The 72089-nt window shown below is 36.3% G+C and overlaps 3 long non-coding RNA genes across 5 annotated transcripts; 1 reads left to right on the top strand and 2 right to left on the bottom strand.

The window, feature by feature from the left end:
- The first annotated feature begins 13111 nt into the window (after nucleotides 1-13111).
- LOC114255798 (uncharacterized) lies at nucleotides 13112-19975 on the top strand. Of its 3 annotated transcripts, XR_014343780.1 has the most exons (6): nucleotides 13128-13330; nucleotides 16166-16298; nucleotides 16439-16622; nucleotides 16728-16993; nucleotides 17089-17266; nucleotides 19590-19975. It is a non-coding gene; the product is annotated as an uncharacterized LOC114255798 (long non-coding RNA). The 3 variants fall into 3 exon arrangements; XR_014343779.1 differs by having other exon boundaries at nucleotides 16728-17266; XR_014343778.1 differs by having other exon boundaries at nucleotides 13112-13330; nucleotides 16439-17266.
- Nucleotides 19976-57117: 37142 nt separating this feature from the next.
- On the bottom strand, nucleotides 57118-58087 carry LOC114288237 (uncharacterized). Its single transcript, XR_014345220.1, has 2 exons — nucleotides 57972-58087; nucleotides 57118-57869 (listed from the first exon to the last, which is right to left on the bottom strand). It is a non-coding gene; the product is annotated as an uncharacterized LOC114288237 (long non-coding RNA).
- A 1342-nt stretch (nucleotides 58088-59429) lies between these two features.
- LOC145803107 (uncharacterized) lies at nucleotides 59430-69669 on the bottom strand. The gene is made up of 4 exons (XR_014345219.1): nucleotides 69512-69669; nucleotides 66891-66996; nucleotides 62281-62439; nucleotides 59430-62193 (listed from the first exon to the last, which is right to left on the bottom strand). It is a non-coding gene; the product is annotated as an uncharacterized LOC145803107 (long non-coding RNA).
- Between the last annotated feature and the right edge of the window lie 2420 nt (nucleotides 69670-72089).

Raw genomic sequence — 72089 nt, 5'->3', positions numbered from 1 at the left:
TTTACTGGGCTTTGGCTCACCCTACTTGGGAAACCATTTTCAGGTATCGGTGATATACTTCCTTCAAGGACATAGCTTGGGAGGACTTAGGAGTTGGATGCTCTATTTTGTTATTTTATGTTTAAATGCTCATTCAAGGCAAGGGCTTTATATATACAGAGCTTATGACTCTCTTTTTGTTGTAACCAACTAATGTCTTGGGAAAATGTAAGCATGTAGGGCATTTATTTTGTTGTTATTAGTTGGTGTTACATACTATAGATTTAGGGTGAACACTTATGAATGTATAATGCATGTAAGATCTTTTGTAATACAAACTCTAATGAATGAAAATATACTAATTCTATAACGCTCACTTCTCTTATGAGTTGGATTATTTGTATTATTTTGGAGGTGTTACAACTTGGTATCAGTGCGTACCGGGTTTAAATACTTGGGGTACGTGGGAAGTGGTTAGTACCACAATGGGTTTGTCTCGCTTGTTAGAGACTTAAGTATGGATGATATGTGCTTAAATGATAACATACTTCTGTGATTATATATGTATGAGATTTAGTTCCTAAGATGTTGATTAGATCTACGGGTTTCTGGAAGTCCTATTAGAAGAGCACTTGACCACTATTGTTTCTAATTGGAACTCCAGTAATGTCGCGAGATGGTCATTATCTAGAAAGAAAATTCGTATATGTTTATGTGATTATGTGCTTATGTGGAGTGAATTATTGTTGTCCATCGTATTAGGACACGAGTAAGTTAGCTTAAGCACATTTGTAAATGTGCTAATCTCTTTTGTTACCTTTATTAGGATATCAGGACGTGGACGTGGTGATGGTAGGCGTGGTAGGCCTAGGTGGCAGAAGATGCCAATACCGAATCATATTCCGGCGCAGGAGGAAGGAGTTGGTCAGGCCAACAGGCCATAGGGGCCTTAGCCTGCGAAATGCCCGAAGCTTTAAGGAAATACATGGACATTCTTAGAGCTGAGAATCAAGTCCAGGCCCAAGTAGCGGAAGCAAGGCCGCCTTTTTTGAAGAGATAGTTCTTTCGGTCAAATTCGGATGCGTTTTTGGGTGATCCCAATGAGTCACTGAAGGCTGATGAGTGGCTAGAACAGATGGTGAAGGCGTTTGAGATGCTCGGCATCGAAGATGGGGGTTTGAGGGTGACCTTGACGTCCTTCCAGCTGAAGGGAGATACAGGTCAATGGTGGAAGTACACGCGGGGATGCATTGGAGGGACTTGGGAGGCCTTCATTGACGCCTTCTAGGAGAAGTTAAGAGACCAGTTTTCTAAGCTGGTGTAGTTGAACACAGCTGTGGCAGAGTTCGAGGCCACCTTTACTAGCTTGTCTAGGTTTGCACCAGAGTTAGTGGCGACCAAGGAACGTCGTTGTCTGGAGTTCGAGAAGCGGTTAAGGACTGGGCTCATGTTTAGAGTGGCCAGATCCATGATTAGGGATTATAAACGCCTTATGGATGCTGCAACCCATCTTGAGACTGTCATGCATGCAGAGAAGAAGAGAATGAGGGGCTCTAGGAGAAGTTAGGATAATTAGGGGGACAGTAAGAGGCAGAGGGGTTCTAATCCCCAGCAGCCCCAGAGAGCTCAGTTGAGGTCCACCTTTCTAGTGCCGAGTTTGGGTTCTGGGAGGGGTGGACAAGGAGATGTTACTTGTTTCAAATGTAGTCAGTTGGGCCACAAGTCCCTAGCTTGCCCACAGAGGGGAGAAGGGCAGCGAGCAGTGTCATCTTCAGCTCGTTCACAGGGCCAGGGCCAAGGGAGAGGACAACTGCTCACTTGTTATCAGTGTGGGCATGTGGGGCACTTGAAGAGGTTTTGCCCACAATTGGGTGGCATATCTGGTGCGCCTGGTTCGAGGCAAACACAAAGTCACTAGCCAGCAAAGTCAACACAGGGCTCGAGGGCCAATCGAGGAGCCTCTTCGGCTCAGTTAGTGGATCCGACTTATGCTCCGAGGAGCGAGCAGGTTGAATAGAGATCTACTGTCATGACCCAAACCCGCCCACGTGGGTTAAGGACATAACTGACCAGTAATCATGAGATTACCTACGGCCTCAAACCAAACCAAACGTATTTTAACAGAGTTAACGGCGGCCAAACGGAAGCAATTTAAACTTTGTCCATAGAGCTGTGCTTACATGGCACATCATAACAAACCATACATATATACATTAATAACTCACAACAAAAGTACAGTACCATAAAGTTCTGTACTGACAGGATCATCCAAAACTAAGTCAACCCATGAAAACTATATACAAACATGTTCAAAGACTTCGCCAACATGACAACATAAAACAAAATGACAAAAAGGCGAAGATGAGTCTCGGGCGTGAGACACAAGGGCTGACTCTTCAAAACTTTTGTTGTTCCACACATACTTCACTGGGGCTGGGTTTGAACTTCTCTTGGCTCACCTACAAACACATGAATGAGCGTGAGCGACAGCCCAGTGAATAATATCAAATAAAAGAGTTATACAAACGGTACGTAGAACAACATGCTTCAAACGACCTTGGGCCCAATTCATATTTCTATTTAACATATATATATACACAATTTAAGTCAAGTGACTATGGTTCCAAACATATTGGCCTTTGACCCATTTATCTTCCATATGTCAAACTGGCCTTTGGCCCATTCAGATTTTCATGTCAAATTGGCCTTTGGCCCATTCAATTTTCATGTTAAACTGGCCTCTGGCCCATTCATTCATGTCAAACTGGCCTCTAGCCCATTCATTTATTCATATCAAACATTTGTCCATAATTCAAACTAGCAAACTTATAAGGCTTATAAGGAGATAAGCAATTGGACAAACGACAACTTCAAAATATCGATATTACTCACAGTGATCGGTTGGTTGGTTTGCCCTGGAGCTCAACCCTACACATTCCATGAACACAAAAGGGTCACAAACAATTTGATCCGTTCTAAATTCACATTTTCCTCTTTAAGCTTCATTCTTATCTTTTTAACTCAATTACAATGCTCAATGCATGCCTAAGAGTACTTAGAAGTGAAAGAGAACAGAAAACGAAACATAGGATATCTTTTCACAATTTCAGAAAGCAGGGTCCCCGCTCGAGCGGACCCTTGAGGCTTGCAAAAGTACTGGATGCATCAAAATTACGCTCGATCGCGAACTCTGGCGCTCGAGCGGCAGGCTTCTCTACATGGCACCCCGCTCGAGTGTAAACTTACTCGCTCGAGCGGAAACCATGTCTACAGAAAATACTGGGAACACGAATTTCACGCTCGAGCAGTGGTTTCCCCGCTCGAGCGGACATCAAAATTCTGGAAAATCTAGAACATGTTCTTGAGCTTCAATTTGATGTTCAAAGGTTCCAAATGCATGATTTTGGCTCAAACTTCACATATACATATTCTAACATGATATAAACAACAAATTACAACACAATGAAGCTCAATTTCACAATTTAATCACATGCATGCCTCAAATTAACCCAAAGTCATCACCAACACATCAAATTCAAATATGCAAAGCTCACACCTCCATGATCTACACTTGCATGTGAGAGATATTCATTATTCTCAATTTACTTGGTGAAGAGATGATCAAATACATGGATTTCAAATAAGATTCATCATGGATTACACAATTTATGCTTAAACATGGAAATTTATAGCAATTTTCTACATACATGCCTCTAATGACTTCAAATACAACAAAATCAACTCAATTTCCCCATAATCAATTTAACCCATGTTCTTGACCATTATTCAAACTTGAATTCACAATTTGCAACATTAAACTCATGAATTCACTTACCTAGGAGCTTAATTCTTCCAATCTATAGCAAATTTTTGAGTTTAATCCTCCAATTCTTCACAAACTTGAGCCAAACACAATTCTTTTTCTCTCACCCTCTCTAGCCGACCCTCTCTCTACTCTTAGAGTAAAAAATCAGCCAAAATAAACTAAAGAGGGAATGTGAGGGTGTAGTGCCCCATTATAACAAATCCCACTAATTTCAATATAATAATAAAGTAATTGGGCACTAATTCATCAATTAAATCAATTAATTCTTATCTGAATCAATTTCCAATTAAATTTCACTGAAGGCTCTAAAAATTACGCTAATCACAATGACGTAATCAATTTCGAGTTCTGTGGCCGATAAGGCCTTCAATTTAATTTCCAAAGCAGATAATCAAACAAATATTTCTACGGTGAACAGATAGAAATTCAAAACCACATATTTTCACATAATGGCTCACAAAATCATATTAGATACATAATCATGCTCATATTAAGGACCCATTAACATATTACGAAATAGGGATATCACATCTACGGGGCGTGTGTATGCTATTACAGCGCCAGATCTTGTACCTGCTCCATCAGTAGTGAGAGGTACCTTTCTGTTTTACAATTCAGTTGCTAATGTGTTGATTGATCCGGGTGCATCCCATTCTTTTATTTCATCTACATTTGCATCGGTTTTGGGGTTGGAGTTAGCACAGTTAGCATCTCCTATTTGTGTAGAGTCACCTCTTGGTAGTGAGGTCATTTTGAAATAGGGGTGTCGGGGTTGTGACATCGAGGTTGACATGTCTAGTTTTGTATTGCTTGACATGTCTAGTTTTGACGTTATTTTGGGTATGGATTGGTTATTGTCATACCGAGCTATTATAGTTTGTGACCGTCAGAGAGTTAATGTATATACCTTAAGCGGTGATTGTTTTTATTTCCTGAGAAACCGAGTGGATAGAGTTTTATCACCGGCATATGATCTGCGTGAACAGAGTGAGCTTAGTTGTCTTTTCGCTAACTTTTTTAGTAGTGAGTGTAATGAGGCCCGGGTTGAGTTTCCAAGGGTGGTTTGTGAGTATCCAGATGTCTTTCCCGAGGATCTTACTAGTTTACCACCTCATCGTGAGATAGAGTTCTTTATTGATTTAGCGCACGACACCGATTTCTATGGCACTGTATCGGTTTTCACCAGCTGAGTTGAGTGAGTTGAAGATTCAACTCCAGGAATTATTAGATAAGGGTTTCATTCGCCCTAGTACTTCGCCTTGGAGAGCACCAGCTCTCTTTGCTAAAAAGAAAGATGGAGCGTTGCGCCTTTGTATTGATTATCGGAAGTTGAACCAGGTAACTGTTAAGAATAAGTACCCAATGCCTCGTATCAATGATCTGTTTGATTAGTTGAAAGGGTCTTGTTGCTTCTCTAAGATAGACCTAAGGTCGGGTTACCACCAGTTGAGAGTGAGGAAGGAGGATATCCCAAAGACGGCATTTTGTACGTGGTATGGCCATTATGAGTTTCTAGTGATGCCTTTTGGGCAAACCAATGCCCTAACTGTATTTATGGATTTGATGAACCGAATATTCCGAGAGTTCTTAGACCGTTTTGTGGTCATCTTCGTGGACGACATCTTGATTTACTCACCCTTTGAGGAGGAGCACGAGGAACACTTGCGAGTGGTGCTTGAGTTGCTTAGAGCCCATAAGCTGTATGCTAAGTTTGAAAAGTGTGAATTCTGGCTGAAAAAGGTTAAGTTTTTAGGCCATGTGGTATCCGGAGAAGGGGTGACTGTAGATTCATCCAAGATAGAGGCAGTGTAAGATTGGGCACAGCCTAAGAATGCTCTTGAGATCCATAGTTTCTTGGGGTTGGCCGGGTATTATCGTCGGTTTGTGAAGGATTTCTCTAAATTAGTCTCACCTTTGATTAGGTTGACGAGGAAGGAAGTTAAACATTGTGTGGAATTAGACCTGCGAGAAGTCATTCCAAGAGCTTAAGGTTAGACTTACCACTGCTCCGGTGTTGAATATTCTGGAGAGGGGTTTGGGCTATTCAGTATACTGTGATGCTTCATGGGAAGGTTTGGGCTGTGTCTTGATACAAGAGGGGAAGGTAGTAGCCTATGGCTTACAGGAGTTGAAAACCCATGAGAGGAACTACCCTACTCACGACTTAGAGTTAGCAGCGGTGATTTTTGCCTTGAAGATTTGGAGGCACTATCTGTATGGTGAGAGATTTAAGGTGTTTTCTGATCACAAGAGTCTGAAATATCTGTTCACACAGAAGGACTTGAACTTGAGGCAGAGAAGGTGGATGGAGTTTATAGAGGATTATGATTTTGAGTTGCATTATCATCCGAGAAAGACCAATGTTGTGGCTGATGCCTTGAGTAGGAAGTCAATTAGCAGTATAGCTTGTATCGCCATCCGGGAATGGGAAATGTTGGGTACCCTTGGGCGAGTCTGTTGAGTCTGCAGCCTTATTTTCAATTGTTGCACAACCTACGCTTGTGAACCGAGTATTAGAGGCGCAAAAAGGTAACCTTGAGGTAGAATCCCTCCGGGAGAAGATCTCTAGTGGGAAGGTAGAGAAGGGCTTGACCGTGTATCCCGACTAGAGTGTGAGATACCGGGATCGTTTGTTCGTACCGGAGTCCTGCCGAGAGAAAGTACCCCGAGAGTTTCACCATTCACACCTTGCGGTGCACCTGGGAGGAACAAAGATGTATCATTATTTGAGTCACCAGTTTTGGTGGAGAGGTATGAAGAAGGATGTAGTCGTGTTTGTGCCGAAGTGACTTACTTGTCAGCAAGTGAAGGCCGAGCATCGGAGGCCAGCGGGTTTGTTGCAACCCTAGCCTATAGCCGAGTGGAAGTGGGAACATGTCACGATGGATGTTGTTATGGGCTTTCTGAGGACTCAATGGGGTAGTGATGCCATTTGGGTGGTAGTTGACCGGTTGACCAAGTTGGCGCATTTTATTTCTATGTGCGTGATTGATTCGGTAGATTATCTTGCCAACTGTACATTAGGGACATAGTGAGATTGCACAGGGTCCCTGTGACGATTGTTTCGGATAGAGATCCGCGTTTTACAGCTCGGTTGTGGCAGAGTTTACAGAATGCCTTGGGCACTAGATTGACCTTTAGCACAGCTTACTATCTCCAGACTAACGGGCAATCCGAGCGTACCATCTAGATCCTTGAGAATATGCTTCGAGGCTGTGCCCTTGACTTCAAGGGATCATGGGAGAGGCACCTGCCCTTAGTGGAGTTTGCCTATAACAACAGTTTCCAGTTGAGTATCGGCATGACACCATTTGAAGCCTTGTATGGATGACCGTGTAGATCGCCTGTGTATTGGGCCGAGGTGGGTGATGCACCTTTGTTGGGCCTAGAGTTGGTTTGGAAAACGACGGAGAAGGTTGTACTTATCCGTAAGAGGTTGGTTACAGCCCAGAGTCACCAAAAAAGTTATGCCGACCATAGGAAAAGACCTTTGTCTTTTGATGTTGGTGATCATGTTTTTTTGAAAATATCACTTAGGCGGGATTTGATGAGATTTGGTAAGAGTGGAAAGTTTTCCACTCAATTTATTGGGCCTTTTAAGATCCTTGAGCAGATTGGGGAGGTTGTCTACTGTTTGGTGTTACCGCCATAACTTTCCGGAGTGTATGACGTGTTTAATATTAGTATGCTTCGGAAGTATGAGCCGGATCCATTGCACGTGTTGGATTGGACTGACGTAGAGGTAGATGAGGATGTCTCGTATGAGGAGAGACTAGTGAGAGTCTTGGATAGACGAGACCAAGTCTTGCGAGGCAGGACAATCCCCTTGGTCAAAGTATTGTGGAAACATCACGGGATTAAGGAAGCAACTTGGGAGCGTGAGTTGGAAGTTCGTGTGAAATATCCAAACTTATTTATTGATGTTTGAGCACATGTTGAGATTTTCGGTTTTGTTAATGAAATGTAAAAACATTGTATATGTTTTGAATTATGAAAACATTGTATATGTTGAATATGTTTTGGAAACACAGGATAATATGAACATTGTATATGTTATGGATGTCTTGGGAACTTGGATTCAATATAAGCATTGAATACGCCTTGAAAATATGGAATATTATGTGTTGTATCATTTTTGGAAACATTGTATACGTTGTATAAATCTTGGGAACTTGAGTTGATCATAAACATTGTAAATGTTTTGGAAATCTATGAATTGTAATTCACTGTTGAAACTTGTGCACCGAGTTAACGAGAATGGATGATCGGAGAATGAGTCATGATGATTGAGATTGATAGACTATCATAGTTGGGAATAGTTTGAATGGTTTGGCACTTGTATTGAAATTTCGGGGATGAAATTTCTTAAGGGGGAGAGATTATAGCAATTTTGGTTTTTAACCCGACCTTTGTTGTATTCTGGACTCAGGTCTCGTGGTTTAATATTGTTATTTATATCTCTTTCCTTTTCACTCTTTGAGTTTGAGTATTGGAATGTCTTGGGCATGTTTGGGATAGGTTGGTTGCTAGTTGATCTAGGTTATTGTTGTCCAGAATTTTGCTTCTTCGCTCGAGCGAGCTTTGAGGGTTCCTAGCATTTTTGCAGACCTGCAGAGATTTTGGGAGGGTAATGATCTTCGCCTAAGAGAATCTTCTTGCGCTCGAGCGATGGTGTGCGTTTGTAAAACCTCTGAAGGTATGTATTCTGTACTCGAGCGACGCTTCTTGCGCTCGAGCGAGGCCACTTATTGTGTCTGGTCGCTCGAGCAATGACTCCTTCGCCCGAGCGAGCCTCGCGTATATCAATTCGCAGCAGCTCATTTTTACACAGAATTTTTGTATCTTTTCACTCAAAAACCCTAAATCGTCTCATTTCCTCTCTAAAAGTCGACTTCTCTCTACAAATACACCTAGATCTAAGGATCTCTCTACCCTACTTCCTTTGATAAAGAGTTGGAGCACCTTAAGAGCTACCATTCCATCCGAATAAAGTTTGATTTCGTCATTCTTGAAGTTTCTCCTCTTCTCCTTTGAGCTTCTACACTTGAGGTAGGGATATTCTACACTTTGTTATGATCTTTAACCTAGTTATTTATTGTTATGTATAAATGGTGAGATTTGAGGGTATCTTGAGTAAACTTAGGGCTTGGATTAAATTTGAAAAGAGGGGTTTCCATATTGGGTTACATAAATGACTATAGGGGCTTTGGATATGAGGGTATCTTGTGTTAAAATAATTGATTTTGGTTTTTGGGTCAATATTTGAAAAATGATGAGATTTTCCCTAATATGTTTTAAATAATTATTTTGTATAAATAATGGAATTGATATGAGGAATTTGAAATTGGGAGGATGTATGAATGAATAGTGTAGTTGGATTTGTTTAATCACTCACCTTTGGAAATTTGATGAATTATCTGTCATAAAGATTGTATATTTGTTTAGAAATATCTGTATTGGGCTATCGATGGATGATACCTATGATTGTTGTAGAAATTGCATAAGGATTAGGTGAATTGAAACTAATCATTTAACTATGTCATTGAATATGACAATATGTTGAGACATTGAATATGTGTGATTGAATGTCATTAAATATGACGATGTCTTTAAATACATTGTACATGTATAATGTTTTGGGAGGAGAAATGTGATGTACTCCATGTTTTGGGAGGAGAAAGGGGATGGACTCCATTAAAAATTAAGTTAGCTGGAATATCCAGAGTGAAAGTCCCGAAATCTTATGTATACATAGATGCTGATCCCGCAAATGAAATTTCCATAAAATGGCAAGATTGAAGTGTTTATATGATTGTTATGTTGATTGAAAACCATTGAGTTGTAGTCTCAGTTGGGTTATTCTGAGAATTGTAAACTTGGCCTATTAGTTGAAATGAAATGAATTAATTCGAAATGAATAAATGGGAATGGATCTAGATGTGAATGTCGGTATTGTGTGGTTATGTGGAGAAGATGTGTTTTGGTTATAAATATTGAATATTTATATACCTGACACTTATATCTTAGTTAAACCTCATATATTGTGATAGATTGTTTCTACTGGGTTTTGGCTCACCTTACATGGGAAACCATTTTCAGGTACTGGTGGTATGCTTCCTTCAAGGACATAGCTTGGGAGGACTAAGGAGCTGGAGGCTCTATTTTGTTATTTTATGTTTAAATGTTCATTCAAGCTAAGGGCCTTATATGTACAGAGCTTATGACTCTCTTTTTATTGTAACCAACTAATGTCGTGGAAAGATGTAAGCATGTAGGGTATTTATTTTATTGTTATTAGTCGGTGTTACATGCTATAGATTTAGGATGAACACTTATGAATTTATAATGCATGTAAGATCTTTTGTAATACAAACTTTGATGAATGAAAATATACTAATTCTATTATGTTCACTTCTCTTATGAGTTTGATTATTTGTATTATTTTGGTGGCGTTACACGAACATTGTTTATTTGTTTGGAAACGGGTAACTGAACATTGTTTATTTGTTCAGAAACAGGTAACCAAACATTATTCATATGTTTGGATCTGTTTTACTGATCACATTTTGAAATTTAATTTGTATTGTTATTTATTTCAGGATGATGGTGAGTCAACAGTTAAAATTCTTAACATTTGCAGAAATTTTATTTTTTCAAGTTTGGGAATACAGGCCCAAACATTACTTATTTGTTCGAAAACACATTCCCGAACATAGCTTATTTGTTCGGGGAATGCAAGTATGAACATGAAGGAAACTCGCCATTTTTGGGTACACAATAACTCTATTTTGTTTATGGCTCTCCCTTAATTCTGACCACACACACACACACCCATCCACACTGCCATAGTCCCAAGACAGAGATAGAGAGAAGAAAGAGAGGATATGTTATGGTAGAAACGGGAGCACATCAAAAGGCTATACCATGTTAAACAAGAGCAATTGATCAACAAGTTAGCATATTAGATGACCCAAACAAGATTAAAAACAAAAAATAAAGATCTCTCTCTCTCTCTCTCTCTCTCTCTCTCTGTAGTAGTTAGTTAAAAGGCAATACCATGTTGTAGCTTATATGAACATAGACAGTATTCTTCTTTTTCTTCTTCTTGGGTTTTGAAAAGGATGAGACTCTTCTTTTTTTTTAGTGAGTTTTGTTAGGGTTTTTTGAAAGAGAGGTTCATTTTTTTTTTTTTTGGGAGGGGGGAGGATGGGGGGTGTGGAGGTGTGGGGGGTGTGCATTCAATGAGTAAAATGTTTAAGGATAATTTTGGTATTATTTAGGGGGAGAAGAGAAATTTTAAGGGTTTTAAAATTTATAAATGAGGGTCCAAAAAAATGGGAGATCCAAAATAATTCATGGAGTGCTAATAGTACCACTCTAAATATTCCCCTTAAAGGAGTATCTTATTTACTATATTAACCCTTCATCTCTTGAAACTGGGATTACGCTATCTAGAAAAAATAATAAGAAGAAAAAAACAAAAATGTTAGAGGCCACAAAAATTTTACCAAAAGTTTTACCAAATGTCTCACATGAGTGTGGGACCCACATTGTGTGGGTTCCATACCTATGTAAAACATTTGGTAAAACTTTTGATAGAATATTTGAGATCTCTAACATTACTCAAAAAAAAAAAAAAAAAAAAAAGTAGTGGGAGCCATATGAATGGACACAACAAATGTAAAAGTTTACTACCACAAAATAATAATAATCAAAACTCTATATATATTGCCCTAAATATTGTATTAGCCATTAAAAATTTAATATTTAAAAATGTGATAATTCAACATGTCAATTTATTTAATTTCCCCAACGAGCTTACCATATTAATATAGCATACCAATAATTACACACCTTAAATCATACATATTCTAAAAGTGTAGTCAAAAACCATTTTTTTGGCAAAAGCAGCTTTAAGAGTAATGGTAAATTTGACATAATTGCTATTAGAATATGATTAAACATAACCATTTGAAGGGATGTGTTGCCGCTATATGACAATATCGAGTGCGGTTAGAACCATTCGGCGCCAAAATACACTAGAAATGTCACTTATTAAATATGTCTTTTTTTGTAATTATGGTTTTGCCAAGTCGTTAATTATGTTATCTTTTTGTCTCTTCGTTAATTCTGTTATCCTTTCATTATTATTTGGATCACAAAGCAATTATTATCATCCTTCCGGACAATAAGTTTTTAATTTGTCTTTATCACCACAACAAAATAAATATTACTTCGAGACTGTTAATTTGGTTTTTGTTTTTTTAATAACAATTTGAACTATTAAGAAACTGTAGTCATCAATTATGTTGTTTGAATTGGTAATAATATTTAGTACTCTTTTCAGTACCAAAAAAGTTCTAATTTGTCATCAGTGTAACGACATATTTTTATTCCTTTAAGAATATCTGTTAATTTTTTTTTGTTTTTGTTTTTGTTTTTGTTTTTTCATTACTACTTGGACCATTAAGAAATACAATCATCATCTTTCAATTAATTTCTCTTTGTCTTGATAAACAATTAGTTATATTTCATTTCATATATTTTTATGCTTAATTGTGATAAGCAGCTTTCTACCATAATTAACATAGTCAAGTACATTATGCTGATTAAAGTAAAAAAATTAAAAAAAAAAAAGTTAACTACATGATCTTTGAATTTCTAGAAAGGGAAGTTTATATTCAGTCCAATTTTTTCATTTTAGTTTGGACTCCACAATTCCAAAACTTGAAAGTTCTATAGAATTAGTCAATTATTATGTAATTGAAATTCACGTCCAATATTACACTTTTTTTTTTCCTTAATAGATTTTAAAATAGATAATGTTGAAAAAAAAATAAAGGTCGAATGTAATATTTCACATAAATTTGAAAAAAAAAAAAACAAAAAACTTGCAAGCTGGAATTAAACAAACGGCAATTAAGTTATTCTGAACAATAAAATTATATATACATATTTTGTAGACGTGGCCTACTTGAAATCTTTCAATCTATAACAAAATATGCATTAAATAGCATTTAATTATAAAATATTAATTTTTGTCTTTTTTGTTTTTTTTTGTTTTTTTTTTTTTTTGGAGGTAATCATATTCGTACTTTAAGCATCTCACGCTCTAGTAAAAATTAGTGTTGCATTGGTATCATCTCACTACTAGGAAAGGGGTTTTTGCAACTAACTTTCTGCGACTGATTATTTGACCGTCGCCAAAAATAATATTTGCACTGTTGACAATTTTTTCTTTTATTTATTTTGGTGTTGATACTTTTTTCTTTTATTTATTTTGGCCTTTTCTTATACCTCTGCCCTAACCCTTTTCACTCTCACACTCCCGACTGATTTCCCCCAAATTTGATTTCGCTCGCTCGATTGTCTGAAGAAGAGACCATGGTCGTGATGAAGAATCTGATTTCGCTCGATCGTGAAATTTCATTTCGCTCGCTCGATCGTCTGAAGAAATTGGTTGTGATCGATTCTCAAGAACTGTGGAATTGCTTGTGATCGATTTTGCTCTATAGATCACCAACGGTATGAACTCTCTCTCTCTCTCTCTCTCTCCTCAGTGAGTCTCTTCGAATCATTCATTCAATCTAACTCTCTTTCTCACTGTAATTTGATCACTGTAATTCATTCTCACTGTGATTCGATCATTCATTCTCACTGTAATTCATTCAAACTAGTTTAGCTAGATATTAATTGAGGCAAACTAGTTTAGCTAGATATAATTGAGGTTTGTGTTGGTTGATTCCTAAGCAAATAGTTTAGCTGAATATTTGGTTGTTTTGATTGTGTATACATAGACATATGAATCTGAAGCAAACTAGTTTAGCTAAATATTACTTGCTTCGTGTAAATATATATATATATATATATATATTTCCCTAATTCTAGTATTGAAAGCATGGAATTGAGAAATTGACAAGTCTTACCTTATCAACAAGGTCAATGTGAAGCCCATTTCTAAGTAACATGTCCATGTACTGTATCTGTCCTGCAAGCCCTAGAGAATGGAAAGGGTTCCATTTTTCCTGAGATAAAAGAGTCACAAAAGTTTATAGGATTAATTAGCCTATTAATCAGCAACAAAATGTGCATTTCAATTCCTTTTCACAGGAAAAATGCCGAGGTAGCAAATAAATACGAATGTACTCTTTGGTTAATAATACTAACCAAGAAGCAGGCAATACTAGGAGAGGCTACTGTCACACCCATGGAGGAGATGGAAAAAAAATTTATTCTATGATAGGTTGTTCATTACTTTGACCACTTACTGTTGATATTTTACCCAGGTTAGGAGTTGCATTCAGTTGTAAAATATCTCTTTCTTCTGGTCCCAAAAGCTGTTCAACCTCTGCAAGAATTAGACAATACTCCAGTTGATTGATCTTTGCCCAATAGCATAGAAATTTCAAGTTCCTATATATGTACTAGAAGCACAAAGACTAGAATTGTTGTTGATTTCTTTTGTAGGATGAGGAAACATGCTTTGGTGCACTACAAACTCAAAAAAAAAAAAAAAGGAAAGAGAGAGAAAAAAACCAAGCCACAAAATGCATTGAATGTGAGTATTACAAATCCAGTGATTAGGAAAGTCTATGTAAAATTTAAGTGATAAATGGTGACAAGTGGGAATATGTACATTTCAAAACAAGACAAAGTTATTGGTTGTTTTTTTACATGTAATTTTTGCTAGGGATCGACAGTGGATGTTTAAATTGTCTTTGGCCAATCACTATGTGCACTACAAAACATCTCTTTTGAATATGATGAGCGTAAAGCATTTGATGCTGGATTTCTAATGAAGGCTACCCTATTGCTTCTCAAATAAAATCCTCCACACTAACATATAATATAATGATACGGCTTCCTTTTTTTTTTTTTTATAAAGTAAACTTTGTACAGGAATATTACTAATGGTGTTGCTTGGTGTAGCTGTTAAAACAGATTTTAGATTATAACTTAATAGATTATAGATTATGACTTTAATCAGAAGCTGTTAATCTGTTTGGTATAGCTGTTGGATTATAGATTTAATTTGCTGAGTAGTGTTTGTTAAATAAACTGTGAAGTAGTTTTTTCAATTAATTTTAATTTTTTATTATTCACTATTTGTCTACATTTCTCATAAAAAATAATAATAATATTTTATAGCCTATTTGGGTCTTTTTCTAGTTTTAAAAAAATAAAAAATAAAAAAATTTAAGAGTAAAACATAAATTAACATGTCCACAGCAGAAGCTGATAATCAGAAGCAGGGGGTGAGTAGCTTCTCAGAATCAGCTTTTTTGACTTAAAATAAGTTGTTAGAATCAGAAGCTGTTTGAAATAAGTTTAACCAAACAGTTCAAAATAACTTTTTAAAAGTCAGAAGCCATAAGTTGGCTAAAAAAAGCCCCACCAAACACCCCTAATATGCTCTCATTTTTATTGGTATGATGTGATACTGCTTCCTTTTGTGAGAATTGTTACAAAAGGGTCATGAATGAGTTCATGAGGCAGTCAAAGGTACTGTTGTGTTATCATCTAGTTTTTGCTTCTATATGGTATGATGTGATGGTTAGACTCACAAATTTTCCTTAATGAACATGTTACACTACTAGAATTATGACTTTTTGCGTCTATTTTTTTGTAACTAATTATTTAGCCGTTACAAAAAAATCACTTTTTACATCAAAATCTCATTTTACTTGACCCAATAATGTTCAACTTAAAAATATAAAATAAAATAAAACCCAAATCATGTCAAACTTGATTATGCATGTAGTTTGTTTATTGGGGATGTAGAGTAGCTTAATTATGATAATTTTATGAACCTTGAGGTGGAGCTCACCAATCGTATACAAGATAGGAGTGTTGTTCTGATGGTGGATAAATGCATATGGTTGTACTAGGTCAATGAATTTTGATTAGAGACTGGAATTTTGATTTGTTTGATTCAAGCATTTCCTTAGATTTATTTGTCCATGAATATACAAGAGATTTGGGGATGCATGACACCTAAAAAGCATGTGGAAAATCGAGAGAAGATTTAGGATGCATATGCGTGCAATTTCCATTGAGTCTTCAGTTAGATGTGTTCTTCTTCTACAAGGATTATGAACACGCCGAACAATTATATGCTTGAAACCAATGAAACACTCGAAGAAAAACCTATTAGGTCATAATTAGCAGAGAAGAAAAACCTGTGTTAGTTTCTGTATTAAGCACAACTTTTCATTTGTGATTATAATGTTCTATATGGCTTCAATCTTCTTAATAACTCCTATGCTATTCGGTGCTCATCTTGGTTTCTTTTTAATAGCTTAATTAAGTGAGCTATATTTTCCCACTCTGATTGTATCTGGTCATGATTCTTGTTTTCAGACATTACATGATGTAGATAACGTAAAGGTGGAAGGTGATAACGACATTAAGGATAATAATAATCATGTACAAACAGCCAGTGGTGGCAGTGAGGTTGATGGAATGCATGATTCTGTTTCTTCCCCTGCTACAGGTAAAGAGCTTATTGTATAAACTCTTTCTTGCACTAAATAGATAAGATAGGATTTGATTAATTTTTGAACTTTCTGCTTATTGCCCTTTTTTATATCCCATTCATGTGATTCACTCATACTCTTTGTGCTCAATATGCAGTGGCTCACTGTCAGATGATTCATGTCATCCTGAAACTTCTGTATCCAGGATTAATTCTGAGACTCAAGATGTTGTGATATCTTCTAATTTAAGGCCTTCAAATTGTATCAGGAAGGGATCAGCTGGTGTTGTGCGTATGATGCTTCTAAAATCAGACCAGAACTTGCATGCACCATTTACGCAAGTTGTTTTAGCTTCAGTAGACTAAGATTATTTTCCAGTTACTTTTTTTTAATCCCTTTAATTTTCAATAGAAACAATCTTGACTTGTTCTCTATGCTTGTTACAGGATGCACCACTTATGATAGAAGACATGCATGAGGAACGACTCAATGCTGTATAAGCCTTGGGTTCTTCATTTGTGTAAACTCTTCATCATATGTATTATGACTGTGGTGAAGATGGCCATTGTGGCCATGTTATTGATATGCATATACATGTACACGTTGATATTATGACTGCTATCACTAATTATCTCAAAGTATATTTGAATGGTTGCATCTTAGGTGTTTTGATAAAGTGGTTATCACTCCACTTGCATTAACTTTGATTCAAGTAAGGTGGTACCAGTTTACTTTCTATTAACGTTGATTTAAACCTTTCATTTTTGCTGATTTCATATATGGACAAGGGTTCTTTCTTTGTGACAGTGATTTATTATATGAATTAGTTGACGTAGACTCGGATGGCCTTGGATTTGCACTTACGCCTACTGATTATATGTATATCATGAAATGTTCACAAGGGCAAAGCTTTACTAAAGGTGAATTACAACGTTTCGGGAACATTGAGTTGAGCCCATCTGATGGGGTATTAAATTATGGGCAGGTCAGTTCTCTAAACCTTTAATGATATAAACTAGTAATTTGCAATGTTTGAAAATCCTAAGTGATTAGTGATTAGATCAAGATTAAAATATTCCAATTCCCAATTATTCAAAACATACAATCTAAATCATCAAGCACTTACGAAAGTGATTTAGATTGTTGTTTTCGGAATAAACAATAAATCAACACAAACGATTTTAACGTGGAAAAACCACAATTGAAGAGCCTTCGATTGTAATAAAAAACCACGGGCGAAACGGCACTAATCAATCCACTGCTGAAGAAAGAAAGATTACAAAGATAACATACAAATTACCCAACTCAGTCAATTTGTCTTCAAGCCTTCATCTCGGAACTGATCAACCTGAAGTTGAATCCACAACTTCACTTGTCGAATCAACAACTACGTACAGAATCAAACGCCTTTGGAACTCTACGTTTGAATCTTCGAAATCCACCGAAGAATAACACTCTTGTATATATTCGATCAACCTCCTTGATATGTGCTTCTCAATTCATGAGTTTAATACTCATTCAATTTTATCAAGGAAAACTCACAAAAACTCTCCAGAAGAAAACCTTAGAAAACCTCAAAGTAGATCTGAAAAGTAATCCTAGTTTTGGAGTAAAACAACTACTTATAGAAATCCTGGATTGTGAAGCTCGCTCGAGCGAAGCTTCTCTCGCTCGAGCGAGAACCTTAACCTGTGTGATTTCCATAAGTGCCTTCGCTTGAGCCACGAAACCTTCGCTCGAGCGAGCAATCAACTCTTTCAGGTTTTTATGCAGACGCAGTTCTTTGCTCGAGCCACGCACGTTTTGCTCAAGCGCACATTCATCCCTTTCAGGTTTTAAGCCAGACGCAGTCTTCGCTCGAGCGAGGACTTCTTCGCTCAAGCGAGGAAGACAAAACAGTAAGGAAATTTTACAACTCAATTAACAAAGTTGTTTGTGGGATTGACAAGATAAAGGGACCTAACAGTTCTTATAGCATAGACTTTGCCTTTTGAATAAATAAATAAATAATTTTTGAATAAATGCACTCTATGGATTCATGTGATATGTGAAATTGAAATGGGCATGTGTTTACTGCTTACCCCAAAAGCCATTCTGATGGGGTGAGCTTTTAGAGCTTACAAATTTTATATGGATTTCTCAAATTAGAATCTGGAATGTGATTAGTTTAACCTCTTTTTTTTTTTTTCCAACCATTAGAAAATGCACAAGTTTTAGTTTCACTTTCAGAAGCCCGTTTGATAAGAGAATTGACCCATGCAAGGCCAAAACACTATCCTATTCATATTGGTCTTTGTAAATTGTATCTCATATGTTCATTGCCCTTTTGTCCCTCAAACATTATATCTTCGTAGGTTTTCTTTCATTAATCTTGATTTTGTGTCGCCAAAAATGGGACAAGGGCTAAGGTTCTTCTGATAGCGAATGATACCAATCATAACTCAAGACTACAGTTGACAACAAGCAAAAAAAGAGTCATATGGTTTGAACAGGTGTCAGCAATGCCCTCGGACACATACAAGGTTTGTGATCTTTGATATACTTATTCCATAAAAAATTTATGCTTTCATTTTATGCTTCTTCACAAAAAAATTTAGTTGCACATATTTATGAAGAAATCCTTGACTGAAGCCTAAGAGCATGACATGCTGTTGTAATTTAATATGAGATAAAATTCAAGAAGATAGCATTCTAATTGACACATTGATTAAAGCAGTCTACCCAGTGTCTCTCCATTAGCAAAGTAGTTTTGTAAATTCAGCTTGAGGGGGGCTTTTAAGATGCTCAAGAACATCTATATTAAATGGAATTGGATGTGTGTTGGGTGTTGATATGCATCTAATTATAGGATATATCTTAATTCCCAAATCCAAGGACATCAGGATATGGCTAAACATTCTTATCTTTTTTGTAATATTAGAAAGATATTTTTGTGTGATGGAGATTATTTGGCATGGGCAGCTGCTTGACATCAGCTACAGATGAATCTCTCTCTTTCTCTCTCTCTCTCTCTCTCTCTCTCTCTCTCTCAATTTTACATCCCAGCTACATTTACAGTGTTTTTGATAAATTAACATATTTGGTTCAGAAGTTTAATATAAGTGTATAATTTTTTTCTTTAGCTTCGTGGTTGGTTGGATTTATCTTTCAATCACTCAGTACCATCTTCACTTTTGATCCTCTCCAAGTATTTTAAAGGCCTCTTTAGTTCTAATTTTTGTAATCCAAATTGCAAGCCACAGCAGTTTGTTTTCATCTATAACTTGGATTGCATTTTGGCTTTTTTCCTGTTTTGATATTGTACACAGAGCCTTCACTGTTTCTGGAAAGTTAAAGCCGGAGGAAATCGTTGGGGCTACATTGTCTTCACTTTCAGATGAGTTTGTCGATACTGTTGGTGTTGTAGCCTTGCCATCTGAAGATTCTGTTTCAGAAAGGAGGAAATTGGAGTTCCTTGAAATGCAAGAACTCATCAAGGTTAAAAATGCTATCCAAAAAACACTAGAAGATTTGGTGAACATTGTGAATTGATAAGGTTGTTAGGTCACCAAACATCTGATCTCTAATTTTTCTAATTTTTTTTCAGGTTCATTTTAGTCGCAATATATAGAAAAATTGTTGTAGTAAGAATTTTTTTACCTTTATGGGGTTGGTAACTTTTATGGGTATATATATGAGATAGATTTGATATTTATGTTATGTGTTTAAATTAATTTGTTAATTTTATTTAATTTTTTATTAAAAAAAATTTGTTAAGTGCATGCAATTGATATTTTTGTTGTAACAAATGTATATATAATTTTTATAATAAATAATTATTTGTGACAAATGTCATTAAAAATTATTTGCGACGGTAACAATGTGGTTGCCAAAAAACACATAGCAGTTTTTTTCTTTGTTATTTACGACAGCGAAATAGCGGTTGTTATAAGTAGTTTAGGTGGTCGCAAATAATTTGCGACTGTTGCTTTACTATCGCAAAAAGTATTTGTTATCCCCACATTCGTGACTCCATTTGCCGTCGCATAGGCACTGTATTTCTATTATTTGTGACGGCTTATAGCGGTCGCAAAAAGTACTTTTTATTTATTTATTTATTTATTTTTTTTTAAGTAGTGGTTGCAACTAAAATGTTAAAATAGAATAATTTGGTTCAAATGTTCTCTATGTTGTGTTTATCTTTTCTTGGTTCTAAATTGATAACGATGGTCCCGAGTTCCGACATGCATGCATATTTTGCATGCATGTGTATTGGTGGCATGTGACTTTTAACATCTACAGTGCCATATTTAATGTCTCCATTCTTTGACAAAAATATGGCTACGATTTATCCAGTTGTACCCGACGTGAGATATTTAATGTTTACTGAATATTCAAAATATTATGCCTCCGTTTGGAAATCAAGATTTGGGCTAAAATAACTATACAAGATAAAATAGATTATTTTAATCTAATAAGACAAAACATCACATCTAACTCATAATCATTATATTTTTTCTCTCACAAAAAAAGTCAAAAGAGTCAAAAATCCTTTCCAAACCAGAGTTTTTTAGTCTCAGGTTAAAATACTCAAAAAGTTAAAAAGTCAAAAAGTCAGCATACTTCCCAAACGGAGTATAGGGTTGTTTACAGAGGCGAAGGGTTGAGGCCATTAGGCGTCCTGCCTACATTCTTGTGTGTTTTTATTTTACTACTTTTTTATTGTGTGATTATTAAAATCACGATTTTTCACAATAATAAGATCTAACTCGAGAGATGTTTAGAGTTAGATGTGCCTAATTCAAGTTTACTTTGGTGATTTGAATTATTTATCTTACAAGATTAGTTAAACTAGTTATTTACATAAAATTTCAAGTTAATTAGATATCAATTGTTATATGATTGGAGCACAATCTTATTGTAAAAATAGATGACAAATATAATTTTGAGATTAAATCATTATTTTTATTTTATTCAATCATGTAATTATTGATGTATGATGCATAGATGATTAGTTCAAAAAATCTTATAAAAGAAACGTTTTGAATCAAAATAGACCTATTGAACTTAACTGAAATAATAGTTTGAGAAAGTGAGAGAGGATAGAGAGAGAAAGAGAGAGACACTGAATTGTTTCTGTAATCGTATATATTTACAAAGAGATGTACACTCTTTTTATAGAGAGGAGAAGCCAACATAAGATGCCAATTGAGGCACCGAAAGCATAAAGCAAGGGGAGACACTAATTATTAAAACTAATTATTAAAGCTAAACATAATAATATACTAACAATACTAACATATAATAATATACTAACACACTAACAATACTAACATATAATAATATACTAACATCCCCCCGCAAGCTCAAGGAGGGAAAGCATCAACCAAGTTGAGTTTGGAAACAAGATCATTGAAGCGGCCAGGAGGATGAGCCTTAGTGAAGATATCAGCGGGTTGATCGACTGAAGCAATAGGGAGAAGATGAACAGTACCACAGGTAACATGCTGGCGAATGAAATGAAAATCAATCTCAATATGTTTGGTGCGATCATGAAAAACATCATTGTGAGCAATCTGAATGGCACTCTGATTGTCACAATAGAGAGGGGTAGGATCAGAAGAAGAAACACCCATATCAGCAAGGAGCCAGCGAAGCTAGAGAAGTTCCTGAGTAGTATCAACAAGAGCTCGGTATTCAGCTTCGGTGCTAGAGCGGGTAGTGAGGGATTGTTTTTTGCTACGCCAAGCAAGAAGAGAATCCCCTAAGAAGAAGCAGAAACCCGTGGTAGAGCGTCGATCCGTAGGATCCCCAGCCCAATCAGCATCGAAAAAGGCACGTAGTTCAAGAGAGGAGGAAGCAGAGAAGTGAAGGCCATGGAACAGAGTGCCTTTGAGGTAGCGAAGGATGCGGAGTAGAGCAGTATAGTGGGGAGTGAGGGGAGCTGACATGTACTGACTGACAATGTGAACAGCATAGGTAATGTCAGGACGAGTTACTGTGAGATAGACAAGACTGCCGACGAGCTGCCGATAAAGAGTAGCATCAGAGAGAAGAGTCCCATCGAGAGGAGTGAGACGAATCTAAGGATCAACTGGAGTAGAGGTAGTTTTGCAATCAGTAAGACCAGCACGAGCCAGAAGATCGGATGCATATTTGGCCTGGGACAAATAGGAACCAGTAGAATCATGAGAGACTTTAAGGCCTAAGAAGTAGTTAAGAGTACCAAGGTCCTTCATCTCAAACTGTCGGTGGAGAAACTATTTGAGGTGGAGAATACCAGCTTCATCATTACCAGTGATAATCATATCATCCACATACAGAAGAAGAAGAGTGGTACCATGAGAAGTAGTCCGTATAAAAAGAGCAGAGTCATAGGAGCTAGAGGTGAACCCGAAGTCATGAATGGTAGAACTGAACGTAGCAAACCAAGCACGAGGCGCTTGCTTGAGGCCATAGAGAGCACACTGTAGTTTGCAAACCTGATGAGGTGGAAAAGTGGACCCAGGTGGAGGTTGCATGTAGACCTCCTCAAGAAGATGACCATTGAGGAAAGCATTTTTGACATCCATCTGAAAGAGCCCTCCAGTGGCGAGCAGCAGCAACAGCAAGTAAACTGCGAACAGAGGTAAGCCGAGCAACAGGAGAGAATGTTTCCTCATAATCAATACCATATTCCTGGTTGAAACCCTTGGCAACAAGACGAGCTTTGTAGTGTTCAATAGAGCCATCAGAATGTGTTTTGATTTTGTAAACCCATTTGCAGCCAATCGCAGTCTTGCCAGGAGGAAGATCAACGAGATCCCAAGTATGAGCTTTGCCCAAGGCTTGGAGTTCATCAGTCATAGCTTGCTGCCAAAGAGGATTAGTACAAGCCTCACGATAGGAGGTAGGTTCATAAGTAGAGAAGGCAGCAGATCCAACAATATAATCACGAAGATGGATAGGAGGTTGAGTTACCCGGCGTGGTCGACCCGTAGGAGGATCGGTGGGAGGAAGAACCGGTGGAGAAGAAGGTGTGGCAATAAGAGGTAGACCTTCAGGGAGAGCAGGCTGGACGGGATCAGGAGTGAGCAAGGGCGTCTCGATGAAGGAGGAACCTGTATCAAAATCAGCAGAGAAAAGATCTATGGAAAGATTAGTAAACAGTACAGTAGTGGAAAGTGCGGGTAAGTGAAAGGAGAATAGCGAGGAAAACATTTGGTGCTCCCAGAAAACGACATGGCGGGAGATACGAAGACGTTTAGAGAGAGGATCCCAACAGCGAAAGCCTTTATGTTCAATTCCATACCCAAGAAAGCAACAAAGACGAGAACGAGGTTCAAGCTTGGTGTGTTCATGGGATTGAAGTAGAACAAAGCAGGCAGAGCCAAAAACCCGGAGATTGGCGTAAGGAGGGGGTGTGCCATGCAGACGTTCAAAGGGAGTTTGATTATGGATGACAGGAGTAGGAGCACAATTGATAGTGTAAACAGCAGTGAGGGCAGCTTCCCCCCAAAAGTTTTCAGGGCAGGAAGAAGAGAGAAGGAGAGCGCGAGTAGTGTCAAGAATATGCCTATGTTTCCGTTCAGCGCGGCCATTTTGCTGGGACGTGCCAGCACAAGAACGATGAGGCAGTGTACCATGATGCTGAAGAAAGGAAAGGAAATCTGAATCCCGATATTCCATAGCATTGTCAGAGCGAAAAATTTTGATGGCTTTGGAGAATTGGGTGTGGATCATTTGGGCAAATCTATAATAAATGTGTTTAAGTTCAGACCTATTTTTCATGAGAAAAAGCCAAGTAAACCGGAAAAAATCATCAATAAAAATAACAAAATAGCGGGATCCCCCCATAGTAGTAGTAGGGGAGGGTCCTCAAATATCCGAATGTATAAGATCAAAAGGTGCAAGGGAAACAGAAGTATTTTTATTAAATGATAAAGCAGGTTGTTTGGCAAGTTAACAGGATATACAATCGAAATGATCGGGAATTACATGACCCAACTGTCCACTAGAAACCAAAGACTTTAAGCGATTAACAGAAATATGCCCTAAGCGATAATGCCAAAGATGAAAGGGAGATAATGAGGAAGTAGATGTAGGAGCAGCGATCTGAGGAGAGGCAGGAACATGAAGGTGAATGAGTTCATAGAGACGTCCGCACTTACGGCCGATCCCAATAGTCTGCCCCGTCTGAGGGTCCTATACCAAACAATCAGTAGCAGAAAATGTGACAGTTAGACCAAGTTCACATAATTGACCAATGGAAATAAGGTTTAAGGTGAGAGCAGGGATATGATAAACTTGAGGTATAGATACAGAAAAGGTGGAAACAGTACCAACATGACGGACAGACATGAGGGAACCATCAGCAGTATGAATTGAGGGAAAATGAGGAGATGAGGAGAAGGAATAAAAGATAGTAGAACTGGAGGTCATATGATTACAACAGGCAGAGTCAAAATACCAAGAAGAGTTACCTGGGGTTACAGACAAAGCAGTAGGAGGAGGTGTACCAGAAGGGGAGAGAAGTTTGAGCATGGCCTCTACATCCGTCGGAGAAAAGCGAGGGGTAGACAGAGCAGGTGACTCAGAGAACCCCACAGAGGCAGAAGCATCAGTGTGATGAGACTGATTCCCGGAAGCAGCAGCAGCAGTGTGATGAGACTGATTCCCGGAAGCAGCAGTAGTAGTGTGATGAGACTGATTCCCGAAACGATGAAAGCTTCCCCGGGAAGAGCCACCGCGAGAGGAGTGGCTATTGGAGGATGATCGGGATGGATTGCGAAAACAATCCTGTTGCAGATGACCAAGACCAAGTTTGTTGCAGTAGCGGCAGGATCTGACGGGGCAATTGACCAGGAGATGGGTTGAAGGAAGGCCCCGATTCTGACAATAGAGACAAGCAGTGGTCCGTTGGGTAAATGATGGCCGGTACGGAGGAGTGGCAAGAATAGAGTCCACATGATGAGTTTGAAGTGTACCGAGACGAGTCTCCTCTGATAGTAACTCAGAAATTGCTTGTTCAAGAGTGGGCAATGGATGGCGATGAAGCAGAGAGGCACGTACGGGCTCAAAAGAGGAAGTAAGAGCCATGAGAAAGTGCACCAACCTTTGCTGGTTGCGATAGATAGTAAATAAAACAGCATCTTCGTGGTTCTGCCAAGTTGGTTCTGAAAGAGCAAGCTGATCCCAAACAGAGTACATTTGAGAAAGGAAGTCATTAATGGACTGAGTGGATTCTTGGCGCATGCGGTGATGTTGGTTCTGAAGTTGATATTGATGGGCAAGACCAGTAGTCTGGTATCGTTGTTTCAAAAAATCCCAGATGTCTTTTGCAGGAGTAGTTACAGAGTCAAGCTGAAAGCGACCAAACTGAAGACTGATAGAGGTAACAGAGGTATTACGAAACCAGGTAATGATTTGGTAATTCTTACTGTCCCATTCCTCAAGTCGGTCTTCATATGTAGCAGTATGAGCAGTAGTTTCATTAGTGGCACTGTCTTTCACCGGTTTAGCCACATCCCCGGTGACAATTCGCCAGAGCTTCTTGCCTTTGAGGAAGGAAGACAAGGCTTGGGCCCACAGAACATAGTTTGAACCATTCAAAATAACGGAAATGGGATGGGAGGCATCATGACGATCCATAATACTAGTTGAGTAGGGTTAAAGTAATAGGAATAGACCTGTAGGAGCAAAATTAGGTAAAACAGAGTGTACCAGTGAGTCCGGAAGGTCGAAAATAACAAGGAAAGGTATGCTGGACAGAGATGATGTCAGTAATGATGTCAGTGGCGCACGTTAGCAGAGTGCAGGGAGGAGCACGTTAACAGGAAGGCGGCGGCGCACGGTAGCAGATAGGTGCAGGCGCGGCGCACGGTAGCTGTTTTGGCCCACGCAGGTGCACACTAGCGAAGCGGCGCACGAGAGGCGTACAGTAGCAGGCGCGGTGTACGGGAGAGGCAGGGCTGACGTCAGCCACGGACGTGTGGGCGCGTGAGGGCGCGTGGCGGAAGTGAGCAACAATAGATGGCGCGTGCGGGCGCGTGTGAGAGTGGTGGCGGAAGTGGTGACGCGCAGAGGACAAAGGCGGCGCGTGTGGGCGCGTGGAAGGTTTTCTGAGAACGGGCTTGGTGCCGTTGGAATCGTGAGGAAATTCCGAGCGGTTTGATGCAGTGCCACTGTGTACGGGACTAAACACCAAAATCGAAAATTGCCAGAAATGTAACACTGGGCTCTGATACCATGAAATAATAGTTTGAGAAAGTGAGAGAGGATAGAGAGAGAGAGAGAGAGAGACACTGAATTGTTTCTGTAATCGTATATATTTACAAAGAGATGTACACTCTCTTTATAGAGAGGAGAAGTCAACATAGGATGCCAATTGAGGCACCGAAAGCATAAAGCAAGGGGGGACACTAATTATTAAAGCTAAACATAATAATATACTAACAATACTAACATATAATAATATACTAACACACTAACAATACTAACATATAATAATATACTAACATCCCCCCGCAAACTCAAGGAGGGAAAGCATCAACCAAGTTGAGTTTAGAAACAAGATCATTGAAGCGGCCAGGAGGATGAGCCTTAGTGAGGATATCAGTGGGTTGATCGCTGATATTGTGTTTATCTTTTCTTGGTTCTAAATTGATAATGATGGTCCCGAGTTCCGACATGCATGCATATTTTGCATGCATGTGTATTGGTGGCATGTGACTTTTAACATCTACAGTACCATATTTAATGTCTCCATTCTTTGACAAAAATATGGCTACGATTTATCCAGTCGTACCCGACGTGAGATATTTAATGTTTACTGAATATTCAAAATATTATGCCTCCGTTTGGAAATCAAGATTTGGGCTAAAATAACTATACAAGATAAAATAGATTATTTTAATCTAATAAGACAAAACATCACATCCAACTCATAATCATTATATTTTTTCTCTCACAAAAAAAGTCAAAAAAGTCAAAAACCATTCTCAAACCAGAGTTTTTTAGCCTCAGGCTAAAATACTTAAAAAAGTTAAAAAGTCAATATACTTCCCAAACACGGTATAGGGTTGTTTACAGAGGCGAAGGGTGGAGGCCATTAGACGTCCTGCCTATATTCTTGTGTGTTTTTATTTTACTACTTTTTTATTGTGTGATTATTAAAATTACGATTTTTCACAATAATAAGATCTAACTTGAGAGATGTTTAGAGTTAGATGTGCCTAATTCAAGTTTACTTTGGTGATTTGAATTATTTATCTTACAAGATCAGTTAAACTAGTTATTTACATAAAATTTCAAGTTAATCAGATATCAATTGTTATATGATTGGAGCACAATCTTATTGTAAAAATAGATGACAAATATAATTTTGAGATTAAATCATTATTTTTATTTTATTCAATCATGTAATTATTGATGTATGATGTGTAGATGATTAGTTCAAAAAATCTTATAAAAGAAACGTTTTGAATCAAAATAGACCTATTGAACTTAACAACACTTCTTCCATTGAATTACCAACTGAAGAAAATGATCTAATCAAGAAATATTTAATAAGTAATGTTTTTTAATTTTTTTTTTTAATTTAAGATTAAAAAAGCCAAAGTTAATTTTTTTAATGGATTTTTTTAATTATTATTATTATTATTATTATTATTATTATTATTATTATTATTATTATTATTACAGTTTATGTCCATCTGTTCAAGAAAAAAAATTGCTAAAAAGAAATTTCTTTTTAATTATTTTTACTAAAAATAAAATAATTGTTATAAAAACAATTACCAAACCCAATGATTGAACACATGTGCAAAGTGGACTATATCGCATATCTAATGTGCAAAGAAGTGGATATCCCTTTCATACTCTATGCAATAATTTCAGTCCTCCTTTGCGCTTGTTCCACCCGTTATTAACGAGCAAGGATCCTCTCCTTGCCTTATTGCTTGATCTCCTCCTTGCAATAGTTAAGATTTACTCTAAGAAAATTCAACGGTCCAGATCACTTTATTAAAAAAAATAAAAATTAAAAAATAATATTTTTGGAATGATCTAGGCCATTAGATTCTCTTAGGGTGAATCTTGACCATTGCAAAGAGGGAGCCAAGTAGAGAAGAGAATGAGAGAATCCTTGCTCGTTATTAACGGTCCGTGTGATATACGGAAATTTATTTTCAAATAGAAAATTAATTTTGAGTGTTAATATTTTGTGTAAAAAATTTTAATAATTAAAAAATAATACAAACAGATTTATTAATAGCTAATTAAATTTTTGTCACTATATTTGATCTTATATAAAATAAACTCATAAAAATAATTTCTTTTAAAGTTTTTTTTTTTAAAAAAAGTGTATTCTCCACTTGAAATCAAATCATCATTTGAATTAATTAAACTTATCAAAAATTATGAATTTCACTTGTATCAAAAAAAAAAAAATTTCTAAAAAAAAAAAAACAACAAAAAATTCTATAATATACAAATTATGACTTGATTATAACCCATGGTGTATCATTTTAGTTATTAGCCAAAAAGATCTTTGCTAATATTTTAAGTTTTTGGTTATGTCTAAAGTGGTGCATCGGGTTTTTAATTATATTTCAAATGGTGTTTGATAATGATCTATTATAATATTCTTATATGACAATATTTAAGTATTTTATTACATGAAAAAATGTTTAAGGTGGGCTGACTCAAAGGTAGAATTTATACTTATATTAGTAAGATCGTAAAAATTATTCAGATTAATACATAAAAAATTACAAATTCAAATCATAAATAGTGTTCTCATAGGAAATCAGGCACAAAATCTTTATAACCTTAATAATTTCAGTTCTTAAAGTGGTTCTGATTATTTATGTAACACATCATAATAACCACAAATTTTTTATTCTAACCAAATTATTTTTGTATATCTTTTTTGGCACAGCTCATGTAGGTGCATTATTAGTAATACTATAAATTCAAAATTTTTATTTAAAAATTATTCTAGAAATATCAATAGGTACCTCAAATATACACAATCATTTTCGATCAATCATTATTCTTTAAAATAATACTCCACACTATTTATAATTTGACAATTGTCAATTTATCTTCTAAAAATTTAACAGAAAAAGTATTGAGTTCCTTTATTTTAATCAGTTAATATTAAATTGGACGCTATACGTATATGTAAATCACTTTTAAAAATATGTTGTCTAACATAAAATTACAATGTAATTAACTTTAATTAATGTAATGATATTTTATACTAGGAAAAATTAGTGAAATATCCCTCTCCAAATTTGTATAGTAGGAGAGGTCTAAGATGTTTTTTTTATTAGCTAAGGTCCTCAACATTTTCATAGAGAAAATTCGACTTGAGAAATTTTGCTCGACTAAGAGAAATTTCAGCCCTAGTTAAAAGAAATTTCAATTTTCACAAAGAAATTTTGAAATTTCTCTGGTATGATCACAGAGAAAATTCAAAAATTCTCTGAGTCAGGAAAAAAAATTTTTGAGTCAGGAAAAATTTTTCCGAGTCGAATTTTCTCTGTGAAAATATTGAGGGAGAGGAAAAAACTTTTGGTAGAATTCAAAAGGGTGGCAAACCTTGATTCAACCACCTAAGGAGACGTGCCAATGCCGACGTTAGGCAACGTGGGTAGAATTGAGTCCTATGAAGTGAGACTTCTAGGGGACGAGGGTACTATTGGTTATAAAAGTAAGGCATCCCCATGGATTTAAGGTATGCTTTTACTTGTGCACTGAATCCTTAATTTGATATCTTTGAGAGATAAGTGACTGACTTGATCGTCGAAGTGCCCCCGAATAAACGAGCTACCGTGGTATTCTTATCTTCTTGTTGGCAGCTGCTTGGTTTAATCTATTCTACCATGCGCTCTCTCTCTAAGTTTCCTGGTTGGTGTGAGGTCAAAAATCAACACCCACATTTAGTATAATTTATATTTTATGCGATACTTTTTCGAATGAATATTACTATCTGTTCATTATGTTTCTTCTCATTTATGGTGTACTTTTATTGAAATACCATGAATACACTTGCACAGAGACACATTTTTGGTATTTATTGAGAAAGTTATAGGTTTGATTTGGATTAGGAATTTAAATAGTGTTCATATACATTCGATTTTTGGCAAATTGCTATTTAAATTGTGTTCATATAAATTCTCTTTTGGTTGTAGCATTATCCTTTTTTATTTTATTTTATTTTATTTTATTTTTTTACATGTCTTACTTTGAGATATAATACGAAATGTTTTTTAATGGTACTTGTGTGGATGGCACTATGAGTGCTCCAATCAAAATGTAATATCTCATATTTTATTTTGTTTTACAAAATTCAAAATATAATATGTACATACTTGGTCTGAAAATCGAAAATATTATGTTTTAAAATGAAAGCTCTACCATACTAGAAATGATTTCAATTTTGTTGTTTTTCTTTGTAGTTTTTTAATTTAAGATTAAAATTTAATTATTTTCATTACTTCTTTAATTTCTTAGATTGCAAGAATCTATTAAATTTAATACTATATTTTGTTTATGATTTTAATGGATAAATAATTCAATAGAGAATGAAGTTTAAGATGGTTAAATGTAGGGGTGGGCGTGGGTCAGTTACGGCCACAGAACCTCCATTTCGCTAACTGTCCGCCAGATTGGCGGATTGGAAAAAACCAATCCGCATCTGTCCACCAATCCGGCGGATGTGGATTGAACGGATTGGCGGATGGATGCAAATCAGTTTGGTGGTTTAAAATTTTATAAATTTTCAACATAATTCAACTTGTGCACTTCCTTAAAAAAAAAAAAAAAAAAAAAAAAAAAAAAAAAAAAGAAGAAAAAAAAGAAAAAAGTATTACAATCACTGCATGCCTCATCCAAAGAAAGAAAGTTTGAAACTTTAGAATATTACAATCACTACATGGCTCATCTACATATTACAATCACAGCATGCATCATCCACATAAAGTATTACAATGTGGTTCTTAACATATAAAAACAATTGAAAACACATGAACAGAGCAGTAGTGGAGATCGTATACCTCTGTATTGTTACATCTATATTTATTTTTAAAAATAAAAATCAACCAGCATATATCATCTTTTTTATTTATTATTTTTAGATTTAGATTTAAAAACCAAAAAATATAGATAAATAATACATTTATTTTTTTCAATTCAAAAAATATGTTCAAGTTGAAAACTCTTTTTCAATTGAAAACACAAACATAATATCTAAATAAATTGAAAACACAAAGTTTTACAAATTACTAAGGGTGCTCGCAGTTTGGTGGTTCGGTTGCGGCCAAATGAACCTCAAATCCACTATCCGTCCAAAACTAGGCGGATTGGAAAAAATCAATCCGCAACCATCCACTCGTCATCATGCATCTGTCCAAAATGCCGCGGATCGGTTTGGTTCAGTCGGTTTGGGCAGATCAGTATATCCGCTGCTCACCCCTAGTTAAATGTATATTTTGATAGATATTTGTAGTGTCCTATGAATAAGGCAATGTAAGTTTGCCATTATATTGACAATATATATTAGTTATATTAACAATATATGTTAGGTTTATTTTTATTTTATGTTATGAAAAATGAAATCAATCATTTTAGGGGGAGACACCAATCAATCCCAAATATAGATGTGTTGAACCATTAGTCCTATCTTTTAATTTGTAGATCAAATAGTTCCATTTAAATGTTAATTACGTTAGAGCCCATAATTTTTGAACATGACTTGTTTTTATTCGGGGGTAGATGTGTGGTTTTCGTGATGTCGGAGTTACGAAATTGCCCAAAAGTGTATTATAGCATTTTTTTGGTTTCCCTCCATTTTGAAAAAAATGGACGGGATACAATAAAAGGTTCTGGGTTAATATTGCAATGTTAGTGATTGGATCCTCATATTGGGTGATTGAAGATTTTGTTTTGGAAATGTTTGTAGTTGAATATTCACTCAAGAAATAACGTTGTACATCACCCACAAAACCCTAGAAACAAAAACCCCCAATATCACATTTGAGGATACGTTTCGGCATTTGTACTGAGGATTCAGGGCTTTTGGTCATCCGTGTTGCTAGAACATTAGCGAGCTAAGAACATTCGTCGGGTAGCGTTCATATGGCCGTTGTGCGATGGCAACAAGAATGGTAATGTTCGAAGTATATTTGTCTATGTGTGAGTTAATCCAGCATCCTGGTTTTGTTATGTGTGAAATGGTGGGGTTGTTTGCTGGTTTGTGATGATGTTAATTTATAATCAATTTGAATTGGAAAATGTAATATTTTTTTGGGGACATTAGGTGAGATGTTGTGTTCATGGAGTCAATGGGTTATAATGTGAATGTAATTGGTCTTTACCATACTCTGTGTTAGGGGATTATGGGGTTTGGGCTGATGTTAATTGTCAATGTAGGTGTTTTGGTAATGTATTTATATTGCTGGGTTGGTCTCTATGTTTTTTTGTGTTGTGTGTAGGTGGTGTGAATGTGATGTTGGAGTTGGTTCTTAGTAGTTGTTAATGGCTAATGTTTGGTTGCTTTAGTGTTTGAATGTGGACATGGTGTGGGTAGTGTTGCTAGTGGTGTGTGCGATTAATGTGTGGATGATGTGGTTGGTGTTGATTGGTAGTGTTATATGAGTTTGTGGCACGTATGTGCCGTTGTGTGTTGTGTGATGCTAGTGACTTTGTTTGAATATGTTGACTGTTGAAGGGCGCAGTGTACGCCATACCGTAACACACAACACACACCAGAAATCCATAACATTGGTTAATTGAATTACTAAAATCCTAAATGTAAATTGTGAATTTGATATATAAAGGGCATTCCCTAATACAGTAAGAAATCAAAAAATTGTACAGAAAAGAATGTTGCATACTGCCACATCGGCACAAGCTTGAACGGAGAATGATTAGCCACTATCTGTTTTACTATTGTATGTTAATGTTTATGCCTAAATTAACAAATGGCATGTTATGTAATTGTAACTAACTACATTGTGGTATTCTTGCTTTTGTTGCTATAATGTACTTTACGGTTGTGACAAAATTGTTAGGATGATTATTTGCAAAATGCACGATATGATATTGATTGAATGTGTATGTATAATGTTTGGGAATATGTCAGTTAGGGATAATAAAATGAGAGTGAAAAAAAAAATTGGCAATAAGTTATGACTAACATCATGTATGCATTGGGTGCGTGGATAACGGTCGTAGGTGTGTATTTTTTTTGTGGTTTGCTTTTGTGGCACGTACGTACTGTAGTGTGATGGGTTATGTTAGTGAATATGTTGTCGTGTAATAGGGCTTTGGTATTTGCTAAGGAAGTTGACTGCTGAATTGCGTGGTGTACTAACAAGCATTAATGTTGTTATGTTTTTTCATGTGCAGGTAGGTCTTGTTGTTAGCTCGGAGGGTGTAAATAGAATGAGAGTACACTACGTTCATGTTTCACACCACAGAGCTTGACCAGATTGGCCACGAGAAGGCAAGGGAAGTTGCCTTTCAAAAAGACGAAGACGGCGACCAGATCTGTCAGGAAACCTATTGTTGACCCCTCAAAGTTGATGTACCGCTCCAATATTGCCAGGGTGATCAAAATGATGCTGGAGTTCAATTTCGGTGCAGGCCATATAAAGCAATTGCAGAAGTCACCGTTCTGGCTGATGGTTGAGGCAATCCGAGATCATAATTTGGATCCAAAAGCATACAAAAAATGTGATGCAACGGTTTGCCGAATCATCCAGACATACAACCCGACGGATGAGAAATTCCATATTGGGAGAAAAGGGTTACCACTGCGAAACAGTGACATCTGCTTGTTGTTTGGAATACAATGTGGAAAGGAGAATTTGGACGTGGCACAAATTGGTAAAGCTCCATCGGATTTTATTCAATGGCTGTGCCCTAACATAAGTCGCATTTCATCGAAAGTTATCAAAGACTTGCTCGTGGTGACAATGTGTGGAAACACTGAAGGTGACGAAGAGGATGTCGTGGAACTGGTCTGTTTGTATATGTGTGCAAAATTATTTTTTACTAATACGGGTGAGTTGATCGGTTGGGCGTATGTGCGTGTAATTGACAAATTGGATACATTACATTTGTACGATTGGACTGGAATGATCAGGAGTGCGCTGATTAGTTCTTTGAATGAGTTATACAACAGGCTAAAAAGTTTAAAAGGTTACCGGGTGTGTCATTGCTCTTTTGGTACGTTGACGATCAATTGAATAACCAATAAACATAAACTGTGTACAATGGGGTAATGTTACAACCTTTCAATTGTTTTTGTTTTTGTGGTTGTAGTTCCTCATTTGTGAGCACACCAACATTGTGGAACCTGATCGGCGTAATGCGTCCCCAAGGTTTTGTCGGTGGAACATCGGCAAACTTGTTGGGAAACTCAAAGGTGTGGACTTGTCGGTGGATGGTTCCTGTGGGAAAATTTGTGGGACTATAATCAAACGGTATTTTGTGGAAGTTGGACCAGACGACCATGTGCCTATCAAGCGTGATGAGAAGGTGTTAGATGTTGATCTAGTGAATGTATGGGATGGGCGGCGTGGTGTTATGGGCAGGGAAGATATGAATGTGGTGGAGCCGAGTTTCGATTGTTGGCAACAAGATTCACCAAATGGCGATGAGGTTGAAATGACGTTTTACGATAACAATGAAACAATGCCTAAAGCGCAGCTACATAGTAATGTAAAAGATGTTGGGAAGATGTTATCAGTGGGGGAGTCATGGCCCATGTTGTTTCCTGATCTCCTAGACCTATCAAGCACACAACATAGCATAACTGGTGGTAACAAACTAGAAGATACAACAGAGCAACTGGATAAGGCTATGAATAGAATTAATGAGTTGGAGAGCGAGGTTCGGGCGAGGATTGCACGTGTTTGTGAGCTAGATAATAAGGTTGAATCCATGGAACGGTTGATTGGTTCACAAGCAAGCCTATTTATCGGCTTTGAAAGTGTGATTAGGGCAAAGGATGCTGAAATAGCTCGTCGAAACATGCTAGTTGCGCATCTGAAAGACAAAATAACAACATTGGAGGACGAGGTTGATGACCACAAAGTTCATGCAGTGACCTAGTCAGTTGTGGATGGAAGCGTGTGCCGGAGGAATGCATCGGATAATTGGTTAGGGAGAAATAATGGGTCAGGAAATGGCACAAGTAGCGAAAGTGTACAACGTTCTCATTTGGGACGAGATAAAAGCATCCCAACTGTCCAAAATAAGATAGACTCTATTCATGATATGGATTGGGTAGGAGATGGTAGTGCGAGACGTGTTGACGTTTGCATCATTGATCGGGATATGATGGTAAACGACATTGTGGTACCTCATGGTGTGGACAAAGTGGATTGCACTGTCGTGTTGGATGATAATTGTGGTGTACGAACTGGGAAAAAAAGAATTTGCAGCCCCGAACAGGATAAAATGTCATTGATTAGACGCGTGAAGAACAAAACACGCCGTGAATTCCGATTAGCCGACTACGAGTATCCCGTGGTGGATGGACGTGGGAAACAAAATTACAAAATGACGACTGGGAAAGAAGTAGGCCCTGAAGTAATCTACACCGTGGATGATGTTGGGTTTGAAAGTATGACATGGCACGGATTTGGAATGAACAAGAAACATGTTGTGTGGAACATGTTAGAATACAACGAGATGAAGGTTTTGGAGAAAGTGTACAGTTTAGATAGCACTACAACAAAACTGGGTTTTCACGGCACCACATCAACGACATACAATAAATGCACGCCATGGTTTCTCATTTTTACGACTTGCTTTTTTTCACATCGTAAATAATTTTTCAACCACGGTGTGTCTATTGCGTAGGCCGTGAATGGTAGTAATGATGATTTTTTTATGGCTTGCAATATTTGCCGTAAATAATAAAACTTTCTATGACATGCATATGGCATGTCATTAATACATCAACTATACACAATACACATACGCCAGTCGTGAAATGTATTGCACTTTTCACAGCGCACACAATGCCCGCCGTTAAAAGTATTGCACTTTATACGATGTACACAGCGCCTGCCGTTAAAAGTATTGCCTTTTTATGACACACAATGCATGTCGTGAATATTATGACCAAAAAAAAGTAGGCGCCAAAATAAAAAACTCTAGCGCCAAAACATCAAAAAAAAAATATATATTTTTTAAAAAATAAATATATCAACCTTTGACTTCTAATAATCAAACGGAACATAGAACGGGTTAGGCACAAAGAAGAGAAGAGAAGAGAAGAGAAGAGAAGAGAAGGGTTCGAAGAAGCAAAATTGCAGGGAAAGAGAAGGGTCTGAGCACTTAATACTGTTCAAAACATTCACTCCTTGGCTTCTAATGGCTGAACATAGAATATTGTTCAAGGAGGAAAACCAAGAAGAGAGGGAGAAGAGAGAGGCTTCGAACGGTATGGGTTTCAAATGGTGCACTCTCTCTCTCTCTTCACCCCACTCTCATACTCTCTCTCATATGCGCCACCACATCACCAATTTCTAGGGTTTATATATCTCGTCGTGCCAAATCAACCCAATTGAGAGTTCTGAGAAGCCATGAACGAAGAGACACCACTTGTTGCTGAACACTCGGATTCTGAAACCCTAACCAAGAGCCTTCTTGTTGATTTTCTTGGCTCATGGTGTTGCTCAGAACTTGGAGAATACTATCAAAACTGTGAGTTCTAACTTTGCTTCTTGTCATTTTTGAAGTAATTTTTTGTTTTCTGAAGCAAAATTTGATTTGATTAATTTTTTGTTTTCTTATGAAAACTTTTTTTTTTTCAGATCTAATTCTTCTCTCTCTTTTTTTTTTTTTTTGTTTTGGGAAAATAAGGTAATATTTCTTTTATTTTATTGTTTGGTGATAATGGTGATGATAGCTGGGTTTTCAATTTGTTAATTCGTTGGCACTACTTTCAATTTTAGAATGGTGGAACTGTGATTTTGAGTTTTCTAGGTTATTTGTTTGTGTGAATTGCTGGTTGTTCAAGTAAATTCTTTGTCAAATGCAAAGTTTTGTTTTTTTGGGATTAATGGGAGAACCACACCTTTTTTTTTGTTGTTGTTGTTGGTAGAACTGTGATGATTTTGAGTTTTCTGGGTTATTTACTTGCGTGAATTGCTGGTTGTTCAAGTTCTTTGTCAAATGCAAAGTTTTGTTTTTTTGAGATTAATGGGTGAAACACACTGTTCTTATGAGAACCATTAATGCAAATGGAGTGTGCAGCTGAAATGTGGTTGAGGTTCTATTCTGTGAAGTTGATGGGTTATAATTTATAAATGTGGTTGAAGATCTATTGATTCGATTCAAGTATGCTAGGTTTCGATTGAAGATCATAATGTGTATTGTAGATGTTAAAATTGAACACAAAATACATACATACATACATATATATGAATAGATTGACAAGATTTTTTAAAATAGATCTCAATAAGAAATTTTGTAACCTTTTATATAGTCATATGGATTATAAGTTTAATTATGTATCAAATGAGTACGGCCAAGTCCAAAAACTAGCTATGTTTGCTTAAAACAACGGATTGGAATTTGCTGAAGTGATGGTTTCACTTAATAGTTTATTAAATTTGATTATTTCAGCCGTTTGAGTTTTTATTATAGTGCTTTTCCAAGCTCTCTTCAACTAATAGATTTGTATGATGATGAGAAATTTGTAGCAATTTGTGATGCTGCATCATAGCCCTTTTAAGACTTCATTCATAAAGAAAAATAGAAGATATTTTGAACCATTTGCGTGAGGTTTTTTTTTTTTTAAAAAAAAAAATCTTTTATGCATAATAAGTTGTTGGAAACTTAAGACTTTATCATCCTAATAATATGAAGGTGTAGACAACCCATTAAATATGCATACCCCGTATATAAACAAGTTTTGTTCTACCTGGTCATCAATATGCCAAGACTTCAATCAATGAAGACTCCAAGAATGTATATTCATCTAAGCTTCTCTATATGCATACCCTGTATTTATTTATTTATTTTTATTTTATTTTTTTATTTTTTTTGTAGTGTAGTCGAAGTAAAAAAAGAAGATAAAGAAGCCAGTTATTTTTATTTTTGTATTTGCAGTTATGCTATTTAGCTCTAATTTGTTCAAACATTTTTAAGTGAAAGGTTCTCTGAAATTGTTGGAAGCCCATATTACATGGCACCAGAGGTGCTCAAGCGGAATTGCGGACCAGAAATAGATTTATGGAGTACAGGAGTAGTACTCTACATATTATTGTGTGTGAAGGTTGCTTGTGTGTGTGTGAAGGTTTTAGAGAATGCTAAGAGTTTGGTTCAGAAGATGTTGGAGCCTGATCCAAGGCTTCGACTAACTGCAAAACAAGTCCTTAGTATGTTTGCTCTTGTTTTTCCTTTCAGATTGCCTTCCATGAAGGATCTATATTGTATTGTATCTTGAAAATATTTGCATTTGGTTAAAATTTAATTTCTCTTACCCTATTTTCTTCATTTTTCCTGCTACTTTGCATATTGCCTGCAGGGAGGATGCATGGCATCTTGGGATAGTCAGCATTTGAATGTTAGCTTCTTTTTTTTGTGTGTGATAGTCTTCTTGTAATCAGCCTAAGCCCTCTCTATAAGAGGGGGCAGTGGGGGAAGTTTTGCAATGTATATTTCAAGCTACAAAATATAGCTATTATGCCCCTTTTGGAGGGTTTTAATCTCTTGTACTCGTGATTTATTGCACTAACAGGCTTCGCTTGATCAATCTCTACCTTTCCAGAGAAACTGTGCTATTGCATTTCTTCTTGGTGCTTTCTACTTGCTCGACAGATGCTACCCACTGCACTTGGGTCACTTCGAAGGCATATTCATCTCCCTCAATTGTCTTAGCTTCAAGGGGTGCACATGGTAACAGGGTCATTTTTTTATGATTATCGTGAAGCATACTTCTGGTTTCGGCAGAATACTCCTTCAGATGCTAAGGTGATGTCCTGGTGGGATTAAGGATTTGTCCGTTTACTGAAAAATAGCTTAAAGAAATTATATTCTAATCTTGTTATACGATATCTTTTTTTGAACCATGCCTTCTTTTTATAGTGATAAAAACAATGAATGGTTCTTTTTTTGAAAAAATAATTTTTTTTTTGAATTTTAATTTAATAATTTAACTTTTAGATGCAAAAGCTATGCCAGGTAATATTATATTGGTAACTATTGCTAATTATGGCTACATTCCCTTCTCCATGTCTCCCTTATTGCTTGGTATGGCGAAGTGTTTCCATATAAATCAACAAATGGTATAAAATTTGATCTGTTTGCAGAGTATCAAATAAGTACGAGATCTTCCTGTTGTATATGTTGCAGAGTATTTGCAAATAAGATCCAAGACCATCTGATGCTTTTTCTAGATAAGCTGACTGCTTATTAGGGTCATAACAATAGTCCACTTATGGTGACTGGATCATCATACATTTGTCATTTGTCACTAGGCCACTTAATTAAGGCGAGTAAGGAGGCTATCCTACCTACAAACACAATAATCTTTGAATGCAATATAGTATCTATGCTTCTATTTATATACATTTAGTACCGCACCAATTTTGTCATCCAAATCCTATTAGAGGTATTTATATGCTTTGTCTTATTTTTGGGTCCTCATACATAGCAAACTTGAGCTAGTTTTCCCTCTGCTTTCTTTATTAACTAAAATTATTCATGCTTTACTAGAATTTTGTGGACGGTGAGAATTGGAGGTGGAGTTTTTCCTGTCATCAATGAACCTAATTACCTTGTCAATGGCGAGTATTGTGTCGACAAAGGGGCAGCTCCAAAGATGTTGAATTATCTAATGTAAGTTGCTGTAAACTATTGAGCAAGTTGCATGTTTGTTGTATCAAGCATGCACATATTAACTATTTTTTTTTTTTTGGTATGATTTTGCTGTTATCACTGTGTTCTAATAATTGTGAGCTAGAGTTAGAAGAATCGCATATGATTCTGTCATCTTGCAAAACAATTTTCCAAAATATAGCATAGGGTTATATGTATGTATAATTTTAATATTTCAAGTGTCATGTGGTCATGTTGTATTTAATGGACCCTATTTCTACTCAATCCTAGTTTTTCTATAATGGCACTTGTTGTATTGAAAAATGCATGTCTTCTCCCTAAATTTGATATTACCAAAAAGAAAAATGCATGTCTTGCATTCTTCACATATGGTTTAAAAACAACCACATACATGCAGGCATGTATAACACGTTTTAAAAATAACCACATACATTCAGGCAGTATAACATGTTTTAATACATCTTTGATTTAAATTATTTTTTATACTTATATATTTTATATTTTTCTATTTAATTTTTTTTCTTTATAAGTTTATATCTTTTTCTATATTTATAATTATTTTAATATATTTTTTTAATTTCTTTACTTATTTTTTTACTTTTAAATGCAACAAGAGCGGCTGTGGAAGAAGGAATTGTTCCAAGTAATGGATAAACTTGTAAATAATATAGACTCTAATTTGACTTGGACTTTTTATTTTGGAACTTACAATGGTAATGAATAAAACCTATACAAACCTAAACCTCATACATAGAGATCCTTTAACATAATTATGCAAGTCCCAAGTAGGTGCTGCATTGAAGTTGATTAATTCCACATCTTCCTCTTTTCAAATTTAATTTTTCTCTTGAGCTTCTTATGGCCTGGATTTAGTAGCAAACTATATTTTCCTGTACAAACTTAACGGTTTGTTTGAAGATTCCTACTCATTTCCCTATAGAAACATTGCAACAAAAGAGGTTACTTCATTAGAGGTAACTTCATTTGAGGTATAAAAAAAGGGTTTTGCTTTATGTGGATTTTATTTGCATATACGTTGAGACTATTGAGATCGTGAATTTTTTGCTAATTTTTCATTATGAAATTGCTTTTATGGAGCCATTGAATTATCTTATTAATTTTGGAAATGTTTTGTTGATGTTTTAAAATTTCTTGATCATTTCTTAAGACCTCAAGAAATATTTGTCCCTAAATTGTTGGTTTTTGTACTTATGTGAAGTTTCCTTTGTCATACAGACAAGAAATGCAATAGGCTTGGTTGCTCCAGCTATTGTCGCGGGTTTAGGTGCCTTAACACATACATTGGGCACCCTCGTCCCTGTGATAGGAGCAAGTGGATTTGGTACAACTGCAACTGCAGCTGCAATTGCTATAGGAACTGTTGTCGGTAGTTTTAGATAATCTCTTAATAGTTGTCGATATGTTTAGAAAGTTAGATATGCATAGTTTTGGATGGTTTAAACTTTTTGTACAATTTAGAGCTTAAGGATATAGTTTTCAAATGTTTGGAGTATATGGACAATTGTTGAATGTTTATAATTTATGGATATAGTTTCTTTTTGATATTTCAAACAATATTTTGGTGGTTGATTGACGTTTTGTGATGCTTGTTTGTAATATTTGTTAGATTGTACAAAATTGGTCAAATAAAACCTGCTGAATTTAAAAAAAAAAAACTGTATATTCTACGGCTGGCATAATAAGTCGTTGTATTACATATTTTACGGTGCGCAATCAGCATCTTTATTTGTCTCACCAATCAACGACGTGCAAAAGTAGTCGTAGAAAAAGTAATAACGACGCACAAAATCTTCCGTTAAATAGTTTTTAATGGCGTACTATAGGATGTTGTAGAAAAAGTAACACCGACGCCCAAAATCTGTCGTTATATAGTTTTTAACGGCGTACGAAGCATGTCGTTGAAAGTGAATGACTTTCCATGATTGGTCATAATATGATGCGCGTTGCACGTCGTAGAATGCACGTCGTAAAAACCCTTTTTTGTTGTAGTGTGGTGATGGGTAATTATTAACGGTGTTGTTGCATTTTACTGTCAACTATTTGTTTGACCAATTGGTGTAACATTTACGGTTTACATTTTGTTAACACATTGCACAACTAATTGCAGGTCAGTAATCTGGGATGGTGGTGACATAGGTGTGCAAGTTATATTCACGGATGTTCATGATTTGGTTTAGCAGTCGACAATTTAGGGCAATGTAAGTAAGATGTTAATTGTGTTAAACATGGGTGTGGGTATGTAAATTGTTGCATGGTGACAATGTTTTTGAGTGTTGTTTCGATTCACATTAGGAGTGGTGTTGTGAAATTCTGTAGGTAATTGATGCATATGCAACCATGCTAATGGATTTGCAAAAGAACACAAGTGAAGGAATCGAGAATGATGGCACATCATATGTGTACAGCAGTGTGTGTTCGGTATGTTTTTTTTTAATTTGAACAAACAAACTGATGCACACCTCCCCCAACTCAATCTGTGTTATGTATGTACTAATGTGGTATCGGCTTGGGGATGATGTTCGAAATTGTGGCAGGATGTGATGAGAAACCGGAGTGCTCTTTCGTAGACAAGTATTTGAGCTTGAATTTCAAAGCCATAAAAGGTCACAGATACACACATTACCTAGTATACCATTCTAACCATTGGACTATCATGGTGCACGACTCGAAGACCAGCACTTGGAAACACTATAACTCTGTGAGACCAAGACGAGGAATGCGAGATGACCATTATAACGAAGCGCTGAAAGTGGTAAGAATGTGACGTAAATTAATGTGTAAATGCGTAGTAATGGTTTGTTATTCAGATCATGTCAATGGGCGAGGTGAACTGTATTTCCCATGTGCGTATGGTGTTGTGGGTTGTGGGTTTGTGGTATGCGATGTGTATTATGGTTTAATGTATATATGTAATTTATTTTGTAGAAACAGTGGGTGGTGGATCACTACACAAGTTTTCTAAAACCTATGATTGCATCTGATAACATGAAGATGCTAGAGTTTGATGGGCCACTTATTCTGATCATTGACTGCCCTCAACAGAGTCCCGATATATAAATGGTGACTATAGTTTTGTTCGACGTTTCATTATTTCCCATAAAAATTGTATTTGATTTTGTGTTTTCGTGGTTACATTGTAGGCCGGATTGTGCTATTTTTGTTTGTTACGTCATGAGACAGTACATCTACGGAGTCAAAATTGACACTACGATGGGTGGTTTGACTCCATGCAGTCTATGTGCAACAATAGTGAAGATGCTTTTGAATGACCCAATACGAGGATTATTTGTTAGAATGGATTGATGTCACTGTCCCACACATTTTAGACCTTTATGTTTATTAAGTGTTGAAATGAAAATCTATTTTTTTTGATTTCTTATTTAATGGTTAGGTAGATGGAAATTGCATGATTTTGGGTTACTTTGGTTTTTAACAAATTACGCTGTTTTGGATGCAGTGTTTAAGGCGTTCTGTAAGGTGAACGATGTTAGTTTTATGGCTAAAGTCGATATTGATGTTTGGTCACATATGATATTTTTTGGGAATAATAGACAGTGAAGTTCATTTAAATATGTGTGCACTGATTGAATCAACTGCGATGCATAATATGATTGCGCTTGTTGATTCATAACAAACTCCGTAATGTGGTTGCTTGTTTTCATTGTATACACAACCATGTATACGATAGTGGACGGACCCATATAGGAATATGCTGTGTTGGGGGTCACCGTAAGTGGACAAATTTTACTTTGTTATTATGTGAATTGCTGAATGTAATTTGCCCCATTGTTGAGTTAGACGCCCTGTGTTGGTTTATTGTGATGTTGTAATTATGGCAAAAGTGTGGACGTGTGCGCGACACCTACATTCACTAATTTTGGTTGTGAATGGTATGTGGCAGGGTTGATGGTAATTGTCACAACTGGTGGCAGTAACGTGTCATTGATCGATAATGTGATAGCACCTAATGGAACACCAACGCATATTTTTATTCAAACATACCATCACACTTGCGAAAAGAAAAATACAATCGTAATGTAATTGATTGCAAAAATCATAACACAGGAAATGGTGATGACATAGAAGCATGTAAGCCAAAGTATTGCTATGCAAGTGTAGTGACCCACGATTGTGGATTACGTAATCCAAAATTTAGTGAAACAACGGTGTCCTTGTGGGATGTGTTGGGACAAATTGTCAATGAGGGACAAAGTGGTGCCAAAGTAACATACTTAATTTGAAAAAACAACAACAAATATGAAATGCGTAAAAGGTGTTGGTATTACGTAAAGGCGACGTATCAAATGTAAATGTCATAAATAGATAACTTTTTTATAGTGTTGTAATAATATCGGATGTAACGTTGACATTACAATAGGGAATGTAGACGAACATGTTCAACGAGTTACTGTAGGTAACTTTTATTTGCGAATTAACCACATTTGTAGACGAAAAATATGGCAAATGCACTACACCGGTTCCTTGCATGTTTTCCTGTTGTGGTGGCCCATTTTGCCGCAACGGCCACATCGAATACGTTGAACAATCTCACATTTTGATAGAATTTGCCTATGTTTGGGCCGTCCAAGAGGTCGCTTATAAATCAGGGACGTAATAAGGTAATTTGACATTGCGGACTTGGGTTTCTCTATGGTAGGAATGGGGTGGATAAACCCAGAGTACGCAGCCCTATAGTTTGCCACGCAATAGAATGGTTCTACGAATTCGTAAATGTCCATGCCACTGTTGCGAAAAGCAACAACTGCGTGGGAGCAAGAGAACCCATTCAATTGCCATTGGAAACATGAGCATGAATGCCTACCAACATCAACCAACACCGATGGGTGCGAATGAACCTCAAAGATGTCAACATCAGCTTGACTAACAATCCACGACCTACTGTCTTCAAACGTTGAAACCAAACTCTTTTCTATTTTTGGACAAAGCTCGCCAACCCAACCGCGAGATTTAGCTTGTCGCTTTGACATGTGTTCCATGATTTTCCGCTTAATTGCATCAACCAACTAAGTGATGGGCAGATGACGAGTTTCCCAAATCCAGTTGTTGAATGATTCAACAGCGTTAGACTACATCTCACCATACATGTGGCCCTAAAAAAAAAGAACAATCAATGACATTGATACAGACCCAAAATAAAATACAAAATATGGATACGTAACATTACAAAAAATTACTTGAAATACGTGTTCGCCCAATGCTGGGGATGCAAGTCTTTCAAAAATTTACTAACTACCGTTGGGTTACACTGCTTTAGAATCTTGATCTTTTGGTTGAAAGATGTTACTGTAGGTGCGTAAGCACATTTTCTTAACTTACCCATGAGGCCAAGCTTGTGTTCGGCGCTAACGTATTTCATCCAGTCTCGAAGATTCATTTAAAGATACAATAAGCAAAAAGCATGGTGTGCGGGCGGGAATATGGTAGGCATTGATTGTAACAAGCCAACATTACGATCAGATACAAATGTTAATGTCCTAGAATCATCTAGAACTTTCAACAATTGATGCAAGAACCACTCCCAGTAGCATGAATTTTCTGAATCAACAATCGCAAAAGCGACAGGGTACAAACCTGCACACATTATGACATCGGCAAACGTTTGTTCACAAATGAATAAAAACAAAATAATTAAATAATGATGAATGTGAAGCAAAATTTGTGCTTTGTGACAAATGTACATAACACTATGCATGCCCCAAGAAGCATTAAATATGTTTATCATACCCTGGTTGCCATCCTTAGTGGTAACCGCAAGCAATGCACCCTTGAATCTCCCCATCAGAAACGTACCATCCAGGAACAAAAGGGGACGACAATGGTTGAACCCATCTATTCATGCATGAAAAGATATGAAATACCGCACAAACCTTCTAGTTTGCTGGTCGAAACCCAAATTAATGTAGCTGTGTGAGTTGTTTTCCATAACAGCATCGCTATACCACCTTAATTGGTCAAATGACATAGAATGATCGCCATATACTTCCCCCCTCGCTTTTTCCACCCCCAACCAAGCAACCCGGTAACTAATGTCCAACCTGTAGCTGTCTTTTATATCAAACACCACATCTGTGGGGAGGGTTCATGGTTGTACCTGAACACGATCCGCAATAACATCAGACACCAAATCTGACCCAGCACATGGGTTCCTAAAATTCCGTACAGTGGTGCCACAAGAATGCACGCTATTGAACCTTTCCAAGCGCAATACCCCGTTTGCCGCAGAGACTTTTGCATGAACCAACCACGCACACCCAGATGTTGTTACAAACTTACAGACAACGGTTATACGCATTGAATCATTTTTAACGTATTTAAAATAAAATCTACATTCGGCTATGTACTTGCAGAGTACTGGTGTTCCGATAGTAAATACATCATTGGTAATCCGTAGGTTAGTGTCTGCAAGTAAGCTATCAAAGCTCTACCAAAATACCACTTCACTAGCTCCTAATTGGAAAGAACTTGGTACCTACATCGCACGTGTTTTCAAACTTCACCATGGACCTAAAGCCAAATTAATTAACCATAACAACACCCCCTGAGCGATTCACCACAGTATTCATCCTTTTTTCTCAAACCGAAATCATTTCCAAGATATAGAATATGAAGTTTATAATGCTATGAGATGATCAATGAGATGTTTGATTTATAAAGAATTCAATTGCCTAATCCACATGCAATTTTTATCACACGACAATGATATCCTCCATTAATAGCCAAAACAGTTATTCTAATTTAGAAATTAAAGGGTAACAACAATAATAATGTAGTTCAACATTTCAAAAATAACTCTGAATTTCCAAACTCTCTACAAGTCACAATATTCAACATTTCACCCTCCTTAAGAGTTTCAAGTATCTCACCATTTCAAATTAACTTTTCAAAACCCAACACCTCCTAATGTTTATGAAAATAATTGGTATTTCTTTTTCAAAAACTCCATTTTCTTCCACAAACCAAGTCACAAGATAATCACATGCACTTTATTTAAATAAAAAGCAAAGTTGTAAGAAATCCCCTTTTTATGCACTAATACAGAAAGTAATCAAAACCATATCTTTCTCAAACCTTTTATTTCACAAATAACAGATAACAAGCTAAAAACATACAAGTCAGTGGGAGGAACCCCTACCTCAAAGCAAGAAAGAACAAGGAAGGAAAAAGCCCCAAAAGTTGGTGGTTAAGAAACAATGATTTGCTCAAATTAGAACAAAACCATTGACAAGCTCTACACTTTGTCTCAAAGGAGCAAGGCAAAAAGATGATCCGAGGTGAGTAGATCTGAAGCTTGGTGTAACGCCCCAACTTGTATTACCGGAATCTATTTGTTGGCCTTTTGACTTTTGAAGGTTATTACTGTAATTTTAAGCGTGCTAGCAAGGATCAATCAATCCTTACAGAAAATTAATTGCCAACCCATTATCAGGCGATTGTGTTTTAGTTCTTTCTGCCTCAATGAAGAGGACTTTTACTGGTGGCTTTGTTTAGGAGAATTGAGCAAACAACGATCAAATGAAGAACAATTGTAGCATTTCATTAAGAAAAAATGAAAGACTTACAATGATCCAATTCAGCCTCGTAGAGGTTTATAACAACAAGTTACTTGAAAACTACTCCTATGAACGAAATGCAGTGTAGGAATTTGAAGTACAGAAATGTAAACAACAAGAAATGTAAAAAATTAGAAATAAAGTAGAATAAAACTTGTTTTTTGGATCTGAGTCCGGGTCTACTTTTCGCAGCCTTCTCTATTATTTATACTTCTCAATGCTAACCGTCGAACTGAGCTTCCAACCATCGAACCACCCCTCCATGATTATTGATCATGTTTCCTCACAGTTAGCTCCACTACGCCATGTCTGCAGTTAGGCTTCCCTCCTGATTTTGAATTTAAATATGTGAGTAACCGTTAAAGCCACGTCATCTGGCATCTCTTTGCTGATCCAGTGCTACGCAGATCTACAATAACCAATACTAACTGTCACGTGTATGACTACGATTGAAGATTTAAATTGTCTTCCCGTATTGCCCTTATCTTTTCACGTGTTGGACTGTGATTGGCTTGTACAAAATATGCAGCCAACACTATTACCAAATCCTTTATGATATTACTAATTCCAATAATACCTTACACGTGCCAATACAAACAGTAAATAAATAATAACATTCGCTCAAAGTAATGATGATATATAAACAAAATCTGATACAATACCTATAGATTTACATTGAATAATAATAAACAAAGGGGTTTACCCTTATTTAAGACATGGCGTTTCAGGCAACATAATAAAAGGCCCTGTGGCCAACAAATAAAAGACTTCAAGTCTTGAACAAATCCACCAGCCATGTACCTAAAAAATTTGTCAACACATGGGATCAACACAAAGCCCAACATATAGTTAGATATGATCATGCATGCACCGCAATATACCATATAGGTAATGTGACAGTTTATATCCAAAAATATATTTACATAAACACAATTTCTCAAAAATTCTTTTTTAACACAACACAGTGTAAATCATTTATTCTCTTTCTAACTTCCATTTTACTTCCAAAAAAAATTCCAAAAGCCTCGTTTTCTTTTAATAAAAACTTTTCACATTGACAAAAAAAGATACTGTTTAAACATATGTTCTAATGACACATCCACACACACTAGTCATAATCCCGTCTCACATCCCAACACACTATACGTTACGCATCAATACATCTACTACCTTCCTTGGCCATAGGCCCAAGGGCAAGGGACAACCACAATAGGTAACCGAGAAACACATACATCCAAAAATAAATAACTAAGAGTAATACATACTACCAATTCCATTTCCACTGGCATACAGCACGAATGAAAAATGCTACAACCCCGAATAACACATAACACTTTATCGGCCTCACTCGGAAGAGAACGCCCCTCAGGTCGCACTTTACTCGGTACAAACCAAAAGGGAGAAGAAATTATCATAAGGCGCCATGCTTTATTGGCTCAATACAATGAGAAACGAACTCCTTTCATATTTTACCGGGCGCAAACCGAAAGGGATGAGGGAAAATCTCTGTCAAGGTGCCACGCTTTACCGGCCTCATCCAACAGGAAATTAACCCCCACACAACAAAAGCAATAATAGCGCAATATGCTAAACTACATAAAATAGTATAATAAAATTAAATAAATAAATAAATCATCTCACATTTAGAATAGAAAAAATATCATTATCATTACAAGAAGGTATTGTACAACTTAAACCTCCAATTAGTACAAATACATCAAAATTCTAAAAAGTCATTGGTGTGCTAAGGATATAAGTCAAGTACTTCTTAAAGAATAAAACCGGATATACAGTACACATAACAAAATTCTAATGCCAAGGATTTCAAAATTTTGCTCTAGTACGTAAATGGCCATGTGCTAACTCCTTGATTCATGAACGATCCAAAGAGCAAACCTAGACTCTCGTGAGAAGCGGCACCCTTTCTACGTTCACATAGGTGAAGTTCTAGTTGTGCCTCCAATACTAGGTACTTAAAATTTCATTAAGAATGTGATTCAACCCTCTTTTATGTAATGGATGACACTGATCCTTTTCATTTCTTGAGGTGAGTGCATATAATCAATCAGTGTTCACCAAACCACTTATGAACAACTTGTTTTTATCCATTAAACCCTTGACTAGAGGTTTTCTAGTTTTAGGTTGGGTTATTGTCATTGATGATCATTAGAAAAGGTTTTAGCCTTATCTCAACTGCGGTCCCCTTCACCAATTCTCTTGACATACCTTTTGTAAAGGGGTCAGCCAAGTTCTTACTTGACTTTACATATTGAATTGTGATAACTCCATCATGTATCAATTGCCTTACAAAGTCATGTCTTAGACTTATGTGTCCAGACTTACCATTGTAGTATTACTATAACCCAACACTACACTACACAAACCACATTTATCCTCTCTCAATTCCTTGGTTAGAAGCTCAGACTTTCCAACCCTATAATCCAAACATCATCACAACCTCATAATCAACCACCAACTCAACCCGTAGCTCATAAACTCAAACCCAACCTAACCTATATGATTTTAACAAAATCATCTTTAAAAATTATGCTTTTAATGCCATAAAAATTACCACAGATCTATCTATAGTGAGGTATTGAAAAGAATTTTAAGAATCCCTAACTCTTAAAGCGAATTGGAGAAAAGTCGAAAATCCACCAATGACTGAAGCACGATCCACTCAAATTAAATCAAAGCCCACACGCCCCTCTACATTTTGATCTATGGAACTAGAGGTCAAAGATCACTCAAAATAGATGAAACCCTAGCTTGAAAGCTTTAAGGGTTCGAAAATGGCAGAAAGGGAGAGGGAGGACCAAAAAAGTGACTTTTTAACGCACTGACAGGTTATGTAGGCGAACCATCGTGGTCGCGGTCTAACTGTTCATGATAGCGATCTCTTACTTACACAGGTCGCAAGCGAGACAACCTCAATTGTGGGCGTGACCCCTCTATTCGCAGACTGACATCGCGGCAACGCACTCACTTCCTAGCCAACAGACCTGAAGGCCACTTTTGGTCGCGCCCGGTTGCTACCCATTGCAGGCGTGAAGCCTATGGTCACGGGCGCAACTAGGCTTACACAACAAACTTGGGCTGCTACTCTGCAGCCAACCGAAGCCTAACAAGGGTCCAAACCACCCTAGCAAGGTCAAAATCAACTAGGACAACCGCGTGTCCCAACCAAAACAAAAGTGGGTCGGGTTTTCCATCCTGGCCCACCATACTTGGAGTTAAAATTTATAGTTTAGAGAGAGATAATGGAGTTCACGGCGTAGGAAGAAAAAAAGAGAGAGAAGATGACGCAACGGAATACATGGGAAGTAGATATCGTTCTAGTAGACGAAAGGACCTCTCGAATCCACGAGAAAAATATAACTTTGAATTCATAAGGAAGAAAAAATATCTTAATATTATTGATTGAATGAATAAAAGTTGTCTTTGCCATGAGGCTTACATAGCTATTTATAATAAACTAAACCTAATACTTGGAGGAAAAGTAATTCTAAAATAAACTAGGTAATTTAAATCAACACAAATTAGGAAACCTAAGAGAAAAAGAAACTAAAATTCTAAACTATTTAAAATCCTAGTCAAAATCTAATTCCAAAATAATAAAATTAAGAAAACTAATAATTCTAAAATATTTATACTAAATTACAAGAATCCTAATAATATATCAAAAATATTAAAACTAAAAATATAAAAATTCTTAAAATCTTATCCTACATCAGAAGAGGGAAAAAAAAAAGTGAGGAAAGATAGTAGGTACATTTCTATTTATAGTATAGGTCAAAAGTGGGGTATATGCCGCAAAGTCACCAAGGAAAAGTCAAAAATTTCAAAAGAAAAATGCCTAACTGCAGAAAATAAATTTATGGATTTCTGGTAGGTGTCAACACCAAGCCCCCGTTTGTTTTCAGAGGTAGAATGGAGGGGATTGATAGTGAAGGGATTAAGTAAAATTGTTTTGTTTTGATGATAGTTGTTAGTGTAGGGATTGTTAAATTATTTTTATATAAAATAAATATAAAATAAAAAAACAAATAAAAAAATACAAAAACTTTAAACATGAATGTTTTTAAAAAAATGCCCAACATGTAAAAAAGATTTTAAAAATAAAAATAAAATAAAAAATTTCCAAAAAAAATAAAACAAATAAAATAATGATTTTTACTTAACAAAAAATACAAAAAAATAAATATTAATGTTCAAAAAAAAAATGTCCGACATGTAAAAATAAAATAAAAAAATAAATAAAAAAAAAATTCTAGTCCGCCAGACTATTTTTCTAATACCAAGTCCTGGAGGCCCATCCGAATCCCTTTGGGGAGGCCTATCCTAATTCGGAGCTCACTATCAATCCCTTCCCTATCTCTGAAAACAAACACAATATTAGTGGGTCTCACCTCACTACCAATCTCAATCCCTCCTCTAACTCTCCAAACAAACGGGGCCCAAGAGAAAAGGTGTCAACCTTAAGAAATAGTGGTGCTTTGCGCAGTGTCGACACCCAAATTAGGCGATGTCGACCCTAGAAAACAAAACCAAAAGAGAGAAAAAGAAAAGGACCTATTGTTGAACCTCAAGGAGCTAGTGTTGACACCCAAAATAAAATTTCTGAGTTCCTAAAGCATTTTCAGACAAGTCCAAGTGTGAAAGAACAATCTTAACAAGTTTATATCATATTTTAATAATCCAAAAACAATAATACACTAACCCCAATGACTCCAATAACACAAGTAAGGACATTAAATATATTTTAAAATGGCCAGAAGAACACAAGTATTACAATATATATATATATATATAAGTTTAATTTGTTAGTTTTCAACTCGCAATTCCATTTATTTACAATATTTTTTCCTATCTTTACCAGATTTTTGAAATCACCTGAACCGACCACCAAACCGTGACTTTTGATTTGGTCGATTTCGAGCTGTATTTCAGTTGAAGCGTGTAACATTTTTTCTAACATGAATGTACCAGTTTGGCTAATCTGGAAAAATTTGAACTTTTAATGCACTACAAGAAAATACACTTTTGGCGACTAAAAAATTAGTAGCCAAAAGTATTGATTTTAGTCACCGAAACACTTTGCCGACTAAATAATTTGGTCGCTGGATTTGTCGGGGATACATAGTCGCCGAAGGAATTAGCGACTAAAAAACATTTAGTCGCGAAAAGTAGTACAAAATACCGACTAACGTTTTAGTAGGCAAAAATAACAGGTATTAGCGACGAAAAGAGTGTTAGTCGTTGATGAATGACATTAGCGACTAACATATTAGTCGCCCAAACGGTACATTAATTCAGTTAACTCACATATTTAGCTACTAAAGTTTTTGTCGCCAAAAATTAAAATATCTACGGCGACGAAATTATTAGTCGCCAATAGTGCAACTTCAGCTACTACATGTTTAGTCGGCCATGATTCTTTTATTATGTTTTGGCGACTAAAAACGTTAGTCGCCAAAAGTCTTGTGAGTTTTAGCTACTAAACATTTAGTCGCCATAACTGTTTTCGAGTTGTTTTGGCTACTAAATATTTAGTCGCCAAAAGTCTTGTGAGTTTTAGCTACTAAATATTTAGTCGCCATAACTGTTTTTGATTTGTTTTGGCTACTAAATATTTAGTCGCCAAAAGATTTTTTTTTTTTTCCTTTTTGGCTACCAATTGTTTTGTCACCAAAAGCGTCATTTTATATTATTGTTTTGTTTGTTTCATTTTACTAAATTTCGTCTGAACCTGTATGTATCCACCGCAACCTGTAATACGTATACAACATATATATATTATCACCTATTCCGTAATGCATGTTTCATTTACAACCATGAAACAAATAACAACACCTGCTATATATATTCCAACTACAAATAATAATGTAGACTTATGTACGAACCAACTATATATATTCCAATTACAAATAATAACGTCATACATTCCAAGTACCTTACCAAAACAATGTCCTCTGTACACAACATTTTTACTATACTATGCATTGTAATGACCATTTGACAAGGTATAAATTACTATGGTAATATGTACCACGACAAAAGGTAATCTATATTAATTAATACTAGAGCCATTAATACAAGCTCCAAAAATACTATGTATCCCACCAGAAATTATATGTACGATGCATCCAAATTCCACGGTTCATTGATTCTATACCACCAGAGCATTTAATACAAGCTCCCAAAATACTATGTACTCCGCCAAAAATTATATGTTCGATGCATCCACAGTCCACACAAAAAGTATAGGACGACAAAAAACTTCCCAACTTTGCATAAGTCTGAATTATCTTCCGAGCAAAAAAATAGAAGATCCACATGTCAATGCCAAAAGCCATCTACACAACAAAAATTACACCCATTAGGTCCATTGTAAACAAAAAGTTATAGCCAGCTACAAAACACAAATTGCAATTTAAGTCAATTGTAATTGACATTGTATGTAAATATTGTTTGAATTTAGGAATTTCAAAATAGTTTCTTTACACTTTAAATTGTATTTAAAGTTCAAATAAATTTCCAAGTCCACCCCAAGTCAAGTTCAGTCTAATGTGTAAACATATATATATTTTGTTCATAAATGTACATATATAGAGATGCAGATAGAACATATATATTTGTAAGCTTTTATATTCTTTTAAAAAATTCTAGAGGATTTGTTTAAACATGAATGATTTGGAATTGCATGTGCTCTCAAAATTTGCATTATTAATGAAATTTAAGAATGAAATTTAGTCTTCTAGAACTAAAGCAATCAGGCCAATGTCGTCACCTAACCTGTTGGCATGAACAATTGCCGACTTGAATAAATCTTTTTGTCTTCTCATTCACCATACCTCTTTATAAATCATAAATCCAGTAAGAAACTACTGGGGATAAAAATTATAAGATGTAATTGTTTGTTAGGATTACTTTGAACCTTGAAATCTTGTCCGTAAATAAGTAGTGGATAATTATCAGAATATCTGGTGAGTACAAATGCTATATGATCTGGTGCGTACAAGTGGCTCTGATAATATTCATTCTAACTTATTGCTACTCACAGCAACTAAGGAGACATGGAGACATCATCAAGAGAACTGCTGGAGGATATTTTGTTGTACAGGAAAGGGCTGATGAGACCATGAATCTTGGTGGTGTAAAGGTACCAACCACACTCTCATATCTCTCTCCCCTTTTGAAGTCGTGTTGAATCATGCTGATGCTATACCAAAGGTGTTTGGGCCTCCTATTTTTTTACGAGCGTAGGGTGGTAAACTACCCAAAGAACATTAAACCATTTGACAACAAGATTTCCATTTAAATATCTTTTTATAAGCTTTATGGCATTTTTCACGCCAACTCCCAACGTACACGTGCTAATTACGTCCTGTCTATCCCCACACATCCTAGTTGACATGAGGAAGCTACCCGTGCCATCCCCGCAGTGGTTTGGGGGCTGCTTACAATTTTCGGCCCTCGAAGGCCTTTTTTCGGCTAAGTTTATGAAGTTTTTCACGCCAACTCCCAACGTACACGTGCTAATTACGTCCCGTCTATCCCCATAGGTCCTATTTGACACGAGGAAGCTACCCATGCCATCCCCGCAGTGGTTCGAGGGCTACTCTCAATTTTCGGCCCTCGAAGGCCTTTTTTCGGCTAAGTTTTTGGCCTTTTTCACACCAACTCCCAATGTATACGTCCTAATTATGTCCCATCTGTCCCCACAAGTCCTATTTCACAAGAGAAAGCTACCCGTGCCATCCCCGCAGTGGTTCGGGGGCTGCTTTCAATTTTCGGCCCTCAAAGGCCTTTTTGCGACTAAGTTTATGGCGTTTTTCACAGCAACTCCCAACGTACACATGCTAATTACGTCCCGTCTATCCCCACAGGTCCTATTTGACATGAGGAAGCTACCCGTGCCATCCCCGCAGTGGTTCGGGGGCTGCTTACAATTTTCGGCCCTCGAAGGCCTTTTTTCTGCTAAGTTTATGGCGTTTTTTACGCCAACTCCCAACGTACATGTGGTAATTACGTCCCGTCTATCCCCACAGGTCCTATTTGACACGAGGAAGCTACCCGTGCCATCCCCGCAGTGGTTCGGGGTCTGCTCTCAATTTTCGGCCCTCGAAGGCCTTTTTTCGGCTAAGTTCATGGCATTTTTCACGCCAACTCCCCACGTACACGTGCTAATTACGTCCCGTATGTCCCCACAGGTCCTATTTGACACGAGGAAGCTACCTGTGCCATCCCCGCAGTACGTCGGGGCCTACTCTCAATTTTTGGCCCTCGGAGGCTTTTTTAGGCTAAGTTTTTGGCCTTTTTCACGCCAACTCCCAACGTACACGTGCTAATTACGTCCCGTCTATCCCCACAGGTCCTATTTGACATGAGGAAGCTACTCGTGCCATCCCCGCAGTGGTTCGGGGGCTGCTTTCAAGTTTCGGTCCTCAAAGGCCTTTTTCGGCTAAGTTTATGGCTTTTTTTCACGCCAACTCCCAACGTACATGTGCTAATTACATCCCGTCTGTCCCCACAGGTCCTATTTGACATGAAGAAGCTACCAGTGCCATCCCCACAGTGGTTCGGGGCCTGCTCTCAATTTTCGGCCCTCGAAGGCCTTTTTTCGGCTAAGTTTTTGGCATTTTTCATGCCAACTCCCAACGTACACGTGCTAATTACGTCCCGTCTATCCCCACAGGTCCTATTTGACACGATGAAGCTACCTATGCCATTAATATAGTGATTCGGGGGCTGCTCTCAATTTTCAGTCGTCTTGTGTCTTTTTTCGACTATGCTTTTGGCTTTTTTCATGCCAACTCCTAACGTACGCGTGCTAATTACGTCCCATCTGTCCCCACAAGTCTTATTTGACACGAGGAAGCTACCCATGCCATCCCCGTAGTGGTTCGGGGCCTGCTTTCAATTTTCGGCCCTCAAAGGCCTTTTTTCGGCTAAGTTTATGGCGTTTTTCACAGACGACAACTAAGATAGGATATTAAATGAACTAATTTAATTTTTCCAATATGCCAATAATTGACCCAGAATTATGTTGATTACAACCCAAATAATTTCATGATTAAAATAATTAGAACTCCTAATGCACAATGAGGCTTTCATTAATTTATTTCACGTATATTACCATCCTTTTCACCAATTCCTTTTTGTACCTTACAGTGCTCTCAATTTCCATTATATCTTCACAACTCTTCTCTCTCTCAAACTCATCACTATGAACCAATAATGGCTTGCATGCACTTTAGACCAGTCTAGTTATACTACTTATATTGTACTAAATCAAAATTCATTCCAATTTCACTTGGTTTATTCAATTAGTCTTAAATCTGAAATGACATTCAATTGGATATCATTGCTAATATAGTAACTTGCCTCATATTCATAGGCTCATCATAGCCAATTTGGGAAATCAGATATTTCATTGAAATCATGTAGTTACCTTATGGAAATCAGATTACGGTCATCTGTCTAATGTATCAAAACACCAGGTCGGCTGCTGCAATGTCTACTCACATTATGCCTCAAAACCTATTCGAAGCACATCACAAAAAAAAAATTGCATACCAACTTTAGAAAACAATTCTATGTCTTTATGATCCATATTTTTTGTAGAAGTCGTAGTAGCGTGTCAAGAAAATTCTGTTTACCGAATAGTAGGATGACCATCTGAACCCTGCAAGAAGGTTGTGAGCCGTGACACCACGTCGTTCAGATGATTGAGTTGTACTTGTTGTGCCTCCCGTGCTTTTTTTTCTTCATCGACTTGTTTGCTCAGCTGCTCTCTTTCCCTCATAATTTCCTTCCGATCTCTTTGGCGCTCCTCTTTCTTCTTCAATAGCTCCTCCCGATCTCTTTGGCGCTCCTCATTCTCCTTCAATAGCTCCTCGTGATCTCTTTGGCGCTCCTTTTTCTCCTTCAGCAACGCCTCGTGATCACTTTGATGCTGCTCACGAAGAACCTCTAGTTTCGCTCTCATTGACTCCATACGTTTATTACGTGCTCATGCCGCAGTAGAAGCTGTGGAAGAGGGTTGTGGGCCTATCCCACATCCACGCAAGTAATTTTTTTTTTCCCGAGCACTTGCCTTGATAGTTCCTCGTGGATCAATGGCAACCCCGCATCGGTGGCTACCACTTGTAGATTCACCATATCATCCTGTCATGGCAAAAAAATAATAAAGTCAAGATGGGAGAAGGAATTTAAAACAACTTTATTAATTGATATGCAACACACTTGGTTTCAACATTCAATACTCACATGTAGCTCACCACATTTGGGGTCAATCCAATCTCACGTCTTCTTGGATTTGTGCACTTTCTTATAAAATTCGGAAAAATCTATATCTCCATCCTCATTTGCCTGTTACGTTTGGAAAAATTCCATTGACGAATTAGTACATGGTAATATTCAAAATCAAGAAGAATCAATCCAAATAATTACATTACTAAATTAACTTCTCACTATAAGCGACATTGCTATAGGAAATGATCGCAATCCACTTGTATGATTATAGGGGAGCATACCCCTATTTGCTTTACCAGCCTTAGAGCGTTTCTACAATAATAGAAAAAAAAAAATATAACCCAACATCAATAAGTTTTAGTGAAGAAGTTTTACATATATTAGTGATGAAGTTTTGCATATATTAGTGAAGAAGTTTTACATATTAACACATAAATTCATTTCAATAATGGGGTTTCTAATTAATTTGTTACCAAGTGAGATTCGTCTTTCCAAGCAACATCAATCAGATGTTTCCAGTCCTCCAAGCTCACTCCACTAGGCAGATGACTATAGGGGTCATCAACACCCTTTTCCTCAAGTTTGAGGAACTCTTGCTTTAGATTGTATCTCCAATCCTTGTATAGAAAATATGCCTTCCTATCGAGGATCTGTTGAGCTTGTTCATCATTATCAAAATCATCACCGATAACAAACTTGTCCTACAAACATAGTCAGAGAATTAGTACAATAATTAATTTAACCAATTACAAATTACATAATAAAGACATTATGGAAAGATGAATCTCATACTAGCACCGTTTGGACGACCGCATCTTTGGTACTTTGATCAATTTTTCTCCATGACTTCACGCTCTGAAGAGGGTACAACCGTCTAATTTGAAGGCCCAACTCATTCGTTGCTGGGGTGGCATTCCCTCATGTGATTACGTTCAACACCCGATTGACATAGATGTGTAATTTCTCCCATTTTTTCCTAGCAATTTTTTTCTGCACGCCTTTGTCTAATGTAGGTCCTCGAACATGAGTTGACCTCATTTGCCCTGGTACAAACGGGGAAGGTAGTCAAAATTACAAACATCGGCCATGGACTACAAAAAAAAAAAAAAGTGTTGTTTCCTTGTCCTGTTACTTTTTTTGCTGCCTACTGTCATTGCCAGCTACTGTTTGGCTGCATAAAATTCTTGGTAAATTATGCTACAACTTGGATAAAGTCTTGGTAAATTATGCATAAAGTCTTGGTAAATTCCGTGACGCCACTGTTGTAGCTGATTTGAAGGTTGTGTACCTAATATTTTATTTGTTGTGTAAGTGTCCTTGTTACGTGTAAAGTAATGTTTAGTTTTTTTTTCCTTTCTTTTTATTTGTCTTTATGCAGTTTTCATTGCCTTACTTGATGACTTATGCACCCCCCCCTCCCAAAAAAAAAAAAAACCAAATTTTTTTTTAAACAACTAAATAGTATGCTCTTACCCACTCCACCTGGCTGCGTCTCCTACACCGCTGTTTGTGTATCATCTGGTGGTTGCATCTCATCAGAGAACGTCATCGGGGTGGCAATCTCCTGTGCACATGCTTCAGAGGTTGATAGTACGTTGTCACTTGTTGCTCTCTTCTGTCGCCCCATCTTGATTCTAGGAACCATTGTACCTACATTACGTAACAAACGTACATGAGTAATAAACATCGAATACATTGTAAAGCTTCAAGGAAATCATATATTATTGCACTTTGCAAATACTACCACTAGCCTTCTCATCATTAAGAAATGGCATTATAGGTTACATTGAATTGGTATATTACTGCTCAAATTTACACTGTCAGGATGCTTTCTTATTTTATACGGAGTATAGACAAAAGGCTTTTGGGGCTGGCACTTCATAATTGTATCTCCCTATCTCTTCTATAATCCTATACACGCTTTCATTATCAAAAGGTCTCAAGTTCGATTGCTTCATTTACAATGACGTGAGGCCATGAGGACTACCATTCTTCCCACTTTCAGATTAGAAGAGAACAGGCCCAGAAATGCAGCACCAAGATAGATCAGATCAGGTCCAGAATTGTAGCACCAAGACAGAGCAAAACAGATCAGAACAAAGCAAAACAGAACAGATCAGAGCAAGACAGATCAACACCAGTAGATCAGCATCAGAACAGAAGGTATTCATACTTATCTTATCTCCCTTCCCTCTTTCTCTCTCTTTTAATTGTATTTTTGCTATGGTGGTGATTTGTATATACTTGGCTATTTTTTAATGACACCGAAAATTGATGAATTATGAGCATAGTAGTTCATTTTGAGTAGTCCTTGTTGTTATGTTACCCTTTTATTTTATTTTCAGTATAGAGTTGATTTGTATCATTGTGTCCCTCAGAACGTATTGGCAATAATCACTAAAAATAACTTGAGAACATTTGAATATTCTCTTTTTTGCTCCAGCTGGAGTTGGTTTTGTCCAAACAAAAATGATGCTAGAACTTACAACGCTGTCTAATCTTAAAAAAAAAAAAAAAAACCCAATAAGTATAGAAACCTGAACTGTTGATTTTCCTTATGTTTGCCTAATTATCAATTGTTTCTGAAATATTTTCCTTATGTGACAAGAGATGTGTGTTTAATTTGATCACTAAGCTATAGTGTCGTTTTTGCTACTTTTTTGCATTTATTTTAGGCACAAATCAAGTGAATATGTGAACATAATTGAGTTATGCAGCAAGGTTACAATATTGGAGAATTTGCATATGTATGGGATCTGCTTAAATATGTTGTGATTGAGTAATTCCGAAAGAAGAGCTGACATGAATATGTGAACATTTTTTAAGGATTTGGATCTCCAAACTCTCAAGTTATAATGGTTTAAGTTTGTGAGCTGCTCTGTTTGTTTATGTAGAAATGGTTTGTATATTAGTTGCATTTGCTAGGGATATCATGTAGCTTCTATTGCTCTATTGCTCCCTCATTGACTTGGCGTTGTCAAAATCTCATTGTTTTAATAAAGTTTAGGGGGTTTAGCTAAACCCACCGAGTACAAGTCGTGTCACCCATGTCTTCATAGGATGATTTAAGATCAATTTCCTTGGTGTTTTTTTATTTATGTATGTTAAAGAATTTAGATTTAATTATCTTTAGTGAAGCCATCTTCAACAAATCCAGTTGGAAAGAAGAGACATGATGATGAAAGTTAAATTACAATATAGAGTCATCTACGTCTAACTGTCAACTTGATAAGTTGATTATTTAAGAATGTTGAAGTATTTGAGAAAGTTAGAACTACTACCTTGGTTAAATTTGGCTTAACCAAGTAAAGAATACAACATGTTCCCTTTGTGCTAAAGCTATAGCTTATAGTTCACTTTGGGAAAGAACAATGTTAATCAATGTTAAATGTAATTGACTGATTGTTTATTGAGACCATCTTAGTATTCCATTTTTGCCATTCAATATTATGATTTTTCTGCCTTATCCTTGCTGACCATTTTTCTATCTGTTCCTGTGTTGCAAACAGGCTATAGAATTTGATTGACACCTTGCAAGCAAACTCATCTCTTGTCACATAAGCAAACTCATCTCTACATTTTCCTGTGTTGCAAAAAAATTAAACACATCTCTTGTCACATAAGGAAAAATGATTATGTTGCTTAATGATTTGTATAAATATTTCCTAATTATCAAGTGTTTTCTCATTCTCTCTTATTTTTCTCTATCTCAGAGCTTATAGGCATGATGTATGTAAAGGGTTCCATCTTGTTTTGAAACAAAACCTTAAGAAGGTCACACTAGAATAGAACTTGATGTTGTCCATGGTAAAAGGCAAGGATATCTTAGTTTTCTTCCGAATTTATAGCTACCATTCCAGTTTCCCATCCCATCTTGGCAGAATCTACACCCTGTATATAACTTCTTTGATGATTTGTTTCTTGTCTAGATTAAAATAAATTTGTACATATTTGTCCTTAGTTTCTGATAAGTTCACTGGAATTTGTTTGTTTATCATTACATTTTGATTGGATGTTGTTATCGCCTAACACAATAATGGTGATGCTCCAAGGTCTAAAAATATGGTTTCCATTCACAATTTGTGTACACACAACAGCACAGTAACATTATGGATCAACCTATTTACAGAACATTAAGTGCATGAGATAGTAGATTGAGAGCCATACCCTTTGTCTGAGTCTCTGTTTGGCTATTTCAGTGAATGCAGAATGCAACAAACATATTGTTCGGTCATGCCTGTGACAATAAACATAAAATATCATTGGAATATTCCAATCTAATTTGATAAATAAAATCAGCAGACAAAGGAAAGCTCATATCTACCTTTAGCAATTAAAATGCATTATTATTAAAAGGATGTTAAGAACAGCAGCGAACATGCTCTATTCTTGTCTGATAATGGCACAACGATCTGCCAGCTGACAAATTCCTTCTCCTTTTGAAGCGGAAGAAGTAGTCTTCTGTATCTAAAACATAGGAGACCTGGCACATAAAGATTTCATGATTAGTGACAGTAAGAAAATTGAACATTAGTGACCAACACAACATGAATAACAACCAAACCGATTAACAACCAAACAGCAGCACACAAAACAACAAAACAAGGCCTTACCAGAGTAGCATGAATACATTTAAGCAACCAAGACAACATCCCAACTTAGCCAACCAACCATCCTACCATTAGCTAGCACCTAAGCATAGCAGTCACGCATCAAGCAGCCAAAGTGGACAAAAACAGCAGCGAACTGTCCCAGTCAGCAAACAGAGACAAAGCAGATGTGCAAATTTGGCACAGATTGTGGGAAAATCTGCCGCACAACTGCCCGAATGGAAAATCTGAACTGTGTATGAATTTGATTTTCAATTTTCTACCAAAGTTCATAGATATCATAGAGGAAATTAATTACAATGGTATTAAATTGGGGTCCAAAGAAGAAGAAGAAGAAGAAGAATGAAGACATAATTAGTTTACTCATATTTGAAGCTAATTTACTGAAGAACCAAGATTAGGCATGGAATTCAAATTACAAGGTTCATCAATATTCTTAATTGCCCCCATTACATCAACAAAACAAGCCGAACAAAAGACCAAACTGAGTTAAAACTCTAGGTCCATATCTGTATCAAAATCACTTTCCATCTCATCTTCTTCGTCATCACCCGAGATTGTTAGTTCATCATTGTCATCGCAGATGAAAGCATCATCCATGACACCCTCGGGTTGTACACGTTTATTGGACTGAGAAACTTCCATTGAAATAATTGCAGGTTCAATGTTATCCCGACGTAAAACAACATCATCATCAATAGGCTCAGTTGGTACAACAGTACTAGTTTCATCATCTTGCAACACTTCATCAAATTCTGGCACATCCAGCTCTGGCACATCCCAAATTCGTCGATGTTGAAACTTTTCTACGACTCGTCAATTTGGCCCTAACTTCGTATCAGGAACATAGAAAACTTGTTGAACTTGGCTTGGGAACACAAACGAGTCATCTTTATACCATCGACTTCTTACGTCAACAGTTGTCACATGTGGTTCGACGCGCAAAGTTCGACTACTACCAGTGTTATACCATCCACATTGGAACAAAACAACCCGATGTCCAAACAAATATGTTAGTTCCTACACTTTACAAAGGTAGCTGCAGAACTTTATCAACTGCCCTTGGTGGTCGCCTTCCACTACCAACCCACTATTTTGACACTTACGACGGTTATTACGGTCGATAGTATGGAATCGGACGCCATGACAAATGCATCCCAAATATGTGTTCACTAAGGCATTAGGTCCATTGGCTAATGACCACATCTCATCCGTTGCTTCGAGTGACTTTTGATTTCGCAATTGGTTCATCTACACAAGAAAGTATGTCATGTCAATTCAAACTTAGAATAATTCAATGTCCTTTAAGAAGTCCAAGCATCCTACATGTAAGCATCGGCCTGATCGTCAATATGTTCATATTGAACTATAAGTACATGAAAAAAAGTTCTAACTCGTTGTTATACCTCTCAATAGGATACATCCATCGATATTGGACAGGCCCTCCAAGCCTAGCCTCATAAGGCAAATGAATTGCCAAGTGGACCATCACATCGAAAAAAGCAGGAGGAAAAAACTTTTCAAGCTTACAAAGTATAAGTACAATTTGTTCTTGCAATTTCTCCAAATCAGTCACCCTCAATGTCTTTGAGCACAACTGTTTGAAAAAAGTTCCCAACTCAATCAATGTGGTCCCAATCTCGGTAGGAAGGTATCCTCACATCCCAATGGGAAGAAGTCGTTGTAGAAGGACATGAAAATCATGACTCTTGAGGCCAACTAACTTACCACCATTCGCGGTGACACAATTGGATACATTTGTCGCATAGCCATCAGGGTACTTAATCGATTTCAAGAAATCAGAAAACCCTATTCGTTCTGCCGGGGACAATGTGTACAATGTTGGAGGCTTCTGGAAAGAGCCATTCGCATGCCTTATCAAGTGTAACTCCTTTCGTATTCGCATGTCCTCCAGATCCAAACGTGCTTTGTCGGTGTCCTTGTTCTTGCCATCTATGCTCAATAGTGTCCCAAGCAGATTGTCACGTATATTCTTCTCTATGTGCATGACATCAAGGTTATGTCGAAGCTTAAGTGTTTTCCAATAGGGTAGGTCGAACAAAATGCTTCTTTTTGTCCAGTTCAGAGTTAGATTTTCAGTCCGTTGTCTTTTCTGGTTAGTAGGATGCTTTCCATACGGCCTGTACATCCCCAAATTAATTTGCTGCAGTATTTGTTCTCCTGATAACTCCACAGGTTTGGACCGATTCTCAATTTCACCGTTGAATAGCTTACTTTTTAGCCAATTATGGTTCTCAGGTAAGTACAGCCGAGCACGCATATACCCTATCTTATTTCGCAATTTGTGAGATGATGCATCCATGTTACAATTAGGGCAGGCCAGGTAACCTTTTGTGCTCCAACTAGACAAGGAACCATATGCAGGGAAGTCGTTGATGGTCCACATGACTGCTGCATGCATTGTAAATATTTTGCCGTTTGAGGCATCATGTGTTTGCACACCATGCTCCCGCAGATTAGTTAACTCTTCTACTAATGGTTGCAAGTAAACATTGATGTCCCTTCCAGGTGCAGATCGTGCGGGAATAAGCAATGACATCATGACAAATGGATCTTTCATACACTTCCATGGGGGTAGATTGTAAGGCATTAAGACTACGGGCCACATGCTGTACGATGTACTCATATGTCCGAATGGATTGAAACCATCCGTGGCAAGCCCTAGCCTTACATTCCGAGGATTCGCAGAGAACATAGGATGTAGCCTATCAAAGTCCTTCCATGCCTCACCATCAGCTGGATGTCGCAATACTCCATCGTCCACATGCTTATCTTTGTGCCATCTCATATATGCAGCTGTTTTTTTCGACATGTACAATCTCTTCAACCTCAGTGCCAAAGGAAAGTACCTCAGTATTTTGTGTGGAATTGTTTTACTCTTCTTGTCATTAAACTTGTATCTAGACTCCGTACATGTAGGGCAATTCTCCAATTTGGCCTCATATCCCAAAATAAAGTACAAGCATTCTTGCATGCATGAATGGCCTCATATCCCAAACCCAAATCACATAAGAACTTTTTTGCTTCATAAAGGGTCCATGGAACATTTTCATCACACTTTGGTAGAATGTCTTTGAAAACTTGCATAACCACATCGAAAGATTTGTTGCTCCATTTATTGTACACCTTCACGTGAAGCATCTTAATTACGAAGGACAAGATGGAGAACTTTTCACACTCTGGATATACTTTGCGTTGAGCATCATCGAATAACTTCATGAACTTCAACAAATTGTGCCTCTCCAAACTAGTACATTCTTCGTCGATATGATCATCCATGAGACCACTCATGTAAATCTCTTGTAACATGGTTGGAAGTTCACCCGCATTTTCGTGATTGGTTGTCATTCCAGCTCGGTTGGTTTGAGTATCATCGTTTGGCATAGTAGGATGAGCATGAAACATGGGAACATGTTCCCCGTGGTGGACCCAAGTTCGATAAGAACATGCGATTCCTCTTCGAATCAAGTGCAACTGTACAACATGTCGAGGGAATTTCGTGCCGTTCAAGCAATCAACACAAGGACAACGGATTTCATCTTACGGCCCTAAATTCTTCGTAGCAAACTCAATAAATGACTGAACACCTTGTACATACTCTTTACTTTTTAGCCTATCTATTATCATGATCCAACTCTTGTCCATTATTGGAACAGTACACATCAAGCGAAGATGAACCTGGGAATGGACGACAACTTGGAAAAATACTCTGTAATAGAAGAGAGCTTAAGTAAGTTTAGGGGTTCGATTAGCATTGCTTTTTGAAGTGAACAAAATAGTAATAACAGATCAGGATGTTTTGCCTATTTGTCAATTGCATATGGTTGGCTAATTTCACTACTAACTTGGAATGTATTCACATGCAAATGTGACATACATTCACAATTCTATGTGAAGTCATCTTAGAGGGAGACAAATAAGTGTAACCAAATTTAAAGAGAAATTAAATTTGATATTCAATATAAACTTTCCTTGAATAGATCTCAGCAAATACATTCCGAAAATTAAATTTTATGAAAATCAGATGGGTAAAACAAAAGTAATGAAATTTTAAAGTTTTGAAACATTTAAAAAAAATAAAGTAATTGGTGTATAATATTAACTTCAAATAGACTATTAACCAGAAAACAAAAGTAATGAGACCACTCATGTAAATGTCATGTAAATAGACTACTAACTGCAAATAGTTAAAAAAGTCAGCAAAATCTAATAATCAATTACTAAAATCCAAAATTCAAACCCAACAACTACTACTAATTACATTGTACATTTGGGCTAGAATGTTCGAATGTGATATACTTACATAGATTAGCACCACTTTATGACTTCTCTACTTTCTGATGGCTTTTGTGTTCTTCCAGTAAGGGCATTTTGGTCTACAGTAGAGATGGCTGAAGCCTATTGAGGGCCTAGACAAAAAAAAAAAAAAAAATGTAGTTAGAATATGGTTTAGTGCCTTACATTGGCCATTGCCATTCTATTATTGTCCCCATTCTACACTAACATAGTGCAACTTCTTGTGCAACTTAGATTGTAAAGGTAGGTGCTTTTAGAAGCAACGGTATGGTTGAAAGGCTACAGCTATCCCAGGAGTTCAAAGAGATTAGTTTTCATCTTTTTTCAAAAAAATATGAGTGAAAGGACGACCATGTTCTTTAATCGTCATGTTGACCAGATTACCCTCTATTGTTTCTATGGAGTTCCAAAGGTTTGCAGTAGAAAGATGTGAGAGCATTTAGGCTATTGATTAATCACACTTTCTACTCCTAATTTCGTATGTGTTGGCCACAGATTTCTCAACTGAGGCTGACTTTTAAAGAAATTATTTTCAACTATAGAAAACAACGATAGTGTAAACCTCAAGTTTTTCGTAGTGTGTCTGATCAACAAATAGCAGAATTCCAGTGCACAACTTTAGACAATCTAAATATAAGGACTGTAAAAGGAACCATCTGCCCATTACACACTAAGTAAAGAAAGAGTTAATAGATCAAGGAAAAAGATCGAACCTCAACCAGATTAGCGAAACATAAAAATGTGTGGCAATAATTAGCAAGCTAACATAAATTGTGGGAGAGCAATAATACAGAGCATAGCGCTCAATTCCTTGAGGCTAGTGCTGGTAAGGATCATGTAAATTCCTTGAGGCTACCAATTTAAGTTCGAAGTCTGCAATAAGCGCTATATATATATCCAACATAAATAGTATAATTAGATATAAGTCATGAGTCGAAAACATTTAAGGTGTTTAATAGTAAATTGTGATATTTCAAAGTGTTTGGTTATTTTAAGATGTTTGATATTTGAAGATGTTTGAATTTTGAAAAATGCCTGTAGTTGTCTATGATTTTACTATAGTTTAATAATTTTGAAAGGATATTTTGAAGATACATAAAAAATAGAAAACATGACAATTCTTCACACTTTTATAATAAAATAATAATAATAATAGTTGTAGATATTTCAATACAAATTAACACAAACGAATTTAAAATAAATCAAAATTTATAAATAAAATCAAAATATCCCAACCATTTATCACTGTAATAATTTTTTTCAGTATTGCTACCAATACCAATTGATCATTCCATAAACATAAAACACATTGAAAATCTCAAAATTCTCATTATCAAAATGAGGGACAAATATGTAAATATATTAATAAATAAAAAAAAGGAAAAAAGAAAATCACTTAAGACTTGTGAGTAAATAAATCCAATCAATGACTTGCTGGTAATTATCCTTGAACTCTTAATTCAGTTAGGCACCAAGTTCGACAGGAGAATTCAATTTCAAAGACACATCACAAATGTGTGGGAGAGCAATAATACAGAGCATAGTGCTCAACAATCCCACAATCAAATTTGAAAATGAGACAAAGAGAAAAGATTATAAGCTTTTATAGTTCAGTCCATGCTATTCAGTGTACACATACAAAAAGGCATATCCTCAGACATCATGTACACATACACAAAGAGGACAATTACTATTCACATAATAAACCACAAAAAAAAAAAAAAAAAATAGATAATAATATCATGGCAACTTATTTATACATATAACACCATATTTCAAGCACAGTTTAATGATGAAATTGCAATTTGAGAAGAAAGTTAATATCATATCATATCCTATGAAATGTACATTTACGCATAGTTTAATGATGAAATTGCCATTTAAGTGTTCATTTCAAGCACACTGAGTAAAGAAAGAGTCAATAGATCAGGGAAAAAGATCGAACCTCAACCAGATTAGCGAAAGATAAAAATGTGTGGCAATAATTAGCAAGCTAACATAAATTGTATATTCCAGGGCCTTGTACTAGTTGGCGAAAAGGAGCCAAGATGATTAAGACCAATCACTACTCTGTAATCAATGTATGCTTGATGACAAAGCACATTATTCCACCAGTCACCAGACATTTGAAACCATTATCCTTCCATATCTACTTATATGAAAGGTACATTTACGCTAGAATGTGGGCACACAGATGCCCATAAACTAATGAACTACATTCCCAGTACATGTCCATGCCCACAAACATTTCCGAGATGTTTCAGAAACTCTAATTTAGGCATATGATTATTAATTATAAGCTGAATAATGACGATTAAAGAGCATGGAAAATGAGAATCCAAATCCGAAATGTTCCAAAATCGAGAATCCAAATCCATAATCCAAACATTTCTGAGATGTTCCAAAATCGAGAATCCAAATCCACAATCCGCAATTTGAACCACACCAATTCATGAAATTAGAAAAAGCCCTAAAAGTTTGTTTACGAAATAAATGGAAAATGAAAGGAAAAAAACATGTCAAACCCTACTTGTATCGTGAGAGAAGGGGATGGGAGAGACATCGAGAAACAGATAGAACCAAACAGACCCAGATAGATAGAGAGGGAGAGAGACGACAGACACATACCTGTAATTAGTGGTGGGGATGATTTGCAGTGGTCGTGGTGGCGAGCACCGATGGCCTGCGATGGTAATGATCGTCGGTGGTGAGTAACGGGTTTGGTATGGACTGCTCTGTATGTTGATGTTGGTGTGTGAGACAAAAGAGAACAAAACATTGTGTGTGTGTAATGTATATACTGGGCACCAAAATTAATAATTTTCCCTCTAAAAAAAATTTCGAAGCTTTAGCGACTAAACAACTATTTGTCGCCAAAAAACCCTTACGGTGACAAAAAATTGGTCGCCTAAAGATGTTTTTTTGCTACTAAATTCAAAATTTCGTCGGCAATATTGAATATACAACGACTAACCCAGCTTTGGTCGTCAAAAATTAATCAGAAATATGCCCATTTTTTGGCGACAAAAATGTTTAGTCGCAAAATGAAATTATACGGCGATAAAATCAAATTTTAGTAGCCTAAATTGGTAACAAACAGCGACTACAGGTAAATTTGGTTGCCAATAAGTGTATATGGCGACTAAAATAATTTAGTAGCTAAAAGGTTCGATCAATGCCGACTAAAGCAGGGTTTTAGTCGCTAAATGTGGTGTTTTTGGCGACTAAAAATGGTTTGGTCGCCAATTTTAGTCGCCAAACATGCATTTTCTTGTAGTGATGACTTTATTAGAGACCTTGTAAATTAGAATAATTATAATAAGGTCTTCAATCCATCGATTACATTTTCTACGTGACCAGTCGTGGTCTTGGCTTGTTTGCGCTGATTCTCGAGCGAACTTGGGACACGAGGGATAGATTCTTGGTTAGCCACCCCAAAGAAATCAAATAAAATTTGTTTTAAGCAATATACATATTTTTAGATGTTTATAAAACGTTTATTCGAAAGATATGGTGAAACAAGATTCAAAATATATACTAGACCTCTAAAATTTGTAATTTTAAAATGATAAGTTCAGTTTTTAAAAGATAGAGAAAATAATCAATTAGTCCTAATTTTCTTTAAAAAAATTATTGAGTTCTATCAATTTTTTATTGGTAAAATAATAATACAGTGTGACTGTCAATTTTTTTTAATAACAAATCAATGAGAACGTTTATACACTTTAATAATTAAAATACTATATTTTCCCATGATTTTGTAAATTTTTTTTACTGTCAACACTATACTATTATTCTCTCTTTTTTATTAGCATAATTGAGTTCTATTTTGAATAAAGCACTCTCATAAAGTCTTAGTTTTCCTAACTCCAAGGGATTGGCCTAGTGGGAGCAACTTGGAGCTATGGCTGTGTACTCCTTCCATATCTCATATTCAACTTCAATTAGGTGTTATCAACTTCTTGGAGCCACAACTTTGATTATCAAAAATTCTTAGTTTTGCTACATTTCTCTTATATTATTTGTGACATTTAAGAGAGTCAACATTTAGGAAAATATTTTCTTTTGGGTTTGGATTGTCTCCAATTAGGCATTCTAACTAGATGGTCCAATTTGGCCCATTTTGGATTCGTCTTGATGATCCAAATTGTTGAATATGTAGGGTCGTCGAGTATTTCATTCCTATAAAAAATTACATTGATCAAATATCAATAACCACTTAATCAAATCATATTTGTGTTAACAATTTATTTTTAAAATCATACTTACTATTGATACAAATTTAATTTAATCAAGTGACTATCGATATTCGATTAACGTGATATTTTACAGAGATGAAATACTTGACGAGTCTTATATATTGAACAGTTCAAATCATTGATGTAAAGTCTATGGTGAGCCCACAAAAGTCTAATATCACACTCGAGCGGAGAGGCCACTACCTTTCCTTTAATGAGGTGATTTCTAAGGCCAAATATTGTTACGGTTTGTAAGGACATTGCCCGACTCTATGCAATTTCAGTCAGATTCTAATTTTCAAGTCCCTATTAATTTTTTGGTCTATTATGTATAGATTTAGAAGTCCAAATATTAATCATTCCTTTGATTTTAAGCTTTCAAAACTAATTTTTAAGTTTTGAATTTATATTTTTTTGTTTGTTTTTTGAACTTTTTTTAATATTTTAGTCTATTTATTTATTTATTTATGTTTTACTTTCTAGATCCACTTAATTTAAATACACTTGAAAAGTATTTTTTTTTAATAAATCTATTAAAAAAATCACTAAATAGAAAAAAAAAATCAGTACATTTTCATTTTATTTTATTTTTGTATTTATTGAATTATTTTAAAGATTTCTTGATAAATATGTTATTTTTTAAGTACATCTAAATTATGTGGACTTAAAAAAAAAATTGATTAAAATATTTAAAAAACTACTAAAAAATAAATAAATAAATAAAAACTCAAAAATTATTTTTGAAAATTCAAAATCAATGTTATTTATTATTTTTTAGATTTTATTTATAACTTTTTAAAAATTGATCATTAAATTATGAATGGAAATGTAATTAATATGACTGACTAATGATTAAAAAAGACGTAAAAGATATTAATTATCACAGGTTAGAATTATTTCATGGTGGCCATCTCAACTACAGAGAGTATTTGAGCTTAATATGCCAATTTTAAGGCCAACTTCATATA

This window comes from Camellia sinensis, chromosome 11 (genome assembly GCF_055761805.1).
Source record: "Camellia sinensis isolate YWXY chromosome 11, ASM5576180v1, whole genome shotgun sequence".
Lineage (NCBI taxonomy): Eukaryota > Viridiplantae > Streptophyta > Magnoliopsida > Ericales > Theaceae > Camellia > Camellia sinensis.
Note: the sequence above shows the minus strand (reverse complement) of the source record. Positions and strands in the feature narration are given on the sequence as shown.